Here is a 72,089-nt window from a genome sequence, read left to right on the forward strand (position 1 = left end):
AACAGAGTGGTCAATCGCCGACTATTCGCAGTTCGCAGCCCAACCCAAGCCACATAAAATTACGACATCGAAAGAGCCTAGGTATCGCTCACTCAATATAAATAAAATTATACAGATGCAAATATTCGACCCAAAAGAGATGAGCCAATGAGATTTGATTTGCCAAAAGTGAGGCAGTCAGCCACCCGGATAAGCCGTCTCGTCGTCTCAGACGAAACCAGACACGGTAACGCGTGAAGGTCCCCCGCGTTATAACAGTTGCAGACAGACACGCTGTCTGGTTCCGTGTACCTTCGATGCGGTGCGTGAAATAAAAAAAAACAATTCAAAATAATTCCAAATTATATGATATCACTAAGCATTATTAATGCGTTCAATTTGAGTATTCATTATAACTGGCACCAGATAATTTTTTGTTTTAAATTTATTCCGTTTTCACTTTTAGTCAAATGATATAATATAGTAGACTGAGTCGATTTGGGGTCATTTTTGAATTTCTCAAACCCTGGGGTCTAAATCGCTTTATCTTGGTCCAAAACTCATCCATGATTTTTTTGTACAATTTTTATGTAACGTTTACGTGAGTAAATTTGAACTTTTAGGTTTGTATGGAAAAAATGGAATATTTTGTACTGAAAAATCAACATCGTTTTTGTTTTTTTCTGTGAAACCGAGCCAGCTGACAGTTTTTGTGCCAATTTATAAAACTCCTAAGGGAAATTTTTCGCTGAACAACTTTGTCGAAGACGGTAACTTCGTATCTTATTAGGCAAAAAAGTAATCAGCTGCTTAACAGAGGTATGTCTTTTCGCATTGATAAACAATAAATTCAATTGACATCCCTGCAGGGCGCCTAGCGAGGTATTGCATGACTACTTTTCTTGCAACACTTCGGAATTCCGTATTTTACAGGCGCTGTTTTCACCAGGGATCAACTTTTAGCAGCATTTATGGCCTGTTTGAGATGTTTTTTGAAGACAAATGGAGGATCAAACCAATGAAAAATCTTAAATACCTGGAGAAACTTACGTTTTCGTTTTACCCGACCTAGAGGTGTATTTCTTATCCCCCATAGCAACTTTTTTTTTTTTTTTTCAAAACGTTTGTTGCTCAAGCCCTTCGACCGAAATTCGCTGATTTTCCTCCGGATGGTTGAACAGAGGTCTAATAAAAACTCCACTTTAGAAAACGGTTAAAATTTTGCGAGTTATGAACTATTTTCTGAGGCGAGAAAATTACATCAAATAATGGAACCCTCAAAGTTTTTTTTTGCTATTATGAGACCTTGCTCGCTGAGACATTGCGGAAGGAAATTTGCAGGATAAAGATGAAGGCGGTCTCGACAAAACTTTAAGAAATCCATTTAAAATCCAGAGCTAAGTATTATTTTTTCAACTAAATTTTCAATGGTAGAATCGTTTGCACTAACCCGGAAATTCCTTCCTTAAAATTTAAATGTGATTTCTTGATTGATATTTCAAAAGCTGTACTTATGAAAGATCAACATGATGTTCTTGGATAAAAAATACTTACCAAACTATGGAAACTACTTGGAACTAAGGTTTTGAGATTTTAAAATTTTAATCATTAAATGGCATCAAAAGACGTTCTAAATCAGGGATGAGCAACCTTTTCAACCAACGGGCCATTTTAAATTTGAAATCTTGTCGGCGGGCCGCACTTAATTTTATTTTTTTTTTATAATTAGCAGAGCTTCACATCAATTTTAAAACAACGAATTTTTTGTAAAAATGAATCGAAAAAGAGAATTCAAGTGTTTAAAAACAGAAATTCAAAACGACTTTTTAAATACCCGATATTGAAAAGGTACATACATCACTACATCTTTGTCATTTTGAAATTCTCTCAATTGTTGAGTAATAAGTACTTTTAAGCGAACATTCGTTCTTACAACATTATTATTAAAACCAATGGTACTATTTGTCATCCGTTCCATTTAAAATTCTTCTGGAGCTTAATACAGTAATAACTAACAGTGTTTAAAAATATGTATTAAAAGAAATCGCAGTCTTATTAGCGTTTGTCGTTGAATCGCTAATTGATTTTCTGTTATTATTTTCCACTAGTAAAGCTTGTCCTCAAAGCATAGATTTTTTTTCCTACAAACGGTGAAAACCCTGTTTTTTAAATTGAAGCTCTGTATTGGATCATTGCATTGAGATGTTGAGGAAGGTTGTCGAAATAACAGAAAAATGTTCAATTTCACATATTTTTAAACAAATATCTTTAAAACTACATTCTTGATTCTAGATTTATCCATATTTTTTTTAAATTTTTAATCTTAATTAGATATCATTGGGATAGGATTTCTAAAGATATAATATGACTTCGGTAATGTGGAATGCGAATTATATGTGAAATAACTCAATTTTTCGATGTTCGATTTAAATTTTCATTAAAATTTCTGAAAAAGCATCACAGATAATCGTCAAAGACTTTTTAGGTCGAATCACAGAATTTCAGATATCTATTGTAGAACTAATAATTTTTGTTGGTAACTTTGATGCCGGCTGATTCATGTTGATAAAAAAATCTAAAATCGTTCACCCAGGCTTTATTTATTAAACTTTCTCAATTTATGACAATATTCAGAAATAAAAATTATTCACAAAAAATAAGCCTTTTTGCCGAATTGGATAGACAAATTTTATTAAAATTATCCGCTGAGCATGTTTTTTCACATATAACTTTATTTTTGCTTGAAACAAAAATAACGACTTCACTAACGCACTTCGAAATTCCTTTGATCATGAGTAGCTTCCGATATGAGGCTGCTCATTCGACTTACTTTGATGGATTTTGCTTTTCAAAGTGATTAGAGTTAAATTATAAAGAAAAATGTATTTTTAATAAAAAATACTCCAATATTAAGTTACGCAAATATACAATATTGCATTTATACCTTTGAACAGAACATAATAAATGCTTAAAATGCCAAAAAAAAGTTCAAAACATGATGATAATGAGGCAAATGTAGATAAGTTAAGGTTGCCAGATTTTTTTCAGCACGTATCAAGGCCGGACAAACCGGACAATTTTCTATAAAATGCTGGCAAAATCCGGACTTTTCATTTCTAAATTGACGACCAAAAATCCGGGCAATATTTGGGCAAATTTTGTCAAAACCCAAAAATTACTCAACAAAAATCAAGATAAAGGAAATTCAAAACGAAATTTCATCAGAACTCATTAACGGAATTTAAATCGTATTTTAAGCTTCGAAAAAACCTTTCATGATTATTCTTGCAAAATCTGATTATAAAATTTGTTTTGGTGGCTAAATTTAATATAATAATAATTTTAACAACACATTTCTTTTTTGTGAGTTGCCAAATAAAGTGATAAAATCCGGGTATTTTTCAATGAAATCCGGGCAACCGGACAGGGCCGAACTGTTCCCAAATATTGTATCAAATATCCGGGCAAACCCTGATAACACCGGACAATCTGGCAACCTTAAGGTAAGTGCATATTTGATCAAGTCAAAAAAAATTTCCTAACAATGCATTGAGTTGAGAAAAGTTAATGTATTTAAATTTGAAAAAAGCTTCGCGGGCCGCACAAAAGGGTCTCGCGGGCCACATGCGGCCCGCGGGCCGCGCGTTGCTCACCCCTGTTCTAAATAGTTTTAAATGAAATACAAAATACATTTTATGCACTTCAAGATGCAATTCGTCTTGGTTGAAGCAGTGTGGGCCCCAGAGCGTAAAAAGAATAAAACGAATTCTTTTACGCTCTGAAAATGCCCCAGAAAGTATCATTTCTGCAATGCTTTAGAGAAAAAACATTTATTTTAATTGCCAAAACATTCACTAAGTGTATGATTGAATGTTATTTTTTTTTATTTACTTGTGGAAAATCATCTTTTTTCTAAAGCAAGTTTCCGCAAACACTCGAAAAATGTGTGACAATTGATTGACGAAACGGTAGTAATTTTTTGTCATAAAAGCATTTTCTACTACAGTACAACAGTGTTAAAAATATGCATTTTGTCTAAATCTCAGAATAAGAATAAGAATAAGAGCAGAACTGATAGTAAATAATCAAAACACTTGTCAAAAGGTGGCTTGTGATATAGCTCAGTTGGCAAGTCTGTTGCCTCCTGAGCCGATGTCCGCGAGTTCGAGCACAAGAGTAAACATCGAACTCAGTTGCACCGGAGAAGTTTTTCAATAACGATCCGCCAACTGCAACGTTGATAAAGTCGCTAATGCCATAAAGATGGTAAAGCGACTATAATCGGAACAAAAAAAAACTTGTCAAAAGCGCACTCTAAATACCATCTTCTCTACTTAACTACACAGCAAGAAAAAATCGTGTAATTTAAGACCGAAAACGATGCACAAAAACGGAACATCGATTATGATGTAAAATTTTATCACGATGTATTTTTCCAAGAATGTAATTTTGGAGGCGTGTAAATTAAGATCGAAAACAATGCACGAAATCGGACGACGAAAGCCATCGTGTAAAAATATACAGGGATGTAAATTTTAAGATTTATTATCGTAAATATTAGAAATCTGCTAAGGTTTTGCTGTTGTCGATGAATGAATACGCTGCTTTTAAAATTTTAATTTCGCTTGTATTTCCAAAAATAACCTAAAAAAATATGCACCGTCACGCACAGCGTCAGCCTGGAATTTTGTCTCATCCGATGATTCCCAGCAGATGACCGTCACCAGGATCCTCGATTCGTCCCAGAACACCATTATTTTTCGGTCAGCGTCACCTCCGCCTGACGAAAATTTCTCCGAAAAATCACTGCCGCTGCGAAAAATCTGATCTTGCTGCAATGGAGAGAAAACTGATTAATTTTAACAGAATTCTTTTTACAATGAAATTTTTATGAACCTACCAGCTTTTGAAGGATTCTGGAAATGCTAGAGCTACGCCTACGACTCGTTTTAGAATAACTTTCTTACTTGTTTATACTTTGTATCCGACGCGCGCCACACAAGTTAAACATTTCCTTTTAATTTTAAATCAAACATACAATTTTACACTGTTTATGATATAAAAATTCATCTTTACATCACGGAATGTAAAATTATAGCAAAACATTGTATTTCTATTCACTTTTTGAAAAAAGACTAAAATTACATCAAAAGGAGTTGAAAATCACATCGTCTTCGATTTATACTTGTAAAAAATAAGACTACTCGTGTTTTAGATTCCGTATACTTTTAGAAATTTTTTGCTGTGTAGACCAAAAATAGTTTTCGAACAACAAATTTCATTTTAATTTTTGATTTAATAAGCAATCAAGATCAAATGCTTTGATATTATTTTGAGACAACTACATATGGAACAAAATGTTTTCGTGATAAAAGTTATCGATTTTAATGCCGTGCGCCGTTAATGCTGACTTAGTAAAGTATCATGTGATTTTTTACACAAAACCTTCCAGACTTATCATCCAGTTATGCGTTTCGTTAAGTTTTGATTTCATTTCGTGTACAATTTCGAACTTCATTAGAATAAAATCGGAAAGTTTCCAAAACTTTACAAATGCAAAAAAAATTCAAAATCATTCAATTTTTTTATTTAATAAAACCATGATAATTATCCACAATCCAGGCACTGAGCATCTCCAAAACAAAACATAAACATCTGTGTGTTATTCTAATTGTTCATTATTATTTTTTTTTTGTGATGGTCCCATGAGGCCCATTTGGGTCCTCCCTCCACCCCATACGCATCTTTTGAAGTGGGAGGGACAATTTATCCTTTGGATATTTGTTTATACATTTCTTTGTCATTTTCTGTACTACTTGGTCGTCTTATCAACTCCCGCGTATGTCCATCACTGTACAGATTCTATGTCTGATAACGCATCAGATTGCCATCACATTATAAAGATCCAATTTAGGATTCTTGCTTATGTTAAAAGGTTCTCTTCACATGTTGTATAGCCATTCTTTTGAAGCTGTTCATATTCGAATTATCTTTGATGTCTTGCGGCAGGTTATTATACATCTTCAAGCCGTTGTAGAATATCGATCGTTTTGTCATTTCTTTTTTAGCAGTTGGTAGTCTGAAATCACCAGCTCTTCTCGTATTGTATCTGTGAATATCGTTTCCGAACTGTAGATCTCGAGCCAAACATGAAGGTAACATTCCTTTTTTCATTTTATGGACAAACATCAGGCTGTTATAAGCAATGCGTTGTTTCACAGATAACCATTTAAGCATGTCGAGCATAAGAGCACTAGGTGTGTATCGATTGCAACGGATCACAACTCTCATAATTTTATTTTGGATTTTCTGCAATCGCTTTATTTGTGTATCTGAAGCATGAAGTAGAATTGTAGAACAGTAATCAAAATGTGGCATGATAACCGACTTCACGTAAATGATTTTTGACCAGAAAGTCAAATATCTGTTTATCCGGCAAAGTACACCATATTTTTTGGCTATTTTTTTGATTGTATAGTCCACATGCTCTATGAAGTTTAGCTTATCATCAACTTGCACTCCTAGATATTTTATTTGACGTACTCGTTCGATTACACATCCGCCAATAAGCAGATTTGGGCAATTTACAATTTTGCGGTTGCCTATAATCATCCAGTTGGTTTTATCGAGATTCAAGCATAATTTTCGTTGTTTCAGAAACTAAGTAACGTTTTCCAAATCAGCATTTGCTTCATGCATTATGAGTTCTGAATCATCAGCAAACAGTTTTAGGTGGCCGTGTTGTAGGCACATTTTCAAGTCGTTGATGTATAAGATAAAAAGAATTGGCCCTAGGACACTTCCTTGAGGGACACCCAACTTATTTTCTTTAAACTGAGAGTAAGACGAGCTAAACTTTGTCCGTTGCATTCTATTTTCCAAGTAACTTTTGAACCAGTTTAAGACCATGCCACTTAATCCAATTCTTGCTAACACATCCAACAGTTTCAGTCGATCAATTGTTTCAAAAGCTCTCTTAAAGTCGAGGAAAACGGCGACTGTGTAATTCCCATTTTCAACATTCTCTTTCCATTTTCGAAGTATCGAATTTACCGCTGTTTCCGTGGAATGTTGTTTCCTGAATCCAGATTGTTCCTCAATCAAAATATTTTCCGACTCAATGAACTGTAGCAATTGCCGTTCGACTGCTAATTCTAGCACTTTTTCTTGTAACTCTAACATGTTAATAGGTCTGAATAAGGTTGATTCGCGTGCATTGGGCTGTTTTGGTACAGGAATCATTGTTGAAAATTTCCATGTTCTTGGCATAGTACCTAATTGCAGACTAGTGTTTATAATTTCCAATAATGGATTTGCAAGTATTGTTAAAGAGTCCATAAAAACTCTTAGTGATACATTGTCGATGCCCGCTGTAGATTTCAGGTTTTTTACTATTTCAAAAAATTCTTGAACAGTAACGCTTTCGAAGGAGCTCCAGTTTCGACCATTGTAATCTATTTGTCCTAAGCTGATATTTGAACCTGCAGGTATACTATCATGAATTTGCATGACACTGTCTACGAAATAATTATTGAATTTTTCCGCAATTTCCAATTCATTAGTAGTTTCAACACCATTAAAAAGTACTGATTCAAGTTTTACACCACCTGAGTTGACTAAACGTTTAATCGTTTTCCATAAGAGTTTTCCGTCGTTTCTGTTCTTGTCTAGTTCTTCTTGAACTGATAGATTTTTGGCTTCTTTTATTTTCTGAGAGTATTCATTTCGCACAATTTTGTACCTCAGCCAATTTCTCTCACATTACTGACGAAGAAACTGGCTGTACAGTTTATCTATTCTTCTTTTCAACAGGCGTAGGTTACTGGAGTACCAATTATTGGTGATTTTTCTATTTACCCCTCGTTCATTTACAAGGGCATTGATACTATTCTTCAGTAATAAATCAAAACCTTTAACAGTTTCGTTGAAATCGCGGCATACTAATGTATCCAATCCTGACTCAAGAATCTGACAAAAGTCAATTTTGTTGTACCGACTCCAATCTTTCACAACTTTCCACCAATTATGAAACTTTTTCTTTCGTTCCTCAACATAAGAGCCAGAATCCAATTCATTTCTAAATAGGTATTCAATACAATATCTACTTTGAATACATTCTGCACGAACATTGTGATACCACCAGTGTGTTTAGAATGCGAGAAACAGTTTATCATTGAGTAGCCTATTATGTCTAGAGTGTTAGCAATTGCTTCATCAGTTAAATGAGTTTCAACCAAAACCATAACAATCGGTTTCAGTTCTTCTAGGACAACGCAAATTTCATCAAAGTTACTACTCAATCCACATACGCTGAGATACAAAATCTCTGACATTGTTTGCTACTTGCTGTAGTCAATAAACTATTTTGCTTTCGCCAGATTTCTTTTGTAAATTTCACATTCATAGTTCCAAGCAGAATGACAAATATCTAATTTCTCCCCATTTGCCTTAACCGTTAAATTGAATTTAAAACAATTACTACACTTTTCGTATAGAGCCGTGCATTCATTCGTATCATGACTTTCAGCGCATTTAGCGCAACATGCCTGTTCTTTACAGTATTCAGCGAGGGTCAAAGATATACAGTTTTAAAGTAATAAGTGAATTGATTAATTCTTATCTGTACTATTTTGTCAAACACTAATAGAGAATTTGTTTTCGTGTGGTGGTGCACCGGGGCACTACCGGTAGTGCACTTTTTGCTGTTTTCATGCTCGTTTTCAGGATGAGTAGTCCACTGGTAGTGCACCATAAAGTGGACGGTGGAACACTCTGAAAATATTCGGTGTTGCTTGCGCTCTCACCAATACTATCATGAATTTTGACAGCACGTGCTTCCCGATGTAAACAAATAACAGCTGGTTGGTTTATTTCTATACCGCAAAAATTGCGTTCGAGCTGTTTTTTTCTCTTTACTAGCAGACCCGGTAAACTTCGTCTTACCATGTTAAAATTGGAGTCTATTTCCATTTTTTTTCGCTGTTTGACTTAAAAAAAGCATCAAATTGGAGTTGTTAATCGTCTTGCTTTCTTGAACATGTCCTAGTTTTTTTTAACATATCCATCTTTTCCGTTTGCTCGAATTGTCCCGCTTAATTATATCGGAATCAAATCTAGGAATTTTAACTCCATTCTACGGGTCTTTTCATAAATTATTAAAAAAAATCTCTCCAATTAATTATACATGCATCTTACATGAATCCTTTTCATTTACATTTCTTTGATTCGGATGCTTTGAATATTTCCGAATGGTGACAGGTATCAGCTACCCGTTGCAAATTCGATTTTTTCAGCACTCAACGTTACCATCAAACTTGGCAAGCCTCATGCTAAAAAAATCCACTCTTCATAACATGTTCCATAAATAACATATGTTGATTATATCTATGTTTCATTTATTGTATACCAATTAACTGCCGCTTTGCTCGAGTTCACTTTAGGGATTAAATTGAAATCAAAATTATCTCATTTATTCATTGTAAATTCATTGCATTATTTCATTCATTCATTGCATATGAAACTTTATGGAAGAAGAATTTTGAATATCGGGAAAATTTTTGGAGTGTTTGCCCAATATTCTGCCTAGCGCAGCACTTTTAGCTCCCGAGTAGCTTTGGATGGTATATTTTTTAAAACTGAAGAAATAAAAACATTAGAGAAGATTTATTGCAAACCATTTTCAAGCAGCTTTACTTTCCTCACCTTTAGAAGCAGTGGTTATTTATATCCATATTTTCATCAAAATCATGTCAAAAAAAGTTCGTTTGTTTTTTTATTTGTTTGAGCAAAAAATGCAAATTAAATCAAGAAGACTTGATTTATTGGGCTAATGTTCAAAGGAATTTCATTTGGTTTTGAAAAGAGAAAATATAGGTTTAAATTTTTTATTATTCAACCGAATTAAAGCATTTTTATTTTCTTTTTTAACCTTAAAGACATACCTGCCAATTTAAACCATTTTTGTCTGATTTAAAATTTTCCTAAACAGTGCTGAAGGTGATTTGCGATTCTATTTAAGATTATGTGATATTTAAATACATAAAAAAGAACTTATCTTTTAAGGCTACGATGATTTCATGAGTTCTTTTTTCTGGAAATTTTCATGTAAATTGACCTCGACATTTAAAAATTTTAAATATCCGCTTCAGATTTAACACTCGGGATACCTTATCTGACTATTTTAGAGAAAAATTGGTATTTGTTTGGCTAAAAGGCGCGTTGCCACTTGTTCAACGTGTGAGATGACAGGAGTTAATATTATTTGCAACACTTTTAGGTCATAATAAAAACTTATCAAAAAAAAAAATTCTTCTGGAATATCAATCACAAAAAAAAAATTTCAACAAAAATCGGATCTAAAGTCTCTTCTCTGTAGCCAAAATATTTTGAACAAAAACATACATTTTTATTAAGTACGTACTTGAATTCTGTGTAAACAAACAGGGAACCTGTAAACAGTTTTTTGGTGAACGATTTAAAAAAAACAGTTTATTTAGTCAGATTGTTTATTTGGGTCCAACGATTAATAAATTAAAAAGTCATGTATACAATTTTTGTAAATGTTGAACGTTTGCACTTTTTTGCATTTGGCCTTTAAATGAACATCAATCCTATATAATCCATTTTAAAGGACAGGCTCTTGTTCAGTTCATGTGTCTGTTCATTTGCAGCGGATTTTGCGGTTGTTCTATAAATTTAAAGGCGCTTGATACAACTTCTGTGAAGCACATTTGTACATGTTCGAAAAATATTTCTAGCGTAGTAGATTATAAACCTAATCTTTCCATTTTTCTTTTATCAAATGTCCGCAAAGAGTCATACCATTATTTCATACGCATCTGTACTAAATTCATATTATTCAGACAACAATTCCTTCTTTAAATAACACGAATTAAAGTTTAATTATTTCAAATCGTTTAAATGGTTTTGATTTGATCAGCAAAATATCAATCTGGATCAAATGTAGGCGTCATTCATTAATATGTGCTGTACAAATGATCTAGGAATCAAGAAGAAAAAAACACATCTAGGCTTCATATGGCCACCACATGCATTGAAGTAATGCTTGGTTGAGAAATGCGCGCCCAAATATTCCCACTAAACAGTATGCTATGCCATAGTTACTAACCTCCTACGACGTTTGCTGGCGACGCCTCAACCATGGAGATGAAAAACAAACCGCCCGCCCGGCGCCCAAAAGAAAGAAAATGTCGGAAAAATTGAAGGCCATGACTTTAATTTGATTCAATTTATTACAAATTTAATGATTACGGACAATTGATGCAACTTTTTGTTGTTTTTATTCGATATAAACCGATTCGCATGCCTACAGAATATTCTAAAAATAATTTCATTTGAATCGGTTGGGTCATTTCGGAGGAGTAGTACTACAAACACCGTTACAAGAGAATTTTATATAATAGATTATCCCGAAGAACGGATTCATGTTCCGGATGTTCCGGATTCAATACCAGTGCCGTTTCCAACAGAGGCGGAGAATTTCACCTGGATGGCACGTTCCAAAGCAAACAACGCTCCCAAGAAGAAATGTGCCCAGAAGGCTTGCTGCAATCGGTTCCAGGCGATGCCGAAAAAGAGCAGCAAATCCGAGTGCAAAAAGGCCAACCCAAAGATCTGGTGGAATCGCCCAAACCGCAAAGTTTTCTTGTTCGGGAGGGTCCTATAAGTTGGTCTCCACAGCAAGAATCGTTCAGCTGCATCGAAGCCACTCTGCTTCGAGCTGTGCCTTAGGGTGACGATGCTCGGTTGCGCCAAGTCCCGGATTCCCACCCGTTGCCCTTCAAAAACGTTAGTTCGAGACTACACTCGTATGGGAGCTTGAATTTCGTTCGTTTCGGTCTGTTAGCAAAATTTTCTCCCCCGACTTCTGCGATCTGAGTTCGCCAATTTGACTTCCAAGAATTTTTCTTTTGTAATCTGGAAACGGAAATAGGTACTCGAACGAAGATGAGATTTGCGAGGAATAAACGTTCAAAATACCGGAACCTTCAAGCTGGGGTAACTGCAGTCTAGCAGCAGGGGATTTTTTTTTATTATCTGACGGGTTTGCGCCGGGGGTCTTCAGATTTTCCCCAAAATTGAAAATTTGGTTCATTTTTGCGACTTAAAAACACGTGTATTTTTTCAGATTTCTAACATTTTTATTTTTTGAGTTAGCTTCGGTTAGATTTTTTTGTAAATAAAAAATAACCATTTTTCAAAGCTACATAACTCTATTGTTTCTCAACGGAAATTATAAAATAGCACATCAAAATGCATTGGAATTTTATCAGCTTTCCAAATAGAATAGTTGAAAAAAATTAAATAATGACCTTCAACATGAAAAGTTGTAAATAAACTTTAAATGGCGTCTAAAAGTACCGTCTGCACCACCGAATATTTTGCAAAAAATACCATTGTGAAGCTCGATTCATGATGCAACTTTCATCTGAAGACACCAAAGTGGGCCATTAACACCTTGAAGAGTTATGAAAGAAATAATGACAATAAATCTCTTTTTTTGCATCGAAAACAAACAATGGTGGAACAACTGCACTCACATATGGAGATAGCAAGCACTTCTAACAACATGGAAACAAAAGAACTTACCAAAGCAGGTAAAAAACACTATTTTTTCGTCCTTTTCAGGCTGCCCCTACTCGCATAACAGTCCCATATGAATTTTCGTCAATTTAAGGTCAACATAAGGCTTCAACATAAAAGACTAAAAAAAGAGGTTTTGTTCTAGAAATTTCGAAAAAAAGAAAATCACTTCGTGGCTGTCCTATATGAAATATACCTGAATAACAGTCCCATATGTGAAACACCACGGATTTGGTTACTTTTCAATGTTTCTTTCGACGATATAGTCTTTTGTTTATTGCTTTGAATCATTTAAACATTTTTTTAACTCACTTGATGTCGAATGATGCACACTAGTTTTCGAAGGCAGGTCTGACTTTCTTAGGAATGACTTCCTGAGCGAAAAACTATTGGATGCAATCAAAAATCGTAAAAAGATTCAACTTACAATGTGGAATTCACGATATTTTTTTGCAAAAGTATGTTTCATTTTCTGACAATTGCATTTAGAAGTTCAAAAATGATCAAATTTAAGTCTTAGAAAGTAGCTTGGTGAGAAAAATATATTTTGTATGGGACTGTTATGCTAGTAGATTCGAAAAAGTTTTTAAATATGGTCGATTAACAGTTCCATAATGAATAAAAATGGTGCTCTCGACCTTACCAATAACCCAATTTCGAAAATGTCAGGCCTAACGATTTATTATGACAACCTAGAAACGATTTTCGTTTATGCTGAAAGTGGTGGTCACAATTTAAAAATATATTCCAAAACAGAAAAAGCTGATTGTCTCGCTTGCTTATTTTTGTATATGGGACTGTTATGAAAGAAGGGGCGGTAGATTGTTGCAGCTTAACTGACTTCATGTTATATCCAAAAATCTAATAACGTATTCGTTTATACCCAGTTTTGCACCAGGTCACAACAAGTTATGCACATTTTACTGTCATTTTTAGAAGTTTATGCGCTAAGTTTTGCATCCGTAATTCCCCAGATTTGATTTAAAATGGACGGTGGAACACTGAAGATTCGTGTGTGAGCGATCGAAGTAGCAAAACACTGACGACGAATTATGTTCGTTCTAGTATGGTAAACCTCAAAACTGGGCGAATGTAGAAAACGAATACGGTAAAAGTATCATATTTTCATCATTTTACAGCCTGGGCTGGCCATACTGAGCTCTTTGATTAATTCTACAACAGTTGTGACACTTTCTCTTAATTTTTTGATCAATGGGAAAGGATTTTGGTGTCCAGTGCTTAGCTCCCGATATGAAAACTATGTAAAGCACGTCTATATTTCATTTTTTTAATCACATTTTTGTGATCCCAAACACAGGGACTGAACCTTCTACTATTGGCATTCATTATGCTTCACAATGATCTTTGATCGAAAAATTAATAAGTTATATAGTATATGACCAGGTTGTAAAAGCAACATTCCCATTGTTATTTATATCACTTAAACAATACGATACTCAGAATTTTGGTTAAATTTAAAGTCAGTTTTGCTGCAAACAGTCTACAAAGCACGAAAAAGTAGTGTTTTTTACCTGCTTTGGTAAGTTCTTTTGTTTCCATGTTGTTAGAAGTGCTTGCTATCTCCATATGTGAGTGCAGTTGTTCCACCATTGTTTGCTTTCGATGCAAAAAAAGAGATTTATTGTCATTATTTCTTTCATAACTCTTCAAGGTGTTAATGGCCCACTTTGGTGTCTTCAGATGAAAGTTGCATCATGAATCGAGCTACACAATGGTATTTTTTGCAAAATATTCGGTGGTGCAGACGGTACTTTTAGACGCCATTTAAAGTTTATTTACAACTTTTCATGTTGAAGGTCATTATTTATTTTTTTTAAACTATTCTATTTGGAAAGCTGATAAAATTCCAATGCATTTTGATGTGCTATTTTATAATTTCCGTTGAGAAACAATAGAGTTATGTAGCTTTGAAAAATGGTTATTTTTTATTTACAAAAAAATCTAACCGAAGCTAACTCAAAAAATAAAAATGTTAGAAATCTGAAAAAATACATGTGTTTTTAAGTCGCAAAAATGAACCAAATTTTCAATTTTGGGGAAAATCTGAAGACCCCCGGCGCAAATTGTCAGATAATAAAAAAAAATCCCCAGCAGCAAACATAGACCGCCCAGAATCAACCGGTATTGCAGTTATCATCAGAGCCAGAGGCGAATCTACCAAGCAAAATAAATCTGAAATCTTCACAATTCAACATAATACATAAATTCATGTTAAAATTTTCATATTATTTACTAGACAATGATCAACTAAAGTAAATTTGTTTCAATTTTCGAAATCAAACGAAAACAAATACCAGCTGTAATGGATTTTTGACAGCTTGATGTTTTCTGTTGACACTGCCGATTTCACGTACACCAACAAAGGTGGGTGCGAAACTCGATTCATGCTCGTTTTCAGCTTGGAAGGTGCAACACTTTCGGGTGGTGAAAACAAATACGGTATAATCGGTATAAGTAATTATTCTGAAGAGAAAGCTGGTTTAAACATATAAATAGTGTTTTCCTGTCTAATAGGCAGTGGTAAGGAATTCCATTTAGACGTTCCGTTTCGAGTGTGTCGCATTTTAAAAGGGAAATTTTGTCGATACAATGCCTTAAAAACCACATTTCAATTTCGCCCTTTTCGAAAATCGATTCTGATGTTTCAAAATTTTGGGTTGGGCTGAGGCTTTCAACATCAAAACTAATAAAAAGAAATATCATTATGAAGTTCGGTCATTTTAGAATTCTGCCTAGCTTACATTCGTATCGTCAGTATTCAATAAAGTTTCTTTTTGTGATTGATGAGAAGTTTCTTGAGGAAACTTGTGAAGCTGAGGAGCTTAGAAATTTTGGTTTGAAGTGGTAAATTGATTACCAAATTGATATTCCATGCTACATTACCCTTATCAAAAAACACTCAGCGTGGTTTGTGGAGGGATGGCGTACAGCCGGTCTCCGCAAAACAAATCACCACATGTGCTGCACTTTCTTTCCCCCTATCGACTACAAGGACTTGGCCGGCGTCGTTATTTGTTCGTATTAAAGAAAGATATTCTGAAAATTGGACAGTGAGAATGTGTGGCTTGTTCCCAGCACCTTTCATTTGGTTCATTGTCCAATGTTGATTATCTCGAGCCAATCACGGAGTGCAACCATTATGTCATTGGCCAGGAGGGGGCCGTAGATGGATCGTAGTTGATAGCAAGCTCAAGCTATTATGAGACCCCAACCATGGCCGTAGGAATGGGGCTAACCCCCCCCCCCCCCACCTCTTTCTTCAAGAGAGTCCAGAAAAAGCAAGTGAGGTGTTCTTCTCTACACTCAAGGTTGATTCAGAACTGAAGTCAAAACCTCTGAAACTACTTAATCCCATGTTCAGAATTCTTCCACAGATTTTCAAAATTTTCCCACTTGTTGATGTTGTTCAATGTTGATTAAAAGAATGTTGATCAGAATTCAGTTCAGAATATGCACTAAATTCTAAATGAGTTTAAACTCATTGTTCTATTATTTTTAAATTTAAATCTTAATCCAGTTTAGGATTCCACCTATAGATCTATCGTTAGAAATCAGAAATAAAAAGTCGTTTTGAAATCCTGGTTCAAATTTGGTTTTGCATTTCATTTAAAATTTTATTCATAATTTTCGAATCTTATATATGAGCTCTGGAGTGGTCAAGCGGATAGGCTGTCGTGAGTCTGGTTTTGGTAAGCCAGGCGTATTGGGTTCGATTCCCGGTATCGGCAAGAAAACTGTTGGGTTCGAATTCCATAAGTGGCGGACAGGTAAGATGTGTTTCCCCCTATAAATGACTGTATAATATGAATGTTCTTAATTGAATGATTAATGGCATTTCGGTAAAGCATACATTCTAATAGGAAGAATAGCTAATGAAAGTAATGAAAATTATAGACGGATAGATTAGATTAGGAAACCTGAAATGTGTAGAAAATGAGTCAATAGCGTGTTAAATATGAGAATACTTCTTACCGTACAAGACCATTTGTCAAGCATCGTATTATGTCTAGAAGAAGTAAAGTCGATAGGCCGATTTGGCATTGATCTATACTATGATACATTGATGGATCGAAGTACGTGTTTCGTACCCCGATCGGGTGGCGGGATGCTACTTGCCTTGAAATCGAATCTCCCAGTGCAGCTCATTGACAATAGTGCGGTCTGGAACTTGTACGAATTCGCATTGATCTTGTAGATCGAAAATTGTACGTATGTGTACTGTACCTGCCACCTGCCACTGCTCAAGAGATTTTGAGCTTCTTGCTGAGTCGTTTTCACGTTGCATCTTCGAAGTTAGTTCCTTCTGCGCTCTAAAAGATGACTTACTTGTCATTGGCGACTTCAATATGCCCGGTTTGAAGTGGTGCTCCAACCATGGCAGCTTTCTGTACCCGGACCCAGCACGCTCTATTTTTCGGCGCCTTCAAACATCATATTGGACTCCCTGAGTGCAGCGACCTTGCGCCAGATCATCGATGTGGTGAACGAAAACGGTCGTACGCTGGACCTCTGCTTTGCCAATGATGGATCTCGTTTACCGATCATCGAACTCGCTCCTGGGCCGCTTGTTAAAGTAGTCCCACATCATCTTGCTCTACTGGCATCACTTGATGTAACTAGGCTGAACGAAAAAACCAGCGACCTTCTACCTCGACTTTAAGAACGCTCTAACTTCGACGACATCTCTCACATTCTGGCCACTATCGACTGGGTATCTGAGCTTGATCTATCACATCCCAACGCTGCCGATCATAGCTTCTCACACATTCTGATTTATGTCATCGATCGCCACGCCTGCACTAAGAATATATATCGTGAGCTTAACTTCGTTTTTAAAAAAAGCCAGTGAACGTTTTTACCATAACTATTTACCTACGTCGCGTACAACGTAACCTCAAGTCTTGCTCGAAATCGTTTTTGAAACACGTAAAAAGTAAGCGCGAAGAACTTGGTATACCTTCAAACATGTTTCTGGACAGCATTACGGCGAACTCTGATCGTGGATTCTGCGATCTCTTCGCCCAAAAATTTCCCAGTATCTTAACTTCAAGTTCAACATCCCCAGAACATTTAGCTAGCGCTGTCAGGAACGTTGAGATAGAAGGAGATTTCTTGCTCATTTTGCGATTTTTTAGAAGCTGAATAAGATAGCCGTTGGAAGCTGAATAGAAGATCATTAAGACTTGTTTTGCAACTTGAAAGTATCAATAAGAACTTAAATTATTTGAGCTGCATAGAACGTACTTCATATCAATGATGGGGCTGAGTAAGCGTTTTTGTACCTGTTTTATGGGACTTTCAATTGCCTGGGTAATATCCAAAGATATATTTTTTAGAACTTTCAGTACATCTCTGTCGATTTTTGAATGCAAATTTTTGATTTGCTCAAAATAATTTTTCCTCATCGCTCTTTGATTGGCTCTATTTTTTTTAATTTTTCAAAATACCGAAAAATTAAAAAAATCCTTGATGACTAAACAGTTTCAGCTTTCTTTGTGCTTATTTTCAAGCAAAAATATGCAATGCCTGATAATCGTTTGCATGATATTTAGAATTTCGACCGATATAGTAAAACTTTTAAAAATCCCTTCGATATCATAATCCACGTCACGAATCGGTTAACCTTTAGAAAATTACCAGTTGCTTAAGCAAGGCATTTTGTTCGTTTATGTACGTACATGTACGTACAGCTGCATTTAAGGCTCATTTAAGCTACAATTCTCTATCATAAGTATTATAAATTTTTCTATATTTTGTCTACAAATAAAAAACTCAAATTTGTTGCTTGCTTCAGCATCAGACTACCAGTGAAGCTACGAGGCGCATCAGAGCTCCATCATTGTCGGTAGCGATGCAAGCGCTCATCAATTTAATTGAAGAAAAGCCATTGCCGGGAATGTCGCAACCTTCATGCCGTTTTACGAACCGTTTCATTCAGTGTCACGCTAGTTCAAATCACTGCTCGCTCACTCAACGAAAGGGTAAGTCATCATCGTGCTCTGTGGGGTTTTGTTATTTTCTTTCGAGTCCTTTTCGTAACAACTATTCCAGCCAAGAAGGTGGCTGAATTTCCCAGCCCGCCACAATCAGCGTACCGTGAGAGCCCAAAGGCCGGCCTGCGGGAGTCGCGTGACTCGATGCACGTACGCCACAAAAATAAAAGTGGCAGTCACCGGTCGCATCGACTGACGAAATGCATCGCCAACAGTCAGTTCAGTCGTCCTCGTCGTCCATCAATCGCCGTTTTCGTTTCCAAAACGCAGAAGAAGTTTGTTCGTGGACTGGAAAAGAAGCATCATCGTATCGTACCGCACATACGCTTAGACGATGCGCGAGGGGGTGAGATCTCCATTTAGAAGTCCATATTGCCAACTGCTGTTAGTTTTGCATAAATTGCTCCATACTCACCCCAAACCAACCTTATGGTAAATGCATATAAACACCGCGAACACACAAAAAAGCCATGCTTTGCCATAATGATTTGTCCATTGAGCACACATGTATCAACGTTTAACATAGGCTTGAAAGGCGTCGCCCATCACCCACCTCAAGACTCTTTCTAACAACAATATATCGCAATCTTTTGGGGCGTGATGGTGTAAATATGTTTTCGATCGTGTTTTGTTGGCTTTTCATCGACTGCTACAGGTTTTGTATAATATCATTAGGGGGAAAGAAAAAAAAAGGCACACAGAGTCGTTTGCCTGCAATTGTGACATTTTTCGAGCGTTTATCTACGCTACTTATATGTAGGCTATAAGTGGATCGTTGCCTGTGGCTGCCCCGGTGCATAAGGCGAGAATAAATTGGTTGACTTATAAGTCCATACACGTCCTAGAAGAACTTGTTTCATTTTGCTACCCTAGAGATGGATAGATTTGCCAATTTATCTTAAATAAAATGACGTAATTTTGCTATGATTACGATAAGCTGCAGCTCCAAACCACTTTCAAAAGGAAGGTATCTAGCCCAGTCCAGTTCTGATTATCAGAAAAAAAGTAGAGGTCCACAAACTAGGTTTTACGCCTAGAGATAGACAACATGCAGATATTTCGAAGCCTAAATGTATTAAAAAAAAGTTCTGAGCTGTGATTCTCTCTTATTTTTGTGCAAAGGAGGGAGTTCCATAAAGCTTAGTTCTTTTATAAATGAGACAGATACGAATACGTGTATCTCAAAAACCATTCGTTTGATCGAAATACTTTCTATACCTTCATCTTAAAGGGTGATACAATCAAAATTTGGTCAAGGGAAAACGCGTGTAAATCGGTGAAATCGTTTATTTAAAAAATCAAATTAAATTTCTTTTTCAAGTTTAATTAGTATAAAATTCAGGAAAAATATTCTGTTAGGCTTCCGCTTTTCCAAATCCGAATTGCCGGGCCTTACGCTTAACCCCTGCCATCAGATTTTGTACAGCCACCTTGTCCACCTTCTTCGCCGCAGAAAGCCAGTTTGCCGTGAACTGCTGCTCGTCCTTAGCAGTTTTTTTTTGTCTTCTTTAGGTTCCGCTTGACAATAGCCCAGTATTTCTCAATTGGGCAGAGCTCTGGCGTGTAGGGAGGGTTCTTGTCCTTGGGAACCACCTGCACGTTGTTGGCGGCGTACCACTCCATGGCCTTTTTACCGTAATAGCAAGATGCCAAATCCGGCCAAAACAGTACGGAACAACCGTGTTTCTTCAGGAAAGGCAGCAGACGTTTATTCAAACACTCTTTCACGTAAATTTCTTGGTTGACAGTCCCGGAAGCTATGAAAATGATGCTTTTCAAGCCACAGGTACAGATGGCTTGCCAAATCAGATATTTCTTCGCGAACTTTGACAGTTTCATGTGCTTGAAAATATCTGCTACCTTTCCCCTTCCTTTTGCCGTATAAAACTTCTGTCCCGGAAGCTGCTTTAGTCGGCTTTGACGTAGGTTTCGTCGTCCATTACCACGCAGTCAAACTTCGTCAGCATCGTCGTGTATAGCCTCCGGGATCGCGCTTTGGCCGTCGTATTTTGTTTATCATCGCGATTTGGAGTCACTACCTTCTTGTAAGTCGATAGTCCGGCTCGTTTTTTGGCTCGATGCACGGTTGTAGACTTTCGCTTGAAACTACCGGCAACTCTCTTTGTCGTCTCAGCGGCTTCCGGTTTTCGATTTCCCCCCGATCCTCGGCTTCCTGGCTGTTGACAAACGTTCCCCAAACACTTTAATTACATTTGTAACGGTTGATTTGGCAACTTTTAGTGATTTTGCCAGCTTTGCGTGCGAGTAGCTCAGATTTTCGCGATGCGCGAGCAAAATTTTGATACGCTGCTCCTTATCCTTGGACGGCATTTTGACAACTGAAAAGTGAATTCCAAAATCAAAATAGGAGCAACATTGTACATTAGACTGAGTCGATTTGGGGTCATTTTCGAATTTCGCAAACCCTGGGGTCTTAAAAGCTTCGTCTTGGTCCAAAACTCATCCATAATTTTTTGCAGAATTTTTAAGTAACGTTTACATGAGTAAATTTGAACTTTTAGGTTTGTATGGGAAAATTGAATATATTGTACTGAAAAATCAACATCGTTTTCGTTTCTTCTGTGGAACCGAGCCAGCTGACGGTTTTTGTGCCAATTTATAAAATTCCTTGAGGAAATTTTCCGCTGAACAACTTTGTCGAAGACCGTAACTTTGTATTTTATTTGGCAAAAAAGTTATTAGCATTTTAATAGGGGTATGTCTTTTCGCATTGATAAACAGTAAATTCAATAGACATCACTGCTGGACCCTCGCGAAGTATTGCATGAAAAGTAGTTATGCAATACCTCGATAGGCACCCTGCAGTGATGTCAATTTAATTTACTGTTTATCAATGCGAAAAGACATACCCCTATTAAACTGCTAATAACTTTTTTGCCTAATAAGATACGAAGTTACGGTCTTCGACAAAGTTGTTCAGCGGAAAATTTCCCTAAGGAATTTTATAAATTGGCACAACAACCATCAGCTGGCTTAGTTCCACAGAAGAAACAAAAACGATGTTGATTTTTCAGAACAAAATATTCAATTTTCCCATACAAACCTAAAAGTTCAAATTTACTCATGTAAACGTTACTTAAAAATTCTGCAAAAAATCATGGATGAGTTTTGGACCAAGACAAAGCTTTTTAGACCCCAGGGTTTGGGAAATTCAAAAATGACCCCAAATCGACTCAGTCTATTGTACATACACACACCTTAAAAATGAGGGGTGTTCAGTTTTTTTTAATGAAAAATTGAAAGAATTACGTCAGGGAGAGCTAAGTTGGCCTTGCTTGAGTACGGTCGTTTTTTTTCCGCGGTCGCGTTATGCTTCGATAATGGGTGATGGTTTAAAATTGAAGAAAACTATCGAAATATTAGCCACTGATAACCGGAAGTGATGTGCATGTGAATGATAAACCATTATCCGTTTAATGAGGGGTGTTGTCCTCGGGAAATTAAGGCGATTTGAAGACGAGTTTTTTTTGCTGTGGAAGGCTTGATTTATTTTGGAGGTTCACTGAGGAAAATATGAATAATTTTTGAAAGAACAGTAATTTTTAATTTCTTAAACGGTGAAATTCCTTGTCCTGTTGGTTATAAATATTATTTGTGTGAAAAAATGTCGATAGAAGAAAGAAAGTACCACAAAAAAGAAAGAAAAGGTGAAGAAGGAAGTCCCACAAATCAATGTGACGGGGGGAATACAGTGCTTTTGTGACAATTTTTTGAGGGAAAAGTTAAGCTGTTCTTCAATTTTACTGAGTTTTCATGATTAGGTTATGCAGTTAAAAAAGCCTTGGCTGAAAATTATGCTTTGGCAATAGCGAAAAAATAGTGAGGTTTTCAGACACATGTTTTCAGTAGCTTGCGACCTTGGTTGGGGGCTACTTTTTATTTGGTTGAGTCATCGAAGCTTATTTAGTTTAACGTGCCGGGGACAGGAGTTGACGTGAGGTGCTGTGGAGAAGAAGGGATGTGTGGTTCCGTGAAAAACAGATGAAGACTTATTTTCACTATCGGTCAAATAGGCAAGGCAGAGTTTCATGGTTGCTGCGATCTTTTGCATAATTCAAAAAGGAGGACGTACTGCAGTGCTGCTGCCCTCTTAAGGAAATGGAGATGTTAAATTTTCCTTTATTTGCAGACAATTATCTCCAGCGGGGTAATCAAAGCTAAGTATAATTTCAACGCGGTTCTTTATTTTTCATTTGTATAAATGTTTTTAGTTAATTACTTTCCCTTTACAAAGAATTGCTGTTCGAAATATCCATTTCAATAGTGAAAATTATCATCGGTTATAGCTTCGCATCTTATTGTAAGTCATTAAAACCATTCGAGTTTTTTACAGAACTCGAAAGGTTTTGTTTATCTTCTAATGTTTTCCTCTGTTCTTTTTTATTTACAAGAGCGAGTAAAGGCGCTATATCCTTGGTCAATGACCAGAAATGAGAGTGCACAAAAATCCAAAATTGTAAAAATTAAAATTTGAAAATTGTATTTAAAGTTAGAAATTTCAGAATATTAACGCTTATGATGTCAGATTCCCAAACGTAATTTTATCCTTATGTTTTGTGATTTCTGTGTACAAAATAACTCATTTACAGCCGCTGAAGAATGATCAGAGCCACACTTCTTTTTATCAACAAGGAGCACTATTTAGCGTGCTTCCAACGCATTTCCCCTCGGAGCGTATGGTACTGGTGGTCCACGCTTCTTCTCTTTTTTTTTGTTCCTGACGTCTCTGCGTTCTCTGCTCCACAGTTGGCCCGGCCGATTTATGTTTTCTATTATTTTAATGTTTTTATGTTAATATAATGAAAAACATGAACAAAGACAAAAAGAATAATAAAAACTTTTTATTATTCTCCGGGATCAGGCATAAGTTCTGGCTGTGGATGTACGATTAGTGATTAGTGATTAGTGATGAAAAATTGAAAGAATTACGTCAATTTGATTTTGACCAAATTTTGACCGTATCACCCTTTATGATATTCAAGGTTAAAGGAAATAATCGATAAAACATGATTCGTAAAAAAGCTGTAAGTCAGCTACCAATTGCACAAAATAATTTCGTTTAGTGCATAACAAATCTGATGTTATAATCTTTATGTTGGACATATGGATGTATTTTTATAATTATTTTTTGTTTGTTCTTTGTACATCTGAATTACGAAATTGAACCCATTATTTTAAACTTAACCCTCTAGAGTTCAATTGTCCAGCCTATGTCTATGTGGCTTGGTCTTCGAATTGCTTCTAGGGCTTCCACGGCCGATGGTTCGTCGAGGGAAGGCATCCAACCTTCAGAGACCTACAATGGGTGGCAATCCACTCCGCTTGCAATAGTCACTTCAGATTATCCCCAGATACATTCCCTCAGAAATATTTAGTACAATTAGTTATTTATACAATTAAACACATCTTACCTGTCGGCGACTTAAGGGATTCGAAACCACATGTTTTCTTGCCGATACCGGGAATCGAACCCAGCACACCTGGGTTACCAGACTTGCGCCAACCTAATTCTTAGTAGCTTAGTTTTATGATTACAAACAACTTTTGTTCTACGAAAAATTTCATAGATTAGGAAATTCTTCTGATTTTTTTTTCAAAAACTGCGTAAGCACAGAGGCTAAAGAACTTGACTTTCAGTACTTTTTTGCGGTTGTAGTTTTTATCCACTTCAACCAATTTTTCCTAAATTTTGAAACATATTAACAAGAGTTACATTCCAGTTTAAATATTTTTTGATAAAATTGGTTTAAAAATAACTGAGATATTTCAACACATATGAAAAATACATATTGTGTATACTTTTCGAGTTTTTGACGTACTTTCCCAACCCCGTCTTTAGACGGGGCTTATGTTTCATCTGTCCTTCCTAACTTAGGATTTTTTTTTCTCAAAAAATCAATCCAGAGTGGTGGTAACTCTTTGACCTAATTGCAAATCATTTTCTTAGATCGAAAAAAACGTTGACCAAGAGTTTCTTGGGCATCCAAATTGAATATTATTGCATTTCCGATGTGAAAAATGATTTATACTAACCTCACAATGGCGAAAGAAATCAACATTAAAAATATAAGGAAAAAGTTCTGGATTTGGGAGAAACTGGAATCTGTTTTCGATAATCTCAACATATACCATATTTACCTGTGTATAGCACTTACTGGTTTATAAAACGCACCTGCATTTTTGAGCAAATTTCTTTGAAAATAACATAAAATGTGTTTGAAATTCAGCACGCATCCTCATGTTTGGCCTTAAAATTATCTGTTAAATGTAGGGAATACGGTTAAGGACAAATAATAATAATAGAATTTATTAAAAATTAATTGAAATTAATATAGGTAGTTCCTCTTATCGAGTAACGATATTTCATTTCATTACATGAAATGAGTTATTATTCGGACCTTGTATCAATAACTCAATTGTAGCAATTAACGCGTGAGCGTGTAAGTCTGGAAAAAGCCATTCAGTTAAGCAATTTTGAGAGCAACATACGTGATTTCAGGTTTGTTTCGATGTGCGTAAATAAGAGGAAAGTGTTAAATAGATGTAGGGTCACTACATTAAACACCGCTCAGTACGAAATTTAAAAAAAAAATCATACCTATTCAATTGTAAACTGATCTCTAATTAAACCAAATCAATCCGTAATAGAAATTTATAAATCGGTTTTCAGAGGTTAGTTATTATTTTTAAAAAGTTTCTTAAATGGAATTCACATAAGGAACTTATACAAGCTTTTCCCAATTATGATCTTAAAATTCAAAGTTTTTCTTTCGGAATTCAAATTCAACTGATTCAAATTTTGATTTCCAACCGTCAGATTTTCATAAGAATTCAAATTATAAAATTTGATACTAACATTACATTTTTTGTTATAAATTTAGATTCAGATACAAAGTCAGAATGCGAGAGTCGAACCTAATATAATTCACAATTGAACGCCGCTACCTGATTTGTTTATTTCACCGAACATGCCCGTTGAAAGCTTTTCTTATTTTACCGACACTCTATGAAAAACGCATGGTTTATGTCAATCTACTTTCAGGCGTTTAAGATCCAAGCGTTTGTCATAAAACGCGTTGGATCTTTTCCTTCGGTTTTCAATCCACAGTGTGGTCGAAAATGAAAAAAAGTGATCGTTGCTTATAATTTTTTTGATTTGCATTTTATCTTACAGGTGTCTTGGAAAAAGTATATTGAGCTCTATAGAAAATTTAATGTTTTTGTTCATAAATTTTTCTAGGTATAAGTGAGATAAAAAAAATTAAGAGAGATTTAAATCGTTGGCTTTATCCTTTTCTCACTTTAACTCTAAAAGTTTACAATTTAATATTAAACAAAAATATGTATTTTGTTCATTTCAACAACTTTGTAGAATTTTTAGAAAATTTAAAAATAATCAGAAAGTAGTTATGATAAGATAACCTAAAGGTTGTTTTAATATTTCACACTATATCTCGAAAAATGAATGTTTTGGGTTTCCGACGTTCAAGACTAAGTTTCATTAAATTTTATCTGACACAAGTTTGTCCAAGACTGCAAAGAGATTGAGTCAACGGTTTCTAAGTTAGCTTTTTTATCTCACTTGTAGGAGGGGGTTTATTTAAAAAAAATCGCTATGTTCTCTTAAAGAGCTCAATTTACTGTATAACTTCTTCGAGAACACCTAAAAGATTAAATGTAAAATAAAAAAGCAACGATTACGTTTTTTATATTTTCCCAGAGTGATCAAAAATGTAAAAACGCGATCGTTGCTTTTTCACATAAATTCACGCTTAAAATACACCTGAGCATTCACTTAAAAGTGGGGAACTTTGAATTTCTTCCCATCAAGACTCACATAAATGTCGCTCGGGAAGTACTAAATTGCAAAGATTCACAAAAAAGGTGCCAGAACTCAAGACAAGGAGAGTTACAATTTCCATGACGAATCACCAACCAACTTGATAAGCATTGCAATCTTCGTTGAAATTCAGCCATTATAATAAATCAATGAATGCTTGTATTATTTCTATTTTATTTTGTGTTTGTCGCGACGATCATTGATTCTTGGAATCGGAACATTTTTTCCACATCTAGACTGTTGGACAAATCATCGGATGGAAATATTAATTTTAATCCAATCAATACAATCCTTTAATTGAAATTAATTCACGTCTGATCTGGTACTGATTCAAAATCATATGAAAATCACTTTAACGCAAAATTTTGAATCACCTGAGCGTACACTTTACAATCTACTTATTCGATCACTTTTGATTCTCTTGACCGGTCACTTACGTCTTGCTTTCACTTGACAGTCACTTAGAATTCACATGAATTAACGTATGGGAAAAAATCACTTCAAAGGTACTTTTAAGGTAAAAAATATTTTTTTAATGCGTCATATTTTTTTGGATTTTTTATGATTAAAACATTTTTTGAACAATCCGTTTAATGTTTCACAAAAACAAACAACGCGTGTAATGTTTTCTTTTTCAAGCGTTTGAATTATGTTTTGGTCAATTTACTTTGTTGAAATGCCAAAGATGTCATTTTGTTACTCTTATTAAATCCGTTAATAAAAAGAAATAAGTAATCGACTTTTTCACTTCTTCATTAAAAACTCAAATTGCAGAAAGAATACCTTACTCAATCCGAATCCTGATTTTGATTCTGATTCTGGATCCTGATACAGGACTCTTTGTTTTGATCCTGATCCCAGAACCTGGATAGTGTTCCCGGATTCTGATTTAAAACCCTGATATTGAATCATTGATCCTTGATCCTGGACGTTGATCCCGAACCGTTATGCTGATCCTGAATACTGACCCTGATTCCGAGCTTTGATGCGGTTAATGATCCTGGTCATGAATTTTGGATCCATGTTAAGATCCTGATTCTGGGCCCTGATCCAGGACCTTAAGTTTAAGATATGCAATTATGTCTCGCCGCCTGATCCTAAATCCTGATTCGGAATGTGACTTGATCCGGATCGGAATATTGTGACAGAAATCAGGCTCAGGATGAAGATTATCATTGTCGTAACATGTGTATTGTCAGCAATGGAAACTGATAGATCAGCTAGATTAATTTTATCTTAAATGTCAAAACTGTTGAGATATACCAAAGCTTCGAGATGAAATTTTACAAATGCGTTCAAAGATGCCTTTTAGGGTGGTCCAAAAATAGGGGTATGTTCCGGAATCAAAATTTTGAGAGCTGAAATCGTTCCCTGGCTGCCAGAAAGCCCCGTTTTAAATCTCTCAGCTCATTTGGTTAACTCTAAGGGATCGCTCAAAATCTATCAAATTTGTGTAGAAGTTTGTCATCATTTTTTCTATCGAAACCCAATCATTGATGTTAATTTAAAATATGTCTGGATTGCGAAAACTAATTTTTTTATAGCGACCGGTGCATGTACATTAAAATTAGAGCTAAAAACTGGATTTATCACTCTCACTGGTGTCAAATTCCAAACAAACTTGAACGTCGTTGAGCGATCCCTTAGAGTTTACCTAAAAAGCTGAAATTTGGCTTGCGGCCTTCTGGCATTTTAAGGAACGATTTTAGCCCACAAAGTTTAGATTTTGTAACCAATACCCCTATTTTTGAACAACCGTAATAAATATCCGTGTTAAGGGAACAATGTTTTGAAGACTCGTGAAAAATTGAAGAATTTCGAGACATTAAGTGTTTTTATTTTTGATTTTTTTTTTTAATTTTGAGGTATGGGAAAAAATATTCAAAATTTATATAGAGCAAATATAAATTTTGAATAATTTTTCCCATATCTCTAGAACTCACAGGATCTGAATAAGAATCTGAATTTGCTGCTTGGTAACAAGCTTTGTGAAACCGTAAGATGTCTTTTGATTGGGATGTCTTTTAAAGAACCTTCATTTCAAACGTGATTTATTAGTTTCGCAACGGATTATTTTAATCAACAAAGAATCGACTATCCCTTTGCTTGAAAAAAGCTTAGAATGTAAAAAAGTTTTTGATTTTGTTTATTAATTTTGTGTTGATAAGACCATCTTCATCGTAAAACATTACCATTATTGCAGATTTTGCATATTTGTAGCGAACATTTTGTAAGCGACGAGTCTCATCTTTACGAAACACAAATCAATTTATAACGATCGAAACAAATTTTACTTAACAAATTTCCTGGGTAACGCAAGGACGGATCGATTTAACGTGGTTAAAACACATGAATGTTTGCTTAGCCTGTAAAATGCCATGGGTCGTAATAACGATTCGAAAACATTGAATTTTGAAAACCGCGTTGACGTTATTTTACGCTTCTTGTGAATCGCAACTCAAAGTTTTACTCAGACCCGTATATCATTCACAACGTTCCATCCTCAGCAAAAGCTTTTAAAATCTTAAAATTTTATTTATTTTCTACATTTTTTCCATCCGAAAATATTGTTAGCAACAGCCTTCCCAATCTGTGCTTTTCTTATTGTTCTGTCTCTGTTTATCAAAGCCGGAATAATTCTCTTAGGAACTCTAAGGAACAGCCTTCCCAACCAGAAGGTCAACACAAACAATCAGCAGCAGCCTTAAAACTCTTCACTTCCTAAGCCAATCCGTCCTTTTGCCCCGGAAGGCCAAATCAAAATAAACAACCAGCAGCAGCAGCCTTAAAAAACTGGGCATCTTAAGCAAATTTCGTCTTTTTTAACCGGGAGGCCGAATTAAAATAAACAATCAGCTTAAGCTGCCTTTAAATCAGCGCTTTCTTAGGCAATTTCGTCTTTCCACCGGACGGCTATACCAAAACTAACATTCATTTCGTTTTTATTTTCCACCGCAAGGCAACAACCAGCAGCAGCCTTTAAACCTGCGCTTTAAAAGCCATTCCATCTTTTTTCACCGGAAGTCCAAATCAACACCAACAGCTATGAAAATTCTGCACTTCCTAAACCAATTCCGTCTTTTCCACCGGATGGCCAAATCAAAGCAAACAATCATCAGCAAAAGTCTTAACAATCTGCGTTTCCTTAGCCAATTTTTCCACTGGGAGGCCAAATCAAAACAAACGATTATAGCAGCAGCCTTAAAAATCTGCGGTTCCTAAGCCAATCCGTCTTTTACCACCGGAAGGTCAAACCGAAACAAACAATCAGCAGCAGCAGCCTTAAAAATCTGCGCTTCCAAAGCCATTCCATCTTTTTCCACCGGAAGGCCATATCAATAAAAAAAAGCTATAAAATTCTGCATTTCCTAAGCCGATTCCGTCTTTTCCCACCGGATGGCCAAATCAAAGCAAACAATCAGCAGCAATAGTCTTAAAAATCTGCCAATTTGGTCTTTTTACACTGAGAGGCCAAATCTAAACAAACGATCATAGCAGCAGCCTTAAAAATCTGCGCTTCCTAAGCCAATCCGTCTTTTTCCACTGGAAGACATAACCAGAGAATATCAAAATAAACAATCATAGCAGTAGCTTTAACAATCTGCGCTTTCGAATTCCTCCGTCTTATTTACCGGAAGAAAAAACATTTTGCGCTTTTCCAGCATCTTCGTCTTATATACCGGAGGAACGAACAATTAAAGCAGTAGCCTTAACAACCTGCGCTCTTCCATCCGTTCCGTCTTATTTACCGTAGCTGGAACAATTTCTAAACAAACTGAGCATCAGCCCTGCAAATCTGTGTTCATTTTACCAACTACGCCATTGTTGTGATTTTACCGCTCCTTATGAATCTCAACGCAGAGATTCACTCAGATAGTCTATCAATCGCAAGAATAGATCAATGACTGATTTTGTTTTTTTTGTTTCGCCTAGTGTTGCCAAAAATGACAAATTTATTTTAATTTATTTCTCTTCAGTGTTGGCGAATACAACTATTTCTTTTTAATCAAATTGATTAATAGCAGAAATAAAATTACATTTTTTGACGCAGAGTTATGTCTCACGACAAGGGGTGCAATGCAGAAAAAAATCCGCTGTGAGTAAAAACATGGTATCTTTCTAGAAATCACCGAAAAATCAAATGCGTTTATTCAGAGGAAAATTAGCATTTTGTTGAACACTTTAAGTTTAGGATTAACTCGGGAAAAAGTTTTAGTTTATTCTGTAAAAACCAGGCACGAATTTTGAACCTTAACAAAACTTTTTAGACCTCAGCAACTGGAAAATGATCAGAAATCAACCTAGTCCAAATTCTTTTAAGGGTAATGTCTTATGAATATCCGCTTTATTTTTTGTGGACATTCAAACATTTGAAGGAGTTTCAATTACACTTAAACAGTTTTGGAATGATTTTGAAAACACATTTTTATAAGTAAGCGGATCACAAGTTCAAAACAAATATCTCTGGTTGTTATGACGCCAAATGATTTTTGCTGTGAATGATCTTCCAAGAAACCTTTAATTATGAAATTTGTCTTTTTGGGCTGTGATATTAGAGTACCAGCAAAACTATTGCTACCTTATCATTTGGAGCACATTTACAATTTTATTTAATGGTAACGTTCGTTTGTTTGTTTGTTGTTTTTTTTGTCGCACAAATAGGCATGAGTTTGTCCAGGTCTGTACAATTGTCTATTAACTAATCATATACGTTCTATACACTGTTCCGCTATGAAATGTAAGTTCCCAATCTAATCAATAAAAGTAGGTTTTGCTTGGTTTATTTTAAATAGAAAGCAAAAAAAATAGTATGATAAGTCCCAGTAAATCTACACTTTTACGCGCGCGTTTTGTATTTTCTAAAACAAAAATCTTCGTCACTATAAAAGTTGATTTTGTTTTTTCGATCCGAGAAAGTTTACTATTGATTGATTTTCGTTTAGTTTTTTTTTTCTTTTCAGTTAGTTTTACCGGTATACCGTAACACTGGGATTTATTCTCTAATCCGAAAGTGCTGACTAGTAGGAATTTTTCTAAACTATATTCTCTCGTTGCACTCTTTGTAAGATTCGTCCTTCTCGATTGTTTTGCCCTGCAATTCAACGAACGGCAGATGCTGGGGATTTTTTGTTTGTTTATATCACATATTTCTTGTCTTTTTTTTCACTGTTTCAAGTATTACACATTGTCCAGAACAAAATTCGGAATAGGCACATAAGAATTTCTGTTGTTTTGTTCGGTTTTTTCTTCCCAGAATAGTCTTTGTGTTCGCTACCAACGACCCCAGTCGCTTTTGATCATGTCCGAGGCTTTTTCACCGATCATGATAACGGGCGCATTTGGATTGCCGCTGACGATCGTTGGCATTATGCTAGCGTCTACCACTCTCAGTCCGGAAACTCCGTACACCCGTAATCGGGGATCGACCACCGCCCCCGGATCCCAGCTTGGTCCCATTTTGGCGGTCGATGTCGGGTGGTAGATTGTGAAGGTGAACTGCTTGATGCAGCACGCCCAGTATTCGTCCGACATGAAGGGCAGATGTCGGCAACCTGGCAGAGGAATTTTGTGTGGTCGCGATCCGAACCGTTGGAATGCTCGGGTGTAAGACACGTTGATCGCAATCTTGATTCCTTCCACCAGGACTGCTACGTCTTCGGGGTGGTCGAAGTAGTTTGGTTCGATTGAGGGTTGCACGAAGGGATTTCGTGATCGCAACCGTACCCAGCCGGTGCTTTTCGGTCGCAGAAGAAGTGGGAGGATCGTCCACGTCTCGGCGTTCTGGATGGGTTTATAGACGGTGTTATAGAACCCATCACGAAGGTTCAGGATTTTTCGGATGTTTTGTCCACCGTCTGAGTTAACCGAACTTGGACCAAAGTGGAACTGTATGTCGGGCCACTGTCCTGAAGGATCGGCATACTTCGTGTTCACAAAGGCTAGGCCTTCGATGCCGGGGAACGTCATTGGCCCGCGTTCGTTGAAAATGTAATCAAATGCTACTGGTAAGGTGGTAAAACGTGATGTTTTAACCGTAACTGGTTCATCAACAATAAACGTCAATCCTCCTAGCCCGACGTGATCCTGTAGATTTTCTCCCACAGGCAGATCCGAGCGTACCTTGATGCCATATTCAGCTAGATGGTCTGCTGGTCCTACGCCACTTAGCATCAGGATTTGTGGAGTGTTCAACGCTCCTGCTGAAAGGATGATTTCTTTCTTGGCAAACACCAGTTGCCGCTTGTTGTTGCGTGAAAATTCTACTCCGTACGCTCTGTTGTTTTTGTCGAATAGAATTCGCGTGACCTGCGAGTGCATTGCTATGTCCAAGTTTTTCCTCAATCGAACCGGACGTAAAAAGGCTTTGGACGTGCTGCATCTGCTGCCGCGTCTCATCGTTGCTTGGAGCAGCATGAATCCCGTCTGATCTTCACCGTTGATATCCCTGTTTTCGTATCCCATCTCAATGCCTGCCTGGACGAAGGCCAACGAAAGTGGCGTCCTCCAAGGGGCCTCCTGGACGGTCAAATATCCTCCAACTCCGTGATATGGTGACCGTGCCATGTAAGGGTTTCGATTATCTTCTGATTTTATAAAGTACGGCAGCACATTATCATAACCCCAACCGATATTGCCCTGCTCCAGCCAACTGTCGTAATCTTTACGATTTCCTCTAACATAAACCATTGCATTGAGCACACTTGAACCTCCCATCACTTTTCCTCTAGGCCAATTACATCGATCGCCTATCATCGCCTGGCAGTACCTGCGATCACCCGAAGGCGTCGTTTGATACTTCCAATCGAACTCCGTCAGCTGCAGGAAACCTGCCAGCGAAGGCACGTCCGTCACCTCCGTTTCATCTCCCCCGGCCTCCAGCAGCAGCACGGACCAATCTGGTATCTCTGAGAGACGTGAAGCCACAACGGCACCGGCCGATCCGGCTCCAATGACAATAAAGTCATAATAGCGTCTTATCTGCAAAGAGAACGGCATGCAAGAGAGAGAAAAATGGTGATAATTAGTATCAATTTAGTGGATGAATAAGTCGGCAAGGGGTTACTGTTTCTGCATCAATGGGTTTCGATTCCGGATCCACACTTTGGTATCTATAGTAATTGACTCCTACAGCTATAAGTGGTATGAGAGTGAGTAGTGCTATTGGGGTGTGCGTTATTCCTCCAGCTACTGCCGCTATGGAAGCGAGTCCAAGAGCCATTGCACGAGAGAAATAAGTGTACTTCACTAAAGAAAGCCGCCGAAAAGTGTTGATGATGCGGTGAAGGAGTTGATTTTGAATCCAACCAGAAGAGGGTGTAAGGCAGCGATAGGTTTTGCGCGACGGAATTTTAATCCTAGGAAGTTTCTTCTATTATTTTTCTAGGTGATAGAATCGGCATGTGTGTAAGGCGTTCTACTGGGTACTGGTTCGCTAGATCCACACATCAAGATCCTGTTTGTTGTTCTCGGAGAGGATTTTGGGCGTATAATTTCGTATCCCGGGTCGCACTTTCTGGAACAACAATTTAGCGTTCCGGTCTTCCTCTTCTATGTCCAAGTAGGACTTTATGTAGAGATGCTCGTTGAGGTATTTGGTTTGCCGTTCGACGCTCTTGTACGAGGAAGTGGCCGACGCCGAAGAGGCCGATGAGGTCGTTGAAGCCGTCGAAGGGGAACGTGAAGGAGCGGCCGAGGATTTCGATCCCGTCGATGAAGCCAGGGACGCCGTGTGATGATGATGGTGGTGGTGGTGATGATGGTGTCGGTAGTCATGTGCGGAAGTACATCTGGAGGGCAGAGATTTCTCCTGGCCCATTTTATTGAAACTCTGGAAGAGGAAGAGAAAACAGTCATTTAATACAGCGTTTGTATGATAACACTAGTTTACAAAATTTTAAAAAAATCGTGAACTTCATTGACTGACCCAAATTTTTAATGTAGAATCGGGCGCTGAATCAGAAAATGAAATCTTACAAAAAATTCAGTAGAACATTTTTCGAGTTATGCTCCAAATATGAAATTTGGGAAAAATAAAAATTGTATTGTATTCAAAACAAAGATTTCAAGTGGTTAAAGTCTGCTTCATTTAATATTGGAACAAATTCTTTTGCTCATTGTGGCGCTCCTAGTGGACGGATTTGGAAACTTTTTTCACCCACGTGTCGGGAAATTCATTACCTTTCACCATGTATTTATGTCATAACACCAAACGATAGCATTTTGTAAACAACCGCCATGGAAGCCGAACGGAGGGATCAAATTGTGCACAGTTTTCTTGAAAATCCATTGTTGTCGGCATCGAAGCTAGCTAAACAGCTTAAAATGCCCAGAAATACCGTATGGCGTGTTATCAAGCAGTACAAGGAAACATTGACGACGGCTCGGAAGCCGCATTCGAAGCGTCGGAGTGGAACTGTCGACCGGAAACTGCGTGGGAAAGTCATCGAGGCCGTCAAGAGGAATCCCAATCTTTCAGACCGCGATTTGGCCAAAAAGTTCCAGGCCGCTCACAGTACGGTGCGACGAATTCGTCTCCGGGAAGGAATAATGTCATTCCGAGCCAGCAAACAGCCAAATCGGACGCTGAAGCAGAACAATGTGGCCAGAATCCGTGCTCGAAAGCTGTACGACCAAGTGCTGACCAAGTTCGACGGATGTATTCTGATGGACGATGAGACCTACGTGAAGGCGGACTTTGGGCAAATCCCAGGTCAAAAATTTTATTTGGCGACGGCTCGGGGGGATGTACCTGCAAAATTTAAGTTCGTGTTTGCGGATAAATTCGCCCGCAAGTACATGATTTGGCAGGGGATATGCAGTTGTGGACAGAAAACCAAAGTCTTTCTCACTGACAAGACAATGACATCAGAAGTCTACAAAAAAGAGTGCCTACAGAAACGGATTCTGCCGTTTATTCGTGCCCACGACCGTCCAGTAATGTTTTGGCCGGACCTCGCAAGCTGCCATTACAGCAAAACGGTTATGGAATGGTACGCAACGAACGGGGTCAGCGTAATACCGAAGGACCTCAACCCCTCAAACTGCCCCCAGTTCCGGCCGATAGAGAAATACTGGGCAATCACGAAGCGGAGGCTTAATGCAAAGGGAAAACTTGTTAGGAACATGACTCAAATGAAGAACTGGTGGAATCAAATCGCCAAAACGGTGGACGAAAAGGGTGTGCGCCGCCGAAACAGCAATGAATAATTTTTTTAATTTTTTTTTATGAAAGAGTAAAGAAAATGCTACATTTGTATGAAAAACAAATTATGAATTCGTTAATAAATGACTGAACTACACGCAATTGTTTGTGTTCCAATATTAAATGAAGCAGACTTTATTTATCAAATTCGGTTGAAAATTGAAGCAGTTATGGTTATTTTACTAAAACAGTAATAATTGCATTTTTGAATAATTTAAAGAACCGCAGTTTACTTATCTTAATATAAGAAGAATTAAACATGATAAATCTCACTCGTTCCAAGCTAAAATTGATCATTAGCTAACCAAAAGGTCACATGCCAAAATTCAGTAAAATCTGACCATGGGGAGGGGTTGCTCGAGTCTCAAGCGTGAATGGGATTTTATGGTAGTTTGCTCGAGAGAAGCAAAATAAACTTAATTACTTTTTTCTGCATTGACTGATTGCTTTCTATGATTTTTTTTTATTCAACTGACCATACGTAGGAAAAATAATTTTATCATCATAAACTTACAAACTAGTGAATATTTAAATTTTCAGAATTATTGTAAATTGCTGAACTATTGCATTATCTGGCAAATATTTGGAAGGAGGGATCCAGGGCCTGACCAACATCTGTTTTCGAAGAGTGAATGAGTAAGGCTATTTCATCAGGGTGGCCACAGAACCGGGAAAACCGGAAAAAACCGGAAATTTAGTCCCAAAACCCGGAAAATTTACAAAATGACATCGAAATTCATTCTTGGTTCCAAGATCAGGGATTCCACCCAAAATTCAAAATCATAATTTAAATTTCCAAGCCAGAATTCTACAGTTCGAAAAATCTGTAAGAAGAATGTCATTAGTTTTGAAATTTATAAACTACTCTGATTTCTCTTCAATGACCTCTAATTGAAAAAAAAACTCACTAATTTTACCAAAACCTAGAGTTCAAAACTGACTCGACTGAGATGAGAATTGAAGTTTAATTTGGAATCCAAATAATATTTTCCTATTAATAATAAATTTGACATCGCTGAAAATTAGCTGAATTTAAAAAGAAATCATCTCCTATCTAAGGCAATTTTCCAAACAATAAACTTTTTTCGATTACTGATCATAATTTATCCAGAAAATTTCAAATTACACTTTTTAAAGCTTGAATTAGTTAAGATTCTTTGAAAATTTCGAATAACCTGATTTCTTACCTGATCCGTGACGAAAATCGAAATAAAATTTAGAAAATTCCAGGATAATTTTCCCTTTTTCATGAGGGTGAGTTTATGTCGACTATCAAAATTTTTCGAAAATGTTAAAATGGTTCAACATTGCATTGTACTTCCCGCATAATACACATATTTGTGTTTTGAGTGAAGCAGTTAAGGAATCCCTTAATTGGAATGTTAAAAGACCCATAGTTACTAACAAAACAACAATTATTGCAATAAAATTTATTATTTTTATTTTTTTTTCTTTTCGATTGCACAAGGCAACAAAATTTACGTTATTCCGTTTGCCCGGAGGGTTGAGAGCTGATAATGACTCGTGCAAGGGCGACATATCCATATATACAGTTTGTTTTTTTCTTGCTAGCTCTAGTTTTTCAGATTCAAGGATTAACTTAAGACATTTATAAGAATTTTGAAAACATTTTTAATATATTTGAAGCGAAGGTTTCGAATCGATCAACGTTTTCCAAAACCGCGAGTAGTTGAAACTTCTGAGAAAACTGAGGCGTCCTTTAAGTTGATTTAACACAGTCTGGTAAAGTATGAGAATTTGAAGAAGTTTTGGTGTATTTTTTAATCTGAATAAATCAATTTTTTTTCAAAGCATAATTAAAAAAATCGCAGTCTTCAACAAGTTGTAAATGGAATTTTAATTTTTGATACCAAAAGCTGATAAATGTTCCTCAATGATGTCACAAATAGTTTGATTTTCTTTATTGATTTTTTGAAATTTGGATTTTATTTTTCAAGCATCTTGTTTCTTTGAAGCTAGAATAATTAGCAAATATTATCTCAAACCTCTATCAAAATAAGGATAATAAATAGATGGGGAAACAGTTTTTTTTATAGAGAGTTGTCGGTTTATAAGTTATCAATGATTTATTTTACATAAAACTTTTTTTTATTTTACATACCCAATATCAACAGAACTAGATTTGACAGAATCTGACAAATGATTCGGATTCAGGACGGCAAAATCAAACTTTTAAACAAAGGCTTTACAGATTTGAAAACATGTGCATATCATCATGCATATCATATTGGGAACTACATTTTATAACTTAGCTTATAGTTTCTGAGAATATTATGTAGACTGTTGAGTCTCATTGATTTTTATACTTTGGCATGTTTTACAGAAAATGTTCGGGACCATATATGGGGTCATATGCAGTTTAAATCTTCAAATTGTTTTTTTATATTACTTTTAATGGCTACTTCAAAATATTAAACTGTTCATTTTCAAATTTCTTTCAAAATTCAGAATTCATGGGTTTTGAAGTTCGGATTTTTTAAATATTATAGGTAGTTTGATTGAAGTATCAATAAATTTAAACTGCATTACAGTTTTACTTTGCTATGAAAATAAAAAAAAGTTTCTTGTTTTTATTGATTTACGAAACTTCTTTTTCATTATGATTAAAATAGATATCATAATTTCAATATTTCTAAACAGGTTCATCCATAACTTTATTATTTATCACTTTTATTATAAATGAATAATCTTTTATAATCTATCATTACAAATTTTATGCTGATATGAAATATTTTTAAAGAAACCAATTTCATCCTCAATTTTATTTTCTGCTTCTTTATCTTCTAAATGCTCAGCTGCTCATTCAAAAGGTTTTTAATGAATTACATAAGGCCACAAATTCCTTATTTTATGCGCTGAGAATAAAGAACTAATTAAGATTAATTTTGGTGCCCTGAAACTTTTGGAAAAGGTCTAAATTATTTAGTTTTGACTATGAATAAAACCTCTTTTTTATTTTCTTCATTATTGTCGGAAGAATAATCTCCAAATTTTCAAAAACTGTAGATTTCAACTTTTTATGTAATTTAGCGTCATCATCATCATCAAAATTATATTCCTTAATTGAACAAAACAAAATTAACAAATTCAAAATCTGTTTTTTCTTTCAAAAATATTTATAAGTTCATCAGTTTTCAATGATTTATTTTACTCAAAACTGATTCATTTTCAAACTTATAATCTTCATATCACCAAAAAAGAGAGGTGTAAGAAAAAATGTGAAAAAAGTTGAGTTCAGGATGCAAAGATTTACCATTCAGGCATCAAAATGTTGTCTCATGAGTTATAAATTAAATTCCATAAAAAGGAACGTCTTATCGTTTTCATCTTCATAATATTTTAAAATTCATTAAAAGTTTAATCAACGTTAATTTAAAAAAAGAATAAAAAGTAAGAAGAATAGAATAGATATTAAAAATGAGTAAGCCCTCATGGAAAAAATTTACATTTTCATAATCATGAAATGTTCTTACTAAACGAACATAACTTTTACCGTTAAGGACGATAAATTAAATTAACATTTTATATTTATTTTCAAAAAAAAAATCCAAATTTTATTGTATAGTTTTATTTTATTTTCAAATAAACTTACCCAATTTAAAAGTCGAACTTATTAAAAATAATTGAAATATTTTTCATTAGTTTGCCTTTGTTATTCTGCTCTGAGTTTTTGTGTTCTGAAAACATTATCTTGGAAGCCTATCAATCGATAATTTAAATAAGAAAAAAATAATTTGTTGCTTTTGTCCTTCCTAGGACCCAATATTTCAGTTGACGGTCCCAAAATATTCATAGCAAGAAATTTGAAACTTGAGCCGAGCTGGAAATTTTTTAAACGTTTATTTATTATTTTAATTATCCTTGAAATAAAAATTGAATTTTTTAAAATGTTTATTTATTATTTTTAATGTCCTTATTTTTTAACCAATCATAATTTTTTTTATTAATCTGTGAATAATTTGAAATGGTTACAAGAAGCAGGTTTTAAGCTTATTTTTAATGTATAATGTAAGCTTATGCTTTGTGCTTTCAATATTTATAACAAGACTTAGAATTCCTTATTTTTATTTTTATCAGTTTCGTTTTTCGTCATTCAAGAATTCACCCATTTCTTAACCTGTACTTTGTCAGTCATGACAAATTGAACATGTAGTATTTTAAATATATAAAATTACTATTGTAAATTTCAATCGATCATGATCTTTTGTAGCCTTTTATTTTGATAACTGGAAGAATTAGTAAAAAATAAAGAAATTTATAGCTGACTTTGATCCCTGGCACTCTTGAAGTTAAATTTTATAACTTTTTTTATCAGATTAAATTCAATCATCATCTATCTGTTTTGAATAAATTCGCTCAAACATTTTTTTTACTTATCAAAAATTCACATTTCAAATCATGTCCGAATATTATTTTAAATTCAAAATGATACAGAGGAATTTTAATCAACTCTTCAATTGAAAATAAATAATCAAAATGTAACTTAAAATGATTATAATTAACCGTTTTTATAATTTAGCTGAGAAAAAAACAATCATGGTTAATTTCTCACCTTATCTGAAGTTTATTTTTGAATTCGAGTTTAATTTTTCTCAAATCTGATGATATATTTTATTTCTGTACACTGATTCTCATTTCCAAAGTTTAAAGTTCTGGCTATATTTTAAATTTTCATTCGCACTCGTTCTCTGGTGTTCCGAAAATGTTTATTTAAAATTTCTAGTTCAGAATAAGCATCATCATTTTGAACAATTTATTTATAACTAACTGGAAGCAACATTGATTTAAAATTTTGATTCTAGTATATTTTGAATAGTATCAGTATGATTTTTTTTTTCGAATTTATGTGATGGTTCTTGAAAATAATGGATCTGAAATAAACTTCTCTATTTATTATGCATTTTTGGTTTTGTTATTTTTTGAATTTCGAAACCCCCCCCTATGGATGGGTCCTTCGCACGGGCCTTCAAGATGCACAAATAATGTTTGGTGAATTGTTTCTAGTTAATTATTTATTGCAACAATTTGCAAAAAGATTATTTCTTCAGCACGATTCGTAAATTTATCCAGCAGAGCTTGACGAGTCGATTTGAGGGTAATTTTTGAATTTCTCAAACCCTGGGGTCTAAAAAGCTTCGTGATTTGCAAGTTCTTCGGAAAATTGTGGGATCAACTGGGTTATTATGAACTAAGATCCTTCTTTCTTATTCTTATACCTGTTCATAATTACCCAGGTGAATAGGGGGTAATTATGAACACTGTTAAGATTCTTGTTACGTAAAAATTTTTAGTGTTGCCAATATTTCTAGAGCAAACCAAACACTTCGTGTAAATGCGATTTGATTAATTTTGAGCAATAAATAATATTACATTTGAAGATGCATTTATTACTGAATGTATTAAAAACAACAATTTTACTGAATTTTCTGTGACTAGGGGGTTACATGATTGACCGTTCTCAGAACAATTGTAAATTCTCAGAGACGTGGATTCTGTGAGCTGTACATTTAGTGTCTGTAACTTATCAAAAAATGATAGAATGTCACATGACAGATGATTGAATGAAAAGTCACCATAAAAACCCATAACAATTTTGTGTATGTTTTTTGTAGGATTTTTATAAAATCTGATAAATAAAACCTTAAAATAGAATCGAATTATTTTAAGTGTTCAATGATTTGATTGTTATGAAATAACCAATTCAATGAAATAAGTTGAAAATTTTTCTATACGCTGACGAAAATGAACAATCAAAGTCTGGAAAACTTTGAACTTTTGACCGGGAAAACCGGGAATTTCAAAATGAAAAAGTGGTGGCCACCCCGTTTCATACAGACCATTGACAATGCCGATGAATTCGAGAAAATTTGCAACGGCACAGATGGAGACAGCCGACAATGTTCAAGTTCAATGTCTCTCCGACCCAGGAAGACTTAAGACCAATAAAAATAAAGAAACAATAATAAAAAAAAAAGGCCGCCGAGGATTTCTTATCTTCTTCGTCTGGGATGCGTTTTTGCTACTTTAACACCTGTCGCCAAAGAAATGCCGCACTCGCGCTCGGTGGGGTCAAAGGCGGTCGTCGTGTGCCAGTGTAAAAGCTCGTTAAAGACATAAGTTTCGCAAATTGAAACACCTCAACCAGCGCGAACAGCGATCGGGGGCCACCTGACAGATGGCCAAAGTCAAGAGGTTTACAGATTTGAATGTACTCAGCGTCGTAAAGTTATGACGAAGAACTACTGCTGCTGCTGCTAGGGTTAATACTGTGTTAAGGTGGGGCGAAAGCATCGTCTCCTCCACGCGTCAAAATGACATGTGTGTTTGTGATAGACGCCTTTTTATTCAAGGTGGCGGCCATCCAAAGTGTCGGTCTTTCTTACAAATAGCTGAGGAGGAAATGGCCGAGGGCACGAATTGTTCACCTCTCAAAGTGGTGACAAAATGCGAATGCCGTATGTGTCCTCTAACATGTAAAGCCATTTTTAACCCAACAACGTTTCTCCCGTTCATTGGTTGGGTGCTTAATTTTTTGCCTCAGCCACAACTGAAGCTTTCCTTCTGGCCACTGTGCTTTCTTTACTACATATGTACATGGCTGGGTCAACGCTTTTATGAGCCATTAATTCTGACCACAATTCGTCGTTAATGCAGATACGGAAGTCGGAATTTAACCTTATTCAATTTATCACATTTGACTTTAGAGAAAAAAAAAATTAATATAGAATATCGAAATTTCTTATCACCATCTCTTCAAGAAATAATTTGATTGCTCAAAACAAAACCTATGAACAAGTAGCAAGCTGAGATGTAGATCGCAATGTATTGTTAAAACATTACATTATTTAAAAAAAATAAGTTTATGCACCTCTTCCATTATATTTTCAAAAAATCACAACATCTTGAATTCAATTTGGTGCCCATAATAGCCATTATAACCTTTGTTTTTTTTTTTTCAGGAAGTCGATTCGGTTCAATCAACTTGAGTTTCGTTTGCAAAAATAATACCATATTATTTGCTTGAGTCATTTTGGATGTTAGTTCAACATTAAAAATGCACGAATGCCAAGTGTGAGAAAGTGTACGGATGACATCATTATTGAAGATTTGGCATCAAAAACATTTGAAGCTTTGAGTATTTTCCAACAGTACGTTTAAAGCTAGATAATAGTATCTTATACATAAACAGAAATTTCTATCTATTATTTAAGTTTCCTTCAAAACAGACACAATTAAAAAAAAGTATTTTAATAAGCAGGATATTCAAGTTAAAATTGTTTTGATCTGTATTACGAAATTTGAATTGTCTTCTTGGAATTAGCTTAAAAAAACGAACACAAAATATTTAATTTTACGACAGTCGACGGTATATGCGTTCACAAATTGAAACTTATTTTGAATTATAAATTTCGAATTGCAATTCCACGAATCCTTTATACTGAAACTTAAGTGTTGACACTCAAAAACATTACCTCCTGTTTGAAAAGGGGTTTCTTTAAGAACTGTAACAACTTAACAATTTCAGAATTTGAAATCAACCATTTTAACATTCATCAAATACTGATTTAACACATCAACCACTCACGATAGTCAATAGATTTACATAAATAAAATGTTAAATCTAGTATCCATTAGTTTAGTACTTATCGCTTTGATTATAAAAAAAAATCTTTCCAGCCATTGATAATTTTATGCTGATATGAAATATTCTTAAAAAAAAATTAAGCCTAAATTTTGTATTGGGTTTTCATTACATAAGGTCACAAAATTAACATTTTTCTGAGGTGCCAAGAATTTAAGAGCTTATTTTTTTATTCATTTGGGTGCCCTGATTCCAAATCAAAATTATTGGTTATTATTCAAACAGTTTTTGTTTTTAAAATAAATATTTAAAATAGGTGGACATCATTTTGAAAAAAATTCTCTACTTTTCAGACGAAACTGTATAACTCTACAAAAATATTAAAAATAAAGTTTCTAAACAATGAACTTTCTTAAAGCTCGCTAGAAATTTTGACTTCTGCTAAAAGAGAAAAGAAGTATTCTTTTTGTTTTCTTTTACCAACTCTGTAGTATACCAGAATATTAACGATTTTTTAAAGTAATTTTAAACCAAATTGAAATTTGGATATTATAAAATCAGAAGTGAAATACTTCTAATGATATCTTTTCGAATTTCTAAAAATAGAGCAAAAAAACTTTTTGAATAAATTTTGAAACTTGGCAAAATATTATTTGATTGAATGGAGGAAAACAAACAAATTCAAAATCAGTTTTGTCTTTTATGTTGTTTTGTTGGTTTATCAGCTATCAATGATTGATTTCATTCAGATCCGTTTTTAAACTAATAAATACATATCACCAAAACTAGATTTGGAAAACAAAAGCTTCGAGATCAGGGAGCTAAAATGTTGGTTAATGTTATAATTCAAATTTTAAAATACATAGATGTTTTATTGGGAAAAACTTCCTTCTAAAAACTAACTTTTTTCATCTATATTATGTTTATTAATTTTCAAACAAATTTCACCAATTGAACAGTACCACTATTAAAATTTTTGAACTTTTTAGATAAATTTGTGTTTGTTTCTCAATTTTGTTTTTTTTTGTATTCTGAAAACATAACCATTCAAACTAAATAAAAAAAAAGAAAAACATTGTTTGTATCATTTCTCTTTGACCTTTTATTGAAATTGACGCCGACAACATATTCAAAATTTAAATTTTTCTTTCATTTTTATTTTTTTATCGATCTCGATTTTAAACTTATCTATGAAAAGTTCGCCACTGCCACTTTTGACACAAAATTCAATATATTTATCGTTTTATCAAATTAAATTAAATTAGCTACTAGGCATGTGCTTTGAATGAATTATCATAAATTCAAAATGGATATTTCTTTCCTGTTCGAGAATTTAAATTTCAAATCGAGAATAAATGGTATCTTTACAAATTCATGTTTTATATCTGACATGATTTGAAATTTATTTTGGTATTAGCTTTTTAAATTTGGTTTCATCTAATGTTATCTATGTCTGCACTGATTTTTATGTCCAATGATTAAAATTATGGTTTTATTAAAATTTTAATTCGTATTCGTTTTCTATTGTTCGCAAATTTTAATTTCAAATTTGTAAACTGGACTGATTAAAATTTCTTTTCAAGCAAACTTCTATTTTAGAGTAAGGAACATCCATTTCTACAATTTATAAATGACTTTCGGAAAAAAGTATTGATTTGAATATTTGTTTCTAATTCATTCTTAATCGTAACAGCAAAATTTATTTTTTACTCCAGTCTGTGTCATACGCATAAGTAGGAAAATAGTTTTATAAGCCAATTGTCTTTTAAACAGTGCTATGCTACATTAGGGTTCCGAAAATTTGTTCGGAGAATGTCACTTTTTTGTTTTTTTTTTTTTTTAATATTTTCTTCACGCAATTCAATTTAAATTCCAATATATGGGGCTTACAGGAGAATTCTCTGGCTACATCTTTGCTGAAGACGTTGTATTGCAAAAATTAAACTAACATTGGATGGAGCTGTCTTTCTTACTTATTCAAATCATATTTTGAATTAAGTTTAAGCATTTTCTACTGTGCAGCCTGTTGGGCTCGAACAAATGCATGCCTCTTTTCAAACGAGTAAACCTTGTCTGAGGCCACCGACACCATCTTAATCATCCGCTCGATACTTTGAATACATATTTTATTTATACTTCAGCAATTAAAATAACAAAAAAAAAATGTCCGAGAAACAATCATGAAAAGATCGGTAAACTTCGTTTCATTGTGTTTGAATAGCGTTCACTCAAAATTTTATATCCCTACCCATGAGTAATTTAAAAAAAAAAAAAAGAAGTGCATCGGTTTCTTCGAAGCATTATAATCTCTCAAACCTATATATTTTTTTAAATAATCAATAAGCATCGACTGATAGCAGGGCAGACCAAAGTAATGTATGGTTAAAACCACATAACATCTTCAAATGGAATTCTAGACTTGACATCTTTATTTATGTTGTTAGGTTGTCTTAAATCTCTAATCTAATGTTTTTGTTTTTACTTTATCTAGAAATTATCTCATAAGGCCTTTGGGTAAAAGGGGTAACGTATAAGTTAAGGTTGCCCAAATTTTTTCGGCACGTATCCGGGCCGGACAAATCCGTGCAATTTTAAATAAAAACCTAGCAAAATCCGGGCAATATCCGGGAAAATTTTGTCAAAATCTAAGAATTACACAACAAAAACCAAGAAAATTGTGGAACATAAGCTTTACACTGCACTGGCTAAACGGGAGACACGCGACCTATCTCACCTATTGTCGTTAGATAACAGACGATCGCTCACGCACGACACGACAGCAGCTCAGCCGTCGTGTGTATGCGTGTAGTGAAGATGATAGAGAGAGAATATCGACTCGGAACGGCCTATCGACCGAGAGAGTGTCGCGCTCGCAATTATAGGCTACACAAAAATAAACTGGAAAAAAAAACCATCAAAACTCATCACCAGATTTTTAATTTTATTTTAGGCTTCCAAAAAGTTTTTCATAATTATATTTATTAAACTTGCTCCAAAAATTTCGTTTTGGACGCATAATAAAAAAAAAAACAAATTACAACACAATTTGTTTTTTTTTGTTTGTTTGATTTTCCAAATAAATTGAATGGATCCAGCAAAATCAAGACTTTTTTCAATGAAATCCGGGCCGGACTGTTTCCAAACTTTGTATTAAATATTGGGGCAAATCCTGATAAAACCGGGCAATCTGGCAACCTAAGTATAAGTGAGAATTTGAGAAAATACGTTTTCATGTTGTTGTGTTTGACTTTTTTCCATACATTTTCTCGGAATTTTGTTTGATTTTCCCAAACGTAAGAGTATGGAACAATTTTAAGATACCTGAAAAAAATAATCAAATATGGTTTGAAAAAACGAACTTTATTTTTGAATGTTGACGAGTATCGCTTTATACTTCAATTATCGTTTATTCCAGATTTTCTTGAAATATCCGGGCTTGCACATGAATTCAAGATAAGTCAAATCTTGAAGGGATACCCAGTTATTGTTCAACACTTTTCGAATTTGGCCCGGCTTTTTTTTTTAATATTTTATAAATCAATTAAAAAATTTCTAATTTGAATATTTCAAGATTTTGTGTTAAAAAAAATCAATTGAAAAAAATCAAAATGTATGTTGTATGTCGGTAGCAAGGTTCAGCCTATGTATGTGTGGCTTGGCCTTCGAATTGCTTCTAGGGCTTCCACGGCCGATGGTTCGTCGAGGGAAGGCATCCAACCTTCAGAGACCTACAATAATTGGCAATCCACTCCGCTTGCAATAGTCTCTTCAGATTAACCCCAGATGCATTCCCTCTGAAATATTTAGTGCATTTAGTTATTTATACAATAAAACACATCTTACCTGTCGGCAACTTATGGGATTCGAACCCAAAAGTTTTCTTGGCGATACCGGGAATCGAACCCAGTACGCCTGGATATCAGACTCACGCCAGCCAATTTTTGTTTAATTCTCAGATACGATTTTAATACTCCTGCTGTGATTCAATGAAAACTTTAAATTTCAAGCTATTTTTCATTTTCTTTCTGTATGTTTTTGGCCTAGATTTGGTTCAGATTTGCCTTTTTTTACCAATTTTCCCAAAAATTGTCTTGAATTGCCCGACCGTGTTGTTAAAAGTATGATGTGGTTAAAGTTTATGATCATCGTTCTTATTAACAACTATTTTGATGATATCTTGCTTTAATTCGACTATCATCTAATTTGATGTCAAATAAAAAAAATCAAATTACCTGTTTCGACGTGTTTTGTCCCAGATTTCACAGGAACCCATTCTCTTTGGGGATAAACGTCCTAAAAGCGACAAGTCATCTGATGCCCTTTCAGTTATTTTATAGATGAAATTTTTCAAATCAAAGAGAACCCCACTTAAAAATGATCTGGTAATACACCATCTGGTTACATAATCTGGTTGAAAAAAATCAACTCAAAAACATGAGGGGCATTAAGATAGAAGAAATTGTAGGAAATTTGAATAATAATACTCAAAAAAATTTGAATAATAATACTCAAAAAAAATATTCGGCCGAATATTCTTTTTGCCGAATTGTTGGAAAGGTCAATATTTACTTTGCTATACTACCTGACACTCTTGCACTATTGGTTGTCAACGAAAATCAACATATAAACAAGTAGTTGTGATATAGAGTCTGCCAATCAAGTGCCTATAGAGTGATATAGCCAAGTCTGCCAAGTTGTTATATCTGCCAATCAAACAGATCTATACATACATACATACTATTGGTTGAAGTTGCAGTTGTTTACCGGTAGCACTACGAGCACACACACATATCTAGGTAGGATCTCCAAGTGCAATCTAAGTTCCCTTGAAAAGATCCATCCACATGCATGTGCTTCATCATTAAGGCGTACAATTCCAAGGTATACACGGCTAGCATTTCACTAATGCTTAAATCACCAACCTTCATCATACTATGTGTGCCTAGTTATGTCACGACCGGGATACGATCTCATGAACGTTGGCTTAGAATACAAGGATGCCATCCTCTAGGCCACGATCTGCTCGCTATTTGGTTCTTACTTCCTTCTGATTCTATTCGCCGATGCTATTTTTAGCACGACTCGGAACTGCCTTATCGACTAGCTTCTATAATGGTCCAGTTAAATAGACTATATGACCAACGTTTCTGTTTATACTTAGTAGAGTTTACAGTCTTTTATACTCCGTAGAGATATTTGCCATCAAGAGTCACGCTGCGGTTTGCGGTTAGTAGCTGGATCATCACCCCGAATTAATTGGGTGATGCGGGAGGGTTACTCTCGTGCTTTGTTTATGCGCTGTGGTCAGCATGTGTGAGCTGATCCACGAGTCACACTGCGGTTAGCAGCGTGAGATCATTTTCGAAGATCGGGAGCAGTGCCCTTGGGATCTGCAACCTGGAAGGGTCTGTGTGGAATGCTCCAGATGGAGTATTAGCCCGGATTGCATCCTGCAAGAAGCTGCTTATCGAGAGGGGCTCTCGGAATGTGGAACTACGTTGCAGTCAGCTCGCGATCAAGGTTGCCGAAAAAAATTCTGTGTTTTTGAGGAAAAAAAATCTGAATTTCTGTGATTTTACCCAAAAATTCTGTGACGGTTTGCTGTGATGCTTTTTCCTTTATTTTCATAGAAAATTCATGATAAATTGTTTATTTTTACATTTAAGTATGGCAAAATTAATTAAAACTACATATCCCATAATACTTTTTCGATTTATGGTAAAAAAAAATCTAAATTTTGTATTGGATCAAAAATCATAATTTTGGAAATCGATTCAAAATTCAAAAATTCTGTGAAATCTGTGAATTTTTTAAAATTCTGTGTTCTGTGACACAGATTCTGTGATGAAAATTTGCTGAAAATTCTGTGAAATTACAGATTTTTCTGTGATTTCGGCAACCTTGCTCGCGATAGCTCATCCAAGCCAGCAGTGTCATTTTCCTGTGGCTTTGGAGATTATGTTAGTTGCTAGCATCGCCAGATTGGACGCATACTGCTGAACGTTGCCCTCACCCTTTTATGAATTGTCAAAGAGTTGTACGCAATTGGACGAAAGTTCATGAAGCTCTGCAAGCGGAGAAATTATTTTCGTGCTTTGTAGCTGCACTGCGGTTAGCATTCGCATGCTTGTCTTTGATGGTTGGAAGTTGCTGAATCAAAGCAATCGAAAGATTCCTTTTAATTCAACCACGGTACCGTGGTTGAATTAAAAGGAATCTTTCGATTGCTTTGATTCAGTTGAATCATTCAACCAAGTAGGCTCATACCACAACAGGGTTGGAAGTTGTTCCGGGTACTTCGGAGGAAGTGGTTCAGTCGACGGTTAGTTGCCAGCGATTTCAACCACTTCTTAATTTCAGTGGCATTTTGGACGAGTTGAAGTCTTGCTCATAGTCGGAGCCACCGAGAAAGAGACTTTCGTCGCATGCTGAGGTTATCAGCCACTGGAATCAACGAATCCACGATTCTGGTTCCAGTCAGCGTGTGGTGCAAGACTCTACTCTACCTTAGTTGCTCTACGAGAGAGCGATGACGTAGATGATAATGATGATTAAGATACCGTCAATCTAGAACCGGTCCTAAAACGCATTCAGCGAACCAGAGAAGCTACTCAGCGCTACGTGGCTAACGTAGCCGCTGATGATGATGAGAAGCCACTTCAGATCATCAACAAGCTGAAGAACCTGAACGATGGGCGTTTATGGAAGACCGCTTTCGATAATGGAATAACAGCCCCGGATGAAAGCGAGATTTGGCAAGAAACTCATCCTGTTTCTGACGCAGCTGAACAATGGTGATGTTATCACCGAGTAGCCGTTCAACGATTTGAACGGTTGTTTGCAGTCATCTTGGAGACCAGATATCTGTGCTGCGGTTAGCACATTAGTCGAATACCAGGCCAGTCCGGCGGATAGGCATTGGCAAGGCCTGAAGCTTTTTCTGCGATAACTTCGATGTATGACCGAAATGGCGTTGATATACCGCAGAAACGCGAACACCGATCTACTTACGGGAATCAAATTTCGTGGTCAACAAAACGTCAGAAGACGGTCAGTCTGGCATCGACCAAAGCTGAGATAGAAGCCGTATGTCATGCGGTGAAGGAAGGCTTGTGGTTAACAAACTTCCTTGGAGAGCTGGGTGTGGTTCACGGAGAACAATATCCCTGAAGAGGCACGGATCCATCAGCGGATGGAGCACTTAGATAAAGTATGAAAAGTTAATCAGGGTGATCGTGTGAAGCGGTCAGCTATCTTTACGACACATCGCGACTGAAGATCAACCAGCTAATACGTTCACGAAGGCGTCCCCAGTGCGAGGCAAATTGAGGGGAGGTGTTGAGTTTCACCGTTTGGTTCGGATCCTCCAGCAAGCAAAAGTTTTCCGGGCAGCAAAAGATTCTGCTGCTCCGCCGTCGAAACCAAAACATTGTTTGTTTTGGTTCCCACTTTTTCCCTGCAATTCGCGCCAACAATTGAATGAATGATTACTGATGACTGCTGATGATTGTAAACACGATACAAATGTTTACATCAACACACGATAAAGCGAAAGTACTCATGTTAGGTTCGTGGTAACACAACATTGATGCCAGATATGCTGAGTGGTTAGCTCAGAATATCACACATAATTGAAAACATTAATAAGTTAATTAAGCCAGTCGTGAAAATAACACCTATTAAGCCCTAGCTATCACAAATGTATGGATTTTATAACGTTTAGCAAATCCTGGTGTAAGAATCGTAGATGGCTAAACCTAGAATATACATATATATTTTTTTAATTCTTTATAATAAATACGTAAAATAATTAACGCTATGCGTCAAACGGTAAGCCTATCTATTTTTTCTATCTATCTATCTATTTCACACAGGTATAGTTATCGATCGATTCGTTGCATCATTTTATATGGGTTCAAATCCCTCTTTTAAAGGTTAACATGAAGTTGTCATTTTTATGTGGACATTTAAGAATATTACACAAGTAAGTTACAGAAACCACCACCACTTGCAGATAAGAGTGTACAACCTATCACCAACACCAAGCCAGCTAAAGAACAGGAAAAGGAAAAGAAAAACGAAAGCACCACTCACTCAACTCACACGAAAGTCCGCTATATTGAAAGGCATGGATGGAACTGGAGCCGGCGGTGCTCTTCTGGATCGACAGAACAACACCCGCGTACACCCTTCCTCCGGAATTGTGTCTTAGATGCTCTTTCCCTTTGGTTGCTTGGCGACCCGTACGTAATCCCGCACTCTCTGGTGATTGATCCACTACAATATGATAAAGGATGGGTGCGACGAGTGCTTTCGCTTTCTTTGTTTTTGCTACTCAGTGCTCACAGTGGTGCAACGATGTTCTCTACACCTTATTGATGAACGCCAGCATCCGATCGTACGGAAGGAAGTCGTCGTCGTTCTTGCCGATGCCAAGTCGTGCGGTCCTTGCGAGAGCACGCTCTAGTCCTGGTCTGAACATCCGGGAGAATCACCCTTCGCTTCAACAGATCAGACAGAGCCTCTCGGCGCTGATTGGTCTCGTGCGTGCGAGCTGTGATGTGATTTGATGCGTGGTTTGGTTCTGAGGAGGGGTGGGTGGAGGATGCAGTTTTTTTTCTTGCTTTTCGTATTTACGTTTGCTTTCGTTCTTAGAAGAAGTACAAGTCAGTAGTGCGTGCGTGCGTGCATGGGTTAGCTGAAATTATGAAGGATTTATGAGGTCCAGGTTAGTAATGTTTGGATTGAGAAATAGAACATTAAGAAAGAGAAAAGGGAATAAGGAGAAAATTTATAGTTATCTACATGAAGATGGTTAGGCAATGTTTTTTAGGTATTTTAATTTTGGATAATTTCGGAATAAAAATAATTGAGAGGAGTAGTTTTTTTACAATAGATCTTTTTTTAAGTACCTAGGTTTATTCAATTTACGATACCTTCCTACGTATACTATTAAGTGCTATCAGCCACTTTGTTAAAACCGATCGTGTAAGCTTCTAAAAAAAACTCCTCATTTGTTAGAATAATTGAAATTCTCATTCTTTAAGAAGAAATTTGAACTCCTTGTACAATCTTATGGTTTTTTAGAAGAAGTTTTAGAACTGATTTATAGCACTTGCTAAAGATCAATAATAATTCTTATAAAGAACCTTAAGCTTTCCTGCCATTCTGTATTTAATGACAACATCTATAAAACTTATTGTAGTTTAAATTTTTCTTTGGTTATCCTTTATATAGCATACATATGATCTGGATATAAATTGAATTTATTTGGAAATTATAACACAATTTTGAAGATTACCACATAAGGAACAAGCGACAAAATGTTGCCTACTTTTGGCACTGAAACCTACTGAACATGTGTGCTTGGTTCAGATACAACAACATAAAAAACTTTATATGCTTCTCTAATAGAAACATCACACAGCTGATCATAAACATCGAATTTGCAGCACCCCAAACATTGAGTAACGAAAACACAACGCGTCCATTGACAGAGCGCGATAAAACAACACCGGACTTGTGATCCAGTAACGCGCAACCGATTTTCGGATGAACTAGCCAGCCGGTTTCCATATGTTTTCTCACTTTCGTCTACATAGAGGGGTTGATCATCTTATCTAACGCTTCTCGCGTTTTGTTATGACGAATGTGGAGTCTGATATGAGATTTCGGGGGGCGCTTCGACGGACGCAACGTTGCGTAAATTGTCTGGTCAGCCTCGTATTAACACTAGTGGTATAATTAAATTTAAAATGTGCTAAATTTGTAGCAAGCTGCTTTCGCCATCTTACCGAATATTTTTTCGGAAGGTCCCAATGGCATAACAACGCGTTGTCTTGTATTGGTATGTGACTAGTTGACAAACATTTTCAATGCCGTAATAATGTTCGAACTTCAACTGCACTAGAGTAGTTGTAAATCATTGTGCCCGTGATGGTGGCATTCATGATTGATGAAAGTCGTTAGTGCAGCCGTTCAACTCTTGACACAAATTGGGATGAATCTTCACCGCATCAGTCAGTCAGTGAGAGATGTATCGTCACATTTTTTTTTCTCTGCATAAATAGTCCCGCGCAAAAGGTGCTCGATTGAGATTAAGAGATGATCAAGCCAATATCTTAACTTTGTGTAAGTAGAAAGAAATATGCGAGACAAATTGTCGTCGTGGTCGTCACCTTCGTTTCCACTATACTATTGTGTTGAGGAGGTTGAGAGACATGAGAAACTCCCAGGGCTGCTGCTGCAATTGCTGCATGATTGATTGGAGTCTTTAACATTGGTGAATATTTCTTCATGCTAACCAGTCTGAAGTAGTGAGATTTATGGCTAAAATAAACTGATTAGTCATCACTACAAATGATGATGATGATGTTTGGCAAAATTTACTGGCAGCACTAAGAAATTAGTCTCGATTTTTTGTCATTTAGATTGATCGGAATGAGAGTAGTTGAAATCGTTGATTTATAACAGTCAATGATGCCAGATTTCTAGTTTCGACTGCATTTTTTTTATGATAAATAAAAACTAAACCAAAATCTCTAAAATTTGTGCACTTAAAAATAAGAAAAAGTTTTCTCATCCAATTTGTGCTATTTATTAAAATAATTCTGGAAATCCAGATACCTTTCAAATTATCAAAGTGCATGTTTTTTGTTTAAATTGACATTTTAGAGCTTGTATCCTGCGAGAACTTAGCAGGGTGAAGAAACTGATGAGATTACGAGTTGCGAATTGGATTCTGTTAGAGGGACATGTGAATAAAAACGCTAGTAGTTAGGGCTCGTTTATTGGCAACAATACTGTGAAGCAACTTAAGAATGAGACCCACTTACGAGGGATAAGATTCGACCTTATCTGCTGTAGTGATCATACGGGAAGTGTGATTTCAATGATTGAGAATATCCCCGGAGTAACTCGAGTGGCTCTCGGCACCGTGTGAGTCAATTGTCTGGAATCATTTGTGTCGTGGCATAAAGTTTCAAAGGTGTGATTTGACAAGTTTGATTCCAGGATAAGCGACACCTAATTAGCACATTCGAAAATTCAGCGGACCTCGAGTTATTACATGTATAGGTCGATCCTATAGCCGTTAGATGAGAGGTTAGGCTTCGAGACAGTGTAATGCAGTGTAATCAGCAGCGGCTGATGTTATCAGCGGATACCAAATAGTGTCCTCGGTCGCAGCTGATGTTGTGGCAGGGGTGGGATTCGCCGACGACGTGGTTCTCCTGGCATCGGGTCAATCAACCGAATAGGCCCAGCTACTTGCCACAGCAGCGATTGAGAAGGTGGAAAGTTGGATGCGCTCCATGAGCTAGCGTCTGGCTCACCTCAGGACCTAGATTTTGCCGATCACCAACCTGATTTCAGCACATTCAGGGACGATTGCAGCTGGACCAATTGAATCCAAGCGTGTGATCAAGTACCTGAGTGTGATGATCGACGACCGGCTGAGTTTTACTGTCCACGTCGACTACGCCTGTAAAAGAGCAGTAATGGCGACAGCAGCCCTCTCACGAACCATGTCGAACAACTCGGCGATACGCTGCAGCAGAAGGAGGGTCCTGGCGAGTGTGACCTTGTTATTTTGCGGTACGGAGCGGCAGCCTTGAGCAGGCAGTGTAATCTGCAAAAACTCTGCAGTGTGCAGCGACTGATGAACCTGAGAGTAATCAGCGCATACCGAACGGTATCCTAGGTAGCTGCTGATGTTGTGGCGGGGTCATGCCCATCTCAGTCTTGCTAGAGGAATATATCTTCTGCTACGAGCATAGGAACATGCCCGATGTGCAGAAACATGTCAGCAAGGCCTCGATGTCCAACTGGCAGCACCAGTGGGACAGCTCGGAAGGCGGCTGGTGGACCCATCACTTGATCCCTTATCCTAACGTTGGATATTAGATGGATCGGAAACTTGGAGAGGAGGATTTCTGCTTGACGCAGTTCTTGACTGGTCACGGATGCTTCATGCAGTACCACCATCGGTTTGGACTTGTGGCTTTGCCATTCTGTCCAACCTGCGTTGAGACAACAGAGCACTGAGTGTTCAACTGTCCAAGGTTCGAAGGGGTATGCCCTAACATGTTTGCCGCCTGTGGACCCGACACGACAGTCGACAACATCTTGGCGTGTGGTCAGCGATGGGTTCACCCGGATCATGACTGCCTTGCAGAAGGGTTGGAACCAGCACCAGTCCGCGACCGCTGTAAGGTGACTCCTACATCGGGGAACATCTGAGTAGAGTGCGCCCGAACTTAGCAGTAAAGCATACAAGTATAAGAATTAACCTTCTGCGTACGCCGAGGTGCTTTTTTTGTCGTGTACGTGTGGATATCTCCACCGTTACCGTAGCAGCGTATCCGAGTAGAACGCGCCCTATGCGACGGAGGCTATGGGTAGAATGACTTCACCGTCGGGATTCATCTGAGTCGTAAGCGTAACAGGCCCGTACGTGTGCTGTGGTTTTTTTTTTATTAGTTGTTAACCCAGGTGGTAAATCCATTTTACGGATTGCATTCCAAGGCACGGCGAGCCACCGCGTCCCCCCAGTTTGCTACTCTGGGTCCATGGGTGCAATTGGACGACTCATGATACAATGCTAAGGAACACTGTACCCCCTACGCCATAAAGTCCACCTGGGGCCACTGACCTTTGTTCCCACCTCGAACTGTTTGACACACTTTGCTTCAATAGTGGGAGGTCATTTCGCGCTAGTGCGCTCCAAGGCAATACTCGTTTCCGAACCCTCTGATAGCATAGCCTCATTCTAACACAACTCGATGCGCGACCCCTCCTCTGACGAGTTAGGACCCGACATCTCATCGTGTGAATGAGGTCCCCACGTAGCGCAACTACTAACTTTGTGAATCCAGTCCAAGATCCAGAAACACAAAGCGAGTTGTCGACGGCACTTTCTCTGTTCAAACACGCGGGTAGGGGGGGTAAGCCCCCTAGGCCACGTGTAGGACTCAGACTCCTCCGAACTCACAAATAGTGTTGACTTAAGTCACCACTCAGCGCAACTACCCGATCTTCAAGTCGGGCGCTTGACCACCCGAAGCGCAGATCGAGCTATAGAACGCCCTCATCAGGTCACACTCGCGGTTCGGGTGCAACATTTCCCGAAACGCGTGTCGAACCCTGACACCTCCGGCAGAACGTGCCTCTCGGACACTGACGTGTAAACACGTCCCTAAGTGATCGGCCCACCATTGGCCACCACTTTGCGCATCTACTCATTTTGCGAGACGGGTCTATACCCACCGAAGCGCAAAACAAGTTGGCGATCGCTCTCCCTCCGGTCGCATCCGCATATCAGGGTCATGACCCCCCGAAAGCGTGTTGGACCATCACGCTCACACCCAAGTACTGGTACCAAAGTACCCGGGTGCACCACTTCTTCCGCGCGGGTTTGGCGGGACCCGTCGACGGCCTCTAGTGGGTTTGGTGTAGTTCTCTTGGCCGTACATCTGCAATACGCCGGACTTGCAGACACGTTTCCACTCTGCACCACGGGGAGGTGGAACTACGTCGCAGAGCTACGTGTGCTGTGGTAGGCGCGTGTCTAGGATAAGCTGTTCTCGATCGGTACACGGGGGGCAAAAAAGCCTAGGGTTTCCAGCCACAAAGTTCCCAGCCAAAATAAGGAGGAAGACCGGACCACAGTCGGAGTAGAATGCCCTTTCGGCGGGGGATTTCAGGTTGAGTGCATCCGATCCTAGCAGTAAGAGCAAGTTCACTGGTCTTGGAAAAAAGTGGTAGAAATTTTGTCACTTTTAGCACATTTTGAAAATTTTGCCATGCAAAAACATTTTCAAGATCTATGGCCTTCAAATTTTTCAACAACACGTGTTGTAGTTTCGCATGCTGTGATGTAAAAATTACAATATTTCTATCACATACGGCTGAATTAGAAACAGTGCAGTAAAAAAATACAACGCCCAAAACATTTTTGCATGATAAAATTTTCAAAATGTCAAAATTTCTACCACTTTTTCCCAACACCAGGGAACTTGCTCTAAACCATGCTAGGATAAGACTTTACCTTGGGTAGCCTGCCTGTCTCCACGTTACAAAGTATGCCGAGCTGTTAGGTACTTTTTTTTACAAGATGGAAATTTGACTTCAAACCATAACCGTCGGGTGTTTGCTGCCGTGAGTGTGTTCGTCCCTTGGTGCCCCTTGGTTTCAACCTATGATACTACATCAAGGGCTAGGCTGTGCTCATGCACTTATACATCTCACTCCTTTCCTTTTCTTCTTTCTCATTTTTGGCGATTCTAGTTTATCTTCTTTCTTCTTTATCCTCTTTTTCCTTTTCCTTTTTCGCAAACTTCAGACTGATACAGAGGAAGTTTCAAAGTAACTCGCGCCCGTAACAGCATCAAGTCCCGTAGGATTTCTAACCACCAAGGCATGGCAGATTGAGCAACTACCTAGCTAGAATCTCATCACGACCACCCAGAATGGTATCTCCGCTTCCTTTTGCTGCACGGAAAGGTCGTAGCTGAGTATACTGAGTGATACTTTTTAAGTCCTACCATACGTATGAGTTCAGATTAGGGCTATACCGCGCCACATTTCACTCACAACATTTTCAGCGTTTAAATTTTCAAGTTGTTGACGCCTTGAAATGAACCTGGACAGAAAAAGATTGCATGTTCTACCGAGCTGTTAGGTACGTCGCTCTGTAGGATACCTCCACTGCCGCGGAGTATCCGAGTAAAACGCACTCCCTACAAAGCTGCGGGGATAAGACTTTACCTTTTCCGCTGTCGAACTCGTAGGGAGAAGAGTATTCACGCCGCGAAATACTCTCGAATAGAGTGACTTCACGTGTCATCGGCAGGTGAGTCACTTGAGTCATCCGAGTAGTTTCGTAAAGCCCCGGACGTCTGATGTGACAGGCGCGTTTCCAGGTAAGCTGCTCACGATCGGACACGGACAAGCAAAGAGCAGAGGGCATCGAGCCAAAGCACCACAAGTCGTTAGAGGAGAGGTCACTGGTCTTTAGCAGACTCGAACAGAGACATAGCGCACGAGTGTTGTGGTAACCAAGCGAGCCTCGAGTTACGAGTAAGAGCCGGACCTCAAGTCGTCAGAGGAGAGGTCCTTAGTCTTGAATCTTTACAAGAGGCAGGGTATATATGCTGGAGTTTTGACTTGAAATTGAGTAAGCCGATGAGCGCAGTAGGGAGGACTTGGTCTCCAATCACTGACAGTCTTCGTTGCAGGTCCGGATAGGCCAATCTTTACTGGTCCTTTGTATTAGATCTCACAAGAGAGTACGAAGAATACGTTTTCCTTTTCCTTGTACTTCTTGGAGTCCATGGTCTTGTTTGTCACAAAAACCGGAGGTTTTCGTCCGAATCTGCAAACCTTCAAATACAGTTTCCGATCCTTTGTTCCACTATGACGCTTGGTATGAACCTGCAGATCGATAGTATGCATCTCACGGATTTTCGACGTGGATGTCCAAAATTAATTTTCGTCGCGCGACTTCCGTCACGTGTAACTTTTTTGAAACAAAACTAATCGTAATGGAATTTTCAACACTGATAGAGGAAACATTCCAAAACAAAGTACTGTCAAAACATTCCAGATCTGACAACTAGGAGTGCTATGGTATAACAAACAGTACGTCCAGATTTAAGCCGATCTATGCTTTATCTACTGTCTCAAGAGCCTCTACTGCAGATTGGTTCGATCTGCCCTTGAATGTGCCTCGGCTGTTTGGTGCCCTTACTACCAAAATGGCTCGGAGCGTATTGAGACCATCTAATGGCGTTTTTTATGCTATTCACCCTCCGCACCTAAACTGGCACAACCCGTTCAGACTTTCCAGCTACAAAATCCGCTGCAAATCAACATTAAAACGCTGTAAGCCCGTAGAACCGCAACACGGGCCTCTCCGATCTGTTTCATCAAGAACCGACTGCCCCGAACTGTTAGAAGCACTCCAACTCAGCGTACGATCTCGGGGCTTGAGGAATCGTTATCATCAACTCTCTGCTGCTCTCCGGCTATGGAGCCAATACAGCGCTGAACGGTGTTATAAGGAATATTTCTACAAGCATTTTCATTCTGACATTTGGAGGGATTTATTCCGAAGAAGAGTCCTTTCATAATGCTTGAAATATAGAGTAGTTTCTATGTATTTACTGAACGTCGAAAATACACAAACTTGAGAACTTTACCCACCCACCCGAATAAAACTCCCTCCCTATAGGTTCGACTATTGGCGGTTTAGCTCAAAGTTAAGCTCTTTAAAAGGGACTCATCGCCCAAAATCTGATACCGTAATAAAATGAAAACCAACGTAAAAAATCACTGCAGGTACGAAAATTGAACCGCGGTTACTATTTCACGATGCTAAAGCCCCCCAACTTAAATCTTGTAGTTTGTCTCTAATTTTAACATATCATCAATATCAATATGTGGTCTGTTGCTTCACAATAAAAAAAAATGCATTTATCAAATCATCTTACTCGTTGATCAGGTTCCAAAAGAAAGCGTCAATATGTTATACCTACTTCCTAGCTAGGTCTGCTAGTTCAAGATCACGTACAAACGCGTGTCGCTGCTGCCATTATTTATGTCATTCGTCAAATGTTGATCATTCGGTCCACATTCCGTGATCGCTCAAGCGGTCAAGAAACTGATCCTGATCCAGCGATAGACACTCTTCAACGTGTTTGCTTTCGATTGTTAGGTTAGGTCCTAAAATAACACTTTCGATCTGTTGTGTTGCGGTGATGAGCTACCAATCACAACAATGTAGAGGACATCGTATTAACCACTTAAAAAAGCTCAACGAGCAAACGGCAAGGAACCTGTTTTTGGACGCTGCTCGGCTACAAAATTAGGTCATTCGGCCGGTTTGTCGGTTTGTTTTTTTGTTTCTTTCACCCGTTTTAGCCACTCACGCCGATTCAAATTTTATATGCCCGGGCGGGTTTCGCTGACTTGTAGTCGGCATTCGTTCGAGGAAGATTTCGATTTCGGTCGTTCGATACGCATATTTCGGAAGAAAGTTTCACTGCTCAATCGGTCAATAATCGTACATCACTTCATGAACTTTCTTTGTTGTGCATTTTTTCTCTTCCTCTCTCTTTTTTATTTAACCCTCCAAACTCAGTGAGAAGTCCTTCTTCGATAACTTTAACTCTTAACCAGCGGAAATGTAAACTATCTTGTCGCTAATATGATTTTATTTTTATCTCTTTTCAGGTATGTTTTTGGAGATTGGCGAGACACTTTTGAGGTACATGTTTGTCGGAATATTATATTCCAATCTGCATTTTTCCCTTCAAAACGTTTTTCGAGAAACAAGTCTTCTGTTTCCTTTCGAAGCTAAATGACGTTATTTTTTAAGAGTCAATGTTCTTCAAAACAAACTTTGCACATTTTATTACTTCATTAAAATCTAGGGTACTGTTCCAAATCACCTTACCGGCTTTTTATAACTTCACTGCAAGAAGTACCTACTAGTTCATTTCCGCAGCGACTTACGCTAACTTGTAAATGGCCGGTACTTTTCCACAAAATGTGTTGTTTTGGTTCGTTGTTTTCCTTATCAAGGAAGGAATCATGAGCTTCCACTGACGACGGTGCAAAAACAGAGGCCTTAAATCAAAACTACAAATCGCTGATAGGTACATTCGTTGTTTTTCTACGATATTTGGCAAGTTGTTTGGCAAAACGTTTACAGCGCCGCTCGACAATGATTCAAGCGAGCGGCGGGGTCGTTTTGATTTTGAGCCGGAATAAGGGCTTGCTCAACAACATAACTAGCAGTAGGTACAGCAGCGAAATGGCAACGCCACGCAACTAACAACTGCACAAAAACAATGCGCTTCCAGTAAACCATCTTTCTACTATGTTGTAATCCATTCGAATTAAGTGCCGTTGAAGCTTCTGGTTGGGTTGCAGCAGAAACTTTGAAAGATAAGCCCATGTGCGATAGATGCCATCATTGAATCATGTTCACTACCTGTTTAAGGAGCTACTATTTTTCCCAACATAATCTTGCGTGAGTGATGATCGTTTAGCGTGAGCGATTGACATGCTCGAATCACATTTGTAAACAATTTGTAATTTCAAAACAAACAAACGATTAAAGTTGATAAATCAACGAAATTGCCTCCTTGATTGCTGAAAAAGAGCTAAGCAAGTTGCCAGTTGAAAAAAAAAATCGAAATCAACAATTTCTGGTTTTTCTCTCCATAAATTCAAATGATTTATGGCAATTTTATTATTGCGCTAGACTTTATGCACAAAAATGTTGTAACACTCAAATTTCGCTCTTTTTTCTCACCTATAGATCTGTACACTAGGGTGTCCCAAAATTGCATAACTTCTGGGAATCTGGGGGCTCACCCTCCAAATGGTAGATTAGGATGTGCAGAACAAACTTTTGTATGGGGCCGACTAAAAAAAAATCATGTTTAGAGGTTCCGCAAGCGCGATCTTTAAAAAAATCCACTTTCAAAAGATTTGATTTTAAATAAATTCTGGGTCCAAAAATTTTCATAAAATTTATATATTTTATTTTATGAAATTAATTTGCGGCTTTATCGGTGAGGGTTAAAGAGTTGAAATGAAAGACGGATAGAATATCAGAAGAAAATTCTAAGGTGGTGAAAAGAGCGAAGAGCATTTGAAATAGAAGCTTGACCACATACTAAATTCTTAGCCGCAAATTAATTTCATAAAACAAATTCACGGTGATTTCTCTTCATAATAAAAACATAATTCGGCTATAAAAAATCAATTACAAAACATCGTTCAAATAATCGAAAATAGTTAGGCCAAGATTTCTGACCGTTGACCGTAGGCGACAACTCAATCCAGTTGGAACTTGCGCACAAAACGAAAATAAGAAATCTACCTAGCCATCGATCGAACGATAACGCACAATAGAAGGCTTAACAGAGCAACCACATGCTAAATTTTTTGTCCGTTCGACACATGTGCATTCACATGGCGGTCGAACCATCCATAATTAACTGTATCGAAAAACGTAGTGCCTTCTCTATTGGGTACTACTTCTTCAATACAGTTAATTGGTGTGGGACAAAGAATTTAGTATGTGGTCAAGCTTCTATTTCAAATGCTCTTCGCTCTTTTCACCACCTTAGAATTTTCTTCTGATATTCTATCCGTCTTTCATTTCAACTCTTTAACCCTCACCGATAAAGCCGCAAATTAATTTCATAAAACAAATTCACGGTGATTTCACTTCATAATAAATAAATATATATTTTATATTTTTTAAATTTTGTTTGAGTTAAAAACTACACGTAAAAATACAAAATGAACCAAATTTGTATCAAAATGTAAAACTAGCAAGCTATTTTCAAGAAAATAAAATTTTTTTGGTCCAAAAATTTGGAATTCAACTGACGAAAATGTGTACCAAGCGTAGAATATTTTTGATACCAATGCCATCAAAAGATGCCGATTTTTGTGCACTTAAATTTTGCTGAACAAAACATGTGGTTTGTATCATCGTGTGAACAGCTATTCACGCTTTAATGCTTAACAAAAATCACAATTTAGGATATTTTTTATTTAATTGATCAATTTTGTCTTAATAAATAGTTTAAAATCAAAATACTTGCAAAAAAAGACTTTGATGGTTTAAAGGAGTCATCAGAAGGCCATATACCGAATTTGAGCAGAATCGGACAACAGGAAGGGGTTGCACAGAATCTCAAGTGTGAAAGGGATTCTGAGACATAGTGTTCTAAAGAAGCATAAAAAACTGGTTTTTCATCATACAATTTTGTCTTTACCAATCGATTGCTTGATTATGTAAGTTTTATTAAAATTTAAATTAAGACTAACATTTCACCTGAAGACTGCAACTCGATTGGACTTAAAACAAAAAAGTTATGACTGTTCAAAGATTGTATTTTTGTGGCAAATTGTCGTTTAACACACAATGAGTACTTTTTACTCATTGCGTTTTACAGGACAATTTGTAACCAAAATACAATCTTTGAACAGTCATAACTTTTTTGTTTTAAGTCCAATCGAGTTGCAGTCTTCAGGTGAAATGTTAGTCTTAATTTAAATTTTAATAAAACTTACATAATCAAGCAATCGATTGGTAAAGACAAAATTGTATGATGAAAAACCAGTTTTTTATGCTTCTTTAGAACACTATGTCTCAGAATCCCTTTCACACTTGAGATTCTGTGCAACCCCTTCCTGTTGTCCGATTCTGCTCAAATTCGGTATATGGCCTTCTGATGACTCCTTTAAACCATCAAAGTCTTTTTTTGCAAGTATTTTGATTTTAAACTATTTATTAAGACAAAATTGATCAATTAAATAAAAAATATCCTAAATTGTGATTTTTGTTAAGCATTAAAGCGTGAATAGCTGTTCACACGATGATACAAACCACATGTTTTGTTCAGCGAAATTTAAGTGCACAAAAATCCGCATCTTTTGATGGCATTGGTATCAAAAATATTCTACGCTTGATACACATTTTGGTCAGTTGAATTCAAAATTTTTGGACCAAAAAAATTTTTTTTCATGAAAATAGCTTGCTAGTTTTACATTTTGATACAAATTTGGTTCATTTTGTATTTTTACGTGTAGTTTTTAACTCAAACAAAATTAAGAAAATATAAAATATATAAATTTTATGAACATTTTTGGACCCAGAATTTATTTAAAATCAAATCTTTTGAAAGTGGACTTTTTTTAAAGATCGCGCTTGCGGAACCTCTAAACATGATTTTTTTTAGTCAGCCCCATACAAAAGTTTGTTCTGCACATCCTAATCTACCATTTGGAGGGTGAGCCCCCAGATTCCCAGAAGTTATGCAATTTTGGGACACCCTACTGTACACCTCTTGAATGTGAAAATTGACTGTTCTACATTTTAAAATGGTCTTATAGAAAACTGAGAGGATTTTCTAATTTTTTTCCAAAAAATTTATAAAATTCTTGTAAAGCTTAGTTCTTTTAGAAATAAGACACTTTCTTTTGCTAATTGCTCATTTACTAGTAATCAAATTTTTCACAGCATTTTGCTGCCTGTGGAAAGTGTTTTTAGATCTTTTTTTCCAAAATTTAGAATGCATGCGTTTTTGAGATATTTACGATGTAAGAGAAAAAGAAAAAAAAATTGCACAATTTCCTTCAAAATTTATTTAACAATCTTTGCAGATGCTTCCAATTATTTACAGAAATTAAACTATCCTATTCTAGATTTGAAAACAGATTTCGAAATATTAAAATCAAATTCACTAGCAACTTCATTAAATCTAACACAACATACATCTAAAGGGTTGTTTTGACCGTATTGAGTTCGACGATGAGAGAGTCTCAGCAATTCCTGGGATCGGGTAGTCCTCAGAGGAGCATTAAACGGTAGAAGTGATAACAGTTCTGGACAATCCACGTTATTCTGCAAGATATCGAAAATGAAGAGTCGTTGTAAGAATACGCGCCTTGATGCCAGCGTCGGTAGATTAAGTAGCAAGCAACGTTGTTCGTAAGGCGGAAGTTCAAGGGCGTCGTTCCAAGGTAGCTGGCGTAGAGCGTATCTGACGAAGCATCGTTGCACTTTCTCTATTTTTTTTCGATTGCACCGCCTGATATGGTGCCCAAATTTGCACTCCAAATTCGATAATGCTACGCACAAGAGCACAATACAGTGATTTCAGGCTGTAGAAGTCACTAAAAAACTGCGTGTTCCGTCGTATGAAGCCAAGAACTGCAAAACTTTTGGCTACTGTCGTGGAAATATGCTGGGAGAAGTTGAGCTTGTTGTCTAGAGTGATGCCAAGGTCTTTGACGACCGATGTGCGATTCAAGTTAGTCGTTGACATTTTGTACTCAAAAGTGATGGGACTTCGTTGTCGAGTGAACGTGATGGTAGTACATTTGGTAATATTCGGAGTCATGCCGTTTTGATGGCACCAATCTAGCAGACTGTCAATGTCCTTTTGGAGAGCGCAGCAGTCGACTAACGAAGAAATAGTTCGGAAAATTTTGAGGTCGTCGGCGTACAGCAGTTTTTCTGACTCAAGAGTAGCAGTCAAATCGTTGATAAAGAGAAGGAATATCAGAGGTCCGTCATTATTATTTTTATTTGTGTTTTGTATAAAATATAATGATTTGCCAAGATTCCGACCCAGTGGAAAAAAACAAAAAATTTCAAAACAAAAACTTTGATTTTCGCTGTTTTATGAGTCTAAAAAGAGTAATCTTATATGTACCTACGTATGTATCGTAACCTACGATCTATACTAACCGATTATACTTTAAGTTCAATCTCTTGATGGTTTTGCTTCTAAAATTATTGTCAGATTATGTCAACAGAAATTCCATTGAAAACGCTTAAAAGGGGCTCAAAAATAATCGAGTTTAGCTAATTTCGAAACAGCTGTATCCACTAAGTTGTCCTCAGTTTCTTTTAAAAGAGAAGTTTTGGACCAAAAAGTAGAAGAAATTAAAGGAGGAGGATGCATCCACCTAAAATACAGATTAGATGAAGTATAAGTTTAAAAATCTGATATAATACAGAAGACCTATCATTCCCGGAAACCAAAAACACCTAGTACGTACAATTTTTCGTTGCTTTCTGGGCCTTGCATTTAGTTGGACGTGCATGGACCATTTCCCAGATTTTTTTGCAGCAGAACAAATCATTTTCCAGGATTTTTTTCTCGGAATGGAACATTTACTAGAATGCCACGAAACCAAGCATTTTGTTTCTGTAGTTTAGTGATTTCTAGTAAAAAGCATTTGATTTTCATTTGGACCACAACTTCCATAGAAATTTTGTATTAACTTTTTTCATGAGAATGATCTCCTTTTATGAAAACAAAGCCTTTTAAACGTTTTCCCAAAATTCAACGTATTTTTTTAGCACTTAAACCCCTCCCAGCCAACATAAAATCGATTTAAAAATAATAACTCAAGTCATTAAAAACGTTACTGCGAATCGTAATTCCAACTAACGCAAATAAAAGGTCGTAAAAAACGTTACTCGAAGTCAAATTTAATGGTTTCAATCGGATATGATAAAAAGTACGCCATGTTTGCAGATTTTGAAGACGATTTTGTTCCTTTTTTATCACCCTTGTGGGTCGAATTTGGGTACAGCTTTGTTGTTGTTCAGATTGCTTAAAATTCTATTTGTATTTTCAAGAATTGCTCAAAAACTCAAGAATTGAGAGAAAAAACTTCTTCTCTCTTGCATTCGTTGAGTATGTATGAACGAATATCGTCCAATTCATACACTCTTATCGCTTATGCTTAGGTCAAAAGTTGAAAATATGTATGTATATGCCTCCACTATGATAGGTAAATGCTGTTTTTTTTCGAGTTTCATAAAATCATTCTATAATGTATATGAATCGTATAACAAAGTTGTTGAGAAATGTACCTACAAAAATGTTTGCTGGGTTGCTGCATTTTCATATTTAAATCACAGAAAAAAAAACATAATTTCACAGATTTTTTAACAAATTTCGTCAAAGTTCGTTTAACATTCTTTATTCTATTTGTTTTGAAGATTTCATGGATTTTCATGAATTTAATTTAGATGCCACTGGGATAGACTTTTTACAGCTGATTTATAAAAATCTTATGACTATGGAAATTTCGATTGCCTATTTTCAATAAAAAAAAATCAATTTTTCGATGTTCGGCATGATTTTTCTATGAAATTTCTGAAAATAGCATCACAGATAACCATCACAAAATTTTTGGGTCGAATCACAAAATTACAACTATTGTTTTTGTCGAGAATTCTTAATTTTTGTCGGAGACTTTGATGCTTAGGCACGTTGATAAGAAACCTGAAATCGTTCTCTCAGTCTTTATTATTCAAAAATTAAAAAAAATCTCTTGTACATGGTTTTAATTTTCCGGTATGTGAGTGATAACAGAAAAATCCTTTCCAAATTAAATGAAATAATTCAATTAAAAAAAAGCATATTTATCATGAAACTTTATCCTGGCTTGGAACAAAAATATGATTTCACTAACGGATATAGAAAAGCCTGTTATCATCTGTAGCCTAGCGATTTTTTTTTGATAATTCTTCCGATTCGCTTTCCTGGATTTGAATTTGAAAGTGATAGTTTAATAATAGGGAAAAATGTTAAAAAAAACTTCAATATTACGTTTTACCAATAAATAGGATTGCATCTATGCTAAGATTGCCAGAATTTTTTCAGTACGTGTCTAGGCCGGACAAACGAAAATTTCGTTTTGTACGCATAAATAAAAAGAAAATAACACAATTTGTATTTTTTTTAAGTTTGATTTAAGAATGACAAAAAGAATGAACCCGGGCAAAATCGGGGCATTTCCAATGAAATCCGGGAAACTGGGCCGGACCGGACTTTCTCCAAATTTTATATTAAATATCCGGGAAAACCCGGATAAAACCGGGCAATCTGGCAATCTTAATCTATGCCTTTACTAGAACACAATAAATGCTTAAAATTCTAGAAAAACACTTTGAATGGTTTTTGGGCAACCGTTACTGCGAACCAGTGAAGTGCATATTTTATTTAGTTACTGAAATATCATTTTTTCAATTGGTATGAATCAGTATTCAATGATGATTTGCAATCTATCGTTAAGAAAGTAATATGAATTCGATTTGCTGCTGCTTCACAGGCCGCACAAACATGTCTCGAGGGCCGCGGCGCATGACATAACGAATTAATCCAAATGATTCATTTAGACCTGCTAGTATAACCAAAAATTACCAAAAACCAGTATTCTTTGTGTGAGATGGTCTGTTATTGATGTGGAATAATACTATCCTTCATCATTTTGATTAACTTTTTGATCAAATCAACTTCCAGAACGAAAAAGTAAGATATTATATGAGACAAGTTAAGGATAATACCTTGGGCCGATAAAAAAAATAACACTTAATTTAAATGGACTATTCAATACCAGGAATTGTCTGATGAAAGTACAAAATTACGCTAGAAAGTATCTGATGTACATTAGACTGGCCCAAATTTGTATGGGATGATTTTTACAACATTTTTTTCAACGCGGCACCCCCTAGATTGGTGCTTTTAGGTGAAAAAATGACTTTCTGAAAGTTTCAGGTCATTTGGCCGAAGCACGAGCTGGCGCAAAAGACTTGAAATTTGTATGAAGATTTTCTTTTTTTTTTTTTTTTTTGAGAGAAGTTAACCACTGTTAATTAATTTTGTAAATTTATTTTTCGGCATATCGGTGAAAAGTAGTTCTGAAATTGATAAAGATGGATAGAGAAGTGAGAAGAAAATTTACAGATGTTGAAAAGAGCGCTCTTTTCAACATCTGTAAATTTTCTTCTCACTTCTCTATCCATCTTTATCAATTTCAGAACTACTTTTCACCGATATGCCGAAAAATAAATTTACAATATGAAGATTTTCGGCAAAATGTATGAAAAATCGCCATACCTTCACTCTTTGTGTTCTAAAACATGTTTTCAGTATGCTAGAAAGCTCAGAATTTCAGGGATTGTAGTTCAAACAATGACAAACAAGTTTGTAAAAAATTGTTACACGATACGAGTTGACTGTGATGAGTTATCCGCAATTGAATGTGTGATCTTTTTCGTATTTCATCGATATATCGTGAACGGTGTATAGGTGGATTATTAGTACTAACTTGATCGCCTTGTCACAAAATAAGAATATCAGATAGAAAGTTTGTGTCCTCGGCAAAGTAGTAGCTTATTTTATAAAAAATATCTTTGCAAAAAGTTGAAAGAAAGGTTCGATAAACTATGAGGTGCTGCATTGTGTGACGATGCGATCAAGTGAGTGCGATTATTAGCCCATACAACGTTCACGATTTATCAAAGAAATGCAAAAAAATATCACACATTCAATTGCGGATAACTCATCTCAGTCAATTCGTATCGCATCACAATCTTCTACAATCTTGTTTGTCATTGTTTGAACTACAATTCCTGAAATTCTGAGCTTTCTAACATACTGGAAACATATTTTAGAACACAAAGAGTGAAAGTATGTCGATTTTTCATACATTTTACCGAAAATCTCCATACAAATTTTAAGTCCTTTGTGCCAGCTCGTGCTTCTGCCAAATAAGCTGAAACTTTCAGAAAGTCATTTTTACACCTAAAGGCACCAATCTAGGGGGTGCCGTGTTGAATATAAGGATTTTTTTGGTTATGGGCCAGTCTAATGTACATATGTGCTACGGCTTAACTAAACAAAACACTAAAAAGTGTATTAAAACTTATTGAGCACCCTGTTTTCAAAAGCTTCATTCAAGTACAGTGTCCAATTTCCCGACGTTGGAAATTGGAGGAATTAAGAGAATAAATCAGAAAAAAGGGTAAAAAGATAAAATTCTTCAAATTTTAATTTTAATACTCATGCACATATTTGTTTTGAATAATCCAGTATTCTTTTTGATGTCACGTCTGCAGTAGTTCAATAAGTTGGAGTTCTGCAGATCCTGCAAGAATCACTGTCGATTGCCCATTTTCGTCTGGAATAAGTTGATTGTCGTCATAATTATATGAAAACTACCGAGTTGAGGATGAAATTATGAAAGTATTGACCATGCAGAGTCATAGAAACAATATCTATCGGTTCAAAATCTCCGAAAAAATGAGCTCACCTATAAAAACCATTCATAATTCAAAAAAATGCATATAGGTCTTAAGGCTATTCGGTGTGATTAATGTTTTCTGAATGAATTGCAGTTAAATTTGAATCAACTGGTCATGAAACAGAATTTTCTTCTGCGTCTCACTTACAGCTAGTCTGAATTAATTTTTTTTTCAAGTTATATATTTTAAGCAAAACGAAACGATTATCAATGTATAAAATCAATATTGAGTTTGAGCAATAAATTCGGACTAATTGAAGTTCGTTCATTAAAGTTCTAAAAAAAAATTATATTGAGGCCAAAAAAGATCAGGTTTTTTTCTATTTGAATGCGGCTGATCTAACTTTTTTTTTTATCAACTTCGTCATCATTTTACGTTTGCCTTCGATTAGACTTGGTTTACTATTATGAATTCTTGCCAGAGTCATTTATAGCTATTTTAGCCTCATTAGGCATTTCATTCAAATTTACAAGACAGTTTCTTTTTATTAAAAGCTTCAAAAATCTAAAGGCAGAATACAAGCGGGATTTTCATGAGTCCGATTTGAATATTGTTTCTCGTGAATCATATTTTTTGGCACGACGAGCATTCTGCGTACGTTTGCTCATTCTGGACAGTAAACAACTCCGAACAACTAGGATATAAAAAAATGTGAGTAAGAATTAAATGAAAAATCGTGTTTTTCTTTTTCTAGAATAATCCATCTTGTGAAAAATTCAAAATCATATCTGACTGTGATATAAAAATTATGCTTTCTATCCTCGAAAAAGATTAGCTCTCGGCTTCTGAAAAGTTTTTATTTTCTTTTAATTGGAATATATGTAGGATTTATTCAGATGTTTTCAAAAGTTATTTCCAGTAAAAAATCAGTTTTCTATAAGACGCAGAGACTACAATCTCTAACTCCTAGTATAAATAACCTCATTATGCTTTGTTAAATGACTACCCCTCATTACTCATAATTTTCATCGTTTCGAAACAAACGAGATAACGATCAACCCTCTGGAACCGAATCTACTGCCAAAAGATGCTAAAAACAATCGCAATCTACCTTAGTTATTTACTAGGGTAGACGTACCCGCTCCCTCGCCAAAATCGAAAATCAAACCTCGAAGGCGCGATGATGTTAACAGTGCGGGGTAAAAGTCACGATCTTCGAATAGATCATTCGCACCGGATAAACGGCTTATGGATCGGTTGCTTGCTTGCTTGTTTCGAGCTTAACTACCTTACAGCCCAGGAATTATGCAACTTGCTAGATATCTAAAAACCATGTCATGTCATGGCGGTGTGTCAGCAGAAGGCGCAAGCAAGTTTTTGGCGCAACGAACGGAGCATCGCCTTCGTCAGGGAACGAAACGAGCATAGCCTAACTCAGTCTTCCGTCAAGACGTTAATTATCGTATCGCTGGAGTCAGTAATGGTAGGAATCTACTAGACACGCTGCTACTCGATTCATTCATGCCGGTGTACAAAGGAAAAAATTTGCTGCTGCACAATCTTCCTGTCTTGGGAGAGCAAAAATCCTAAATGTGAGCCCTATTAGCCGGTTTTGTGCACTGAGGAAACGACTTTTCGGAAGAAATTATTGGAAGGGAAGTGAAATTAGTGCGCTCGATTTCGAGCGTAGGAATTAAAAATATTACTAACATACAGGGTGATACGGTCAAAATTTGATCAATATCAACTTGACGTATTTCTTCCAAGTTTGCATTTAAAAAACCTGAACACCCCTCATTTTAAAGCTGTGTGTGTGTGTGTGTAGAATGTTGCTCATATTTTGATTTTGGAATTCACTCTTCAGTTGTCAAAATGCCGTCCAAGGAAGAAGAGCAGCGTATCAAAATTATGCTCGCGCATCGCGAAAATCCGAGCTACTCGCACGCAAAGCTGACAAAATCGCTAAAAGTTGCTAAATCCACCGTTACAAATGTTATTAAAGTGTTTGGGGAACGTTTGTCGACAGCCAGGAAGTCTGGATCGGGGGGAAATCTAAAATCGGAAGCCGCTGAGACGACAAAGAGAGTTGCCGGTAGTTTCAAGCGAGATGTCGCAAATAAGCTGAGTGTATCGTCTACAACCGTGCATCGAGCCAAAAAACGAGCCGGAATATCGACTTACAAGAAGGAAGTGACTCCAAATCGCGATGATAAACAAAATACGACGGCCAAAGCGCGATCCCGGAGGCTGCA

General features: G+C 36.5%; 2 protein-coding genes across 3 annotated transcripts; both read right to left on the minus strand.

Annotated features, from left to right (window-relative positions):
• Nucleotides 1-31,395: 31,395 nt before the first annotated feature.
• Nucleotides 31,396-51,954, minus strand: LOC129757271 (glucose dehydrogenase [FAD, quinone]). 2 transcript variants are annotated; one of them, XM_055754434.1, is made up of 3 exons: nucleotides 51,366-51,954; nucleotides 33,521-34,285; nucleotides 31,396-33,435 (listed from the first exon to the last, which is right to left on the minus strand). In XM_055754434.1, exons 2-3 carry the CDS (start codon nucleotides 33,674-33,676, stop codon nucleotides 31,729-31,731), a joined length of 1,863 nt encoding a protein of 620 aa, XP_055610409.1. In that variant the 5' UTR covers nucleotides 33,677-34,285; nucleotides 51,366-51,954; the 3' UTR covers nucleotides 31,396-31,728. The 2 variants fall into 2 exon arrangements, with proteins under 2 accessions (XP_055610409.1, XP_055610408.1); XM_055754433.1 differs by having other exon boundaries at nucleotides 51,357-51,954.
• LOC129753033 (oligodendrocyte transcription factor 3) lies at nucleotides 33,890-34,273 on the minus strand. Its single transcript, XM_055748826.1, has one exon. It carries the CDS (start codon nucleotides 34,271-34,273, stop codon nucleotides 33,890-33,892), a length of 384 nt encoding a protein of 127 aa, XP_055604801.1.
• Nucleotides 51,955-72,089: the final 20,135 nt, after the last annotated feature.

Source organism: Uranotaenia lowii, chromosome 3, assembly GCF_029784155.1.
Source record: "Uranotaenia lowii strain MFRU-FL chromosome 3, ASM2978415v1, whole genome shotgun sequence".
In the NCBI taxonomy this organism is placed as follows: domain Eukaryota; kingdom Metazoa; phylum Arthropoda; class Insecta; order Diptera; family Culicidae; genus Uranotaenia; species Uranotaenia lowii.

What these genes read in the sequence shown, in the direction of transcription:
- LOC129757271 (XM_055754434.1), bottom strand. Translation starts at nt 33,676, where the DNA reads ATGGCTCTTGGACTCGCTTCCATAGCGGCAGTAGCTGGAGGAATAACG. An exon ending in AACCCATTGATGCAGAAACA is followed by an intron (nt 33,436 to 33,520) that starts GTAACCCCTTGC and finishes TTCTCTTTGCAG; the next exon opens with ATAAGACGCTATTATGACTT.
- LOC129753033 (XM_055748826.1), bottom strand. Translation starts at nt 34,273, where the DNA reads ATGGGCCAGGAGAAATCTCTGCCCTCCAGATGTACTTCCGCACATGAC.